Raw genomic sequence first — 71,626 nt, 5'->3', positions numbered from 1 at the left:
CCAGCGACATGAACAACATTGTTATTTCACGTCTGGTTAAAATCCAGAAGTGAGAAAGAGAAGCTCTAGGAATCACTGGAAACTCTATGGTGAAACTCTATGGTTACACTCTACAATAAAAGCAGCAACACAGCTTGTCAGCAGAAGGCTTCCCACCATAGTGAGAGCCCTGACAAGTCTAGCAAAGATTCTTTCAGATGTGCATGTTTTGCATAGCATTATGGGAGGTATATTATGGTACCCCTCACTTCATTGAGCCACCTCACTCCACCATTCATGAGGAGAATCAATTTCACCTATTGCACAATTGTAGAAACTACTTGCAAGGCAAAAGGAAAGGAAACTCTACCCTTCCCACCACTGCACAGCTGTAAAGCTCTCTGGAATCTCTTTGAGTTGGACAGTGTTGAGTCCCAGTTCATGGGAGATCAAGCTGTTGAAAAATGGTGACTTCTCTGATGTAGCCCCACCCCCCAATAGCTTGAGTACTCAGGGTTTTTTTTTTTAAAAAAAGAAAAATGTCCCATTTCCTTAAATTGGAGTTTAATTGATCCCAATGTAGTTTTCCAGTGAGACCACTGGAAGCAAAAAAATAAATAAAAAGCATCTGGAATTAATGAGCTGTTTAACTTTATGCACTAGCTCAGCCACATTTGACTGTTTTCACAGCTGAGCACACCCCGGCATGCCATATCCCAAAGTGCTTTTGAAACTCCAGAGTATTCCAAAAGTATTATATATGGCATGGTGTGTGGTGTGCGCACGCACATGTGCATGTATGTCTGAGCAAGAGAGAGGGACCCCATAAGCATCCTGGTCTTCTTCATTTTATTGTTTTTAAAACACTGAGGGAGAAATCGTTGAAACCGCAATTTTAAAAAATCCTTCTCGTAGCCAGTTTAGGAAAAACAAAATTTAGATGTTTAATAGGCCTTTAGGATCAGTTATAAGCTCCAATACACAGAAGGATTAAAATTATTTTTTGAGGTTCCAACCTAGTAGGGAAACTGTTAGGGTAATTAAAACATAGCCATAAACTAAACAAGGGGCAAGTTGATGTCATTCAGGATGTAGTGGTTAGAGCATTAAATAGGACCAGTAAGATCAGTGTTCAAATCCCCAACCATGAAGGTCACTAGGTGGTCTTGGATCAACCACCATCACCATCACCACCATCACTTTCTGAGACTTTTAAGGAAGCAACAACTAGATGGAAAACTTCTGGTGTCCTTTTACCGCTGTGCTATAGAGAGTGTCCTAACCTACTGCATCTGTGTATGGTTCTCCAGTTGCACAGTGGCGAATAGGAAGGCGCTCCAAAGGGTGATCAATACTGCACAAAGGATTATCGGCTGCCCTCTCCCCTCCTTGGAAGAAATCTATAATGCCCGAAGCCTAAATAAAGCCCAAAATATTCTAAGGGATCCGTCTCATCCAGCACACTCTCTTTTTAAACTGCTACCATCTGGCAGACGATACAGGGCCCTCAGAACTAGGACAAAGAGGCTTAGAGACAGCTTCTACTCTAGAGCTGTGGCTATGCTAAACTCCACTGCTTCATATTGATGTATTTGGGGCTGTGTAGGGATGGGTGGAGGATGATGATGTATGAGTCTGAAATTGTGTGCATCGAGGAATGCTGCTGTAAATTTCGTTGTGCGTGCACAATGACAATAAAATGCTTATGCTTATGCTTATGCTCACCCTCAGCTGCCTCAAAGAATTGTCGCGAGGATAAAGTTGACGGGCGAAAAGTCACAGGGACATGAACACCAAGAACGCCTTGGAGGAAAGGCGCCCTGAGCCCTGTAGGGAATTGGCGGGATAAAAATGTGAGAACGAATGAATGAAGTAGATAAAAAATAATAATGAAATCATAAGATTCCAAGATCTGCTGATAAAACTGGATTCAACTCACCTTTCTGAATGGCTGTACTGGCTGTCTGAATCCTATCAGATAAACATTTCACAAACAAGGGAGTGTTTTCAATTTTAGCCTTGTGGTCTCCTATGCATTGGCCATACATTTCCTTTGTGTTTGATTCTCAGGTTGCACACACGTTCCCCCCTCTTTGGTAGTCACCCCACCTTCAGATCAGAGAATCTGCACAGTTTCTGAAAGTTCTGAATGTGTGACTTTTCCTCCCTCTTTACAGGGAAAGCTAAAGAGATCAACATGTGTTTAGCTTTCTTCAAGTTTTCTCACTCCTCCCCGCCTTCCCTGACTCACACCATAGCAATCCCTCTCACTTTTTTCCAGGAACTACCACTGATTTTCACACTACAAAGATCTGTTTTCCTGGAGGAAATGGCTGCTTTGGAGGGTGGACTCCATGGGCCTTTCCCCACTTACCTTCTGCTGTGCGCTACTCTGGCCAAGTAGCGCAGGGTCCCGCAGCACTCCCCACTACAAGGGTGGTGTCAACACAGCCACCCCGACGCTGCCACTCTCGCGCCCCCTCAGCGTGTGTCATTCCTGGCACTCCTCAAAACAGCACCTTTTGATGACCCCGCGCTCGTGGGGAAGCCCGGAAGCGCACCAGAAATGACGCGTGCAGTGAGTAGCATGCAGCGAAGGTGGTGGAAGGAAAAGTGGGGAAATGGTCCATGACATCCCCATTACAGAGACAAGGTTTCCTGCTTCAGTGGGAGACCTCCAGTGGTGGGATTCAGCCGGTTCACACCACTTCGGCAGAACCGGTTGTTAAAATGGTGTTTGTAAGCAACCAGTTGTTAAATTATTTGAATCCCACCACTGGAGACCTCCCAGCCTCCCTCTTCTCTGCCTGCTGCCACTCATTAGAGTAGTGGTGGGGAATACCTGGAAAAGCAAAATAGCACCAATGGGCTAACACCTTTTCTAGCTAGGATTGCCAAAAACCACGTGAGGGTGAACTATCTCTTTACCGCAGTCACTAGTGATTCAGTACTGAGTACTGGTGTCAGGACTGCAACTCCCAACATGCACAAGTTCCCGCCTTTTCCCAAAAAGTGTGGGAAAACAAACTGAGAAGTTACATTCCACCGGAGCTTCAGAACCAATGGGAGACCAGGAACTGGGAAGAGGGGGAAAACTGATTGGTTGCTGTCTGTTTTTGTAAGTAGTTTAAATACTGGAACTGAGGACACAGATCCTCAGTTCCAGCACCCTGTACATAGGGCGGCATAAGTCAATAAAGTTCTTCTTTTTTAAGCTGCTTTGTTTGAGTGTGTTCAGCCGTACAACTGGTAGTGAATAGATGCAAGGTGCTTCTGCTGCACCTCCCTCTTCTTTTGATATGGTGGAAGCATGAAAATAGCTGGCAGGAGAAAGGATTTTCTCATAAATAATATCACACCTGTCTAGGAATAGCCAAAATCTCTTCGGATCGAACCATAGAGTTTCCAGAGATTTCTAGTGTGGCATGAAGTCACCTACAGGTTTTCCTAGAAGTGATAACACACAGCTGATAGCCACTTCTTCATTTCATTGCCTCTTCGTCCAGTCTCCTGGTTGCCAGGACCCGCCTGGGAAACGTACTTCCAGCAAATACTCAGAAGTGGCATCATGACATCAAAGTGATGCCAATGTGATAATCTAGGATTCAGCCAAAAGTCTATGGTTTTACCATTAAGTCCTGGCAAATTTGAGAATAACTTGAAACTTCTAGGCATTTGCTAGAAATGATTTCGTGTTGTTGGCATGACATCATTCCCCCTCCCCCACCCTCCTTCTCCAGCTAGTTGCCAGGTGGAGCCCGGAAATCTCCTGGTATTACAATAATCTGTGATCTGCAAACTGCAGGGATCACTTAATGGCATTTTGGAGGGTGGACTCTGTGGAACCCTGCTGAGCTCCCCCCCCCCACACACACACACACAACTCTGCCTTCCCTGGGCATCACTCTCAAACCACCATGAACGTCCCAAGCCAGAGTTGACCAGCTAGATCCTTACAAAAACTCTGCCCCACCCCCCAAAAAATCTGCATTACCACTTCCACTTCATGAGTTTATACAATAATTTGCACTGGTTGTTGCAACCTTGATTTGATCCTCTGGGCATTATTTCAGTATAAATATTTAACAGTTGCACTTACCTACCTGTTTATGCATGCAACCATCCTTGCAAATTTTTGTTGACAGAGCAGAGACGGTAATTTCAATGTTTTATTTACCTTAATAAGGAGAGCTCAGTTCCCTCCTAATTAGAGGCCTGCTGTTCACACTCTTACTGCATAAGCAGAGATCTGAAATAGGAAAGGGGGCGGGGAGGTAGAACGGGTCTTCTGATCTATTGCCCGGGATCCGAATTGTTTGCAAAGAGTTAATTTGGCATTCATGCAGCACAGCAGGCTTCAGTCGCCAGCTTGTTCCCATTATTTCATCAAAGCCACACACACAAAAAAGGGGGGGGAGGGGATTGAGAATGAGAAAGGAACCACTTTAATTTTCCATGACTTGTTTTATGAAATATGATCCTTGTTATAATAAAGAAATGATTTGGTTTCATAACAGGTATATGAGAAATCAATTTCTCATTTGCAAATCAGGCAAGATTTAGCTGAGAGGAAAGCAGGAGAACAGGGAAGAGTGAGAGGGAGGGAGAGGAACGTAATGGGTAAAGATTAGAATAAAGATAGTTAGGCGAGCAGCACAGCGACTGTGTTGCATTCAGACAATCCCCACTTCAGCCTTCTGAATCTCAGACATCACAAGGATCGTGGCTCTCTGTCTGCCAAAGGCAAACTGTCCAATGCGCTCGGATTCAGATCCAAGAAGAGGTCTTGAAGGTCAGAGTGACAGAGAAAGGTATCACTGTGTTTCGGCTGGCACTGTTAACTCCCGCTTGGAGCCAGCATGGAGTAGTGGGTCAGAGCAGGTGGATTCTAATCTGGAGAACCAGGTTTGATTCCCCACTCCTCCACCTGAGTGACAGAGGCCTATCTGGTGAACCAGATGTGTTTCCACCCTCCTACATTCCTGCTGGGTGACCTTGGGCTAGTCACAGTTCAAATCCAGACTCTCTCAGCCCCACCCACCTCACAAGGTGTCTATTGTGGGGAGAGGAAGGGAAAGGAGCTTGTAGGCCACCTTGAGTCTCCTTACAGGAGAGAAAGGTGGGATATAAATTCAAACTGCTGCTGCTGCTGCTCTTCCTCCTCCTCTTCTTCTTTTTCACTACTATTTTTTTAATTTTTTATTTTATTAAATTTTTATACTGCCCCTCCCCTTTCGGGCTTGAATCAAAGTTGTGATTCCTTGTATGTGGTTTGCATTTTCAAGGAGAAATAAAGGTGGACGTTGTTTGGTCACTCATATAGGGTGCCTCGCTCTTGTGGCCCTAGGTGGCACTTGGAGGTCATTTGTGGAGCAAGAAGGCCTGTTGTGGGGGGGCTTATGCTGTGAGTGGACCTGAGGGTAGAGAAGCGAGGGGGTGGGGTGGGGGGAGAGAAGATAGGGACAAGCTGTCTTCAAGAATGATCAGAAAGATAATTCCAGGAAATCAACAAGAAGATCAGCCTGCACCTATTTGTCTCAGCCCCTGATATACTCTCACTTGCCCACAGTAGAAGGTTGACTGTAGCACTGATAGGTTTCGGATAGTTTGAGTTATTGTATTTGGAGATTTTAATTGTCTTACCAAGTGTACTATACCCCACCTTTAGTCCTTTCAAGGAGAAAGGCAGGCTAAAAATGCCTGAAAGAAAGAACTATGAAATAAATAAAATACATGCTTTTATGAATTTTTTTTAAATTTTAAAAACTACCTGACTACAAAGATGGTGGGCCTGCCACCATACCTACAGAAGAAAACAAAGGAAAAAAGATAAGAAAAATACACAGTGTCAACCTTTATCCCTCGAAACATAGTTAATAATACATCTAGTGACAATTTTTTAAAAAAGAGAGAATAGAAAAGAGAAAAAGAACCAGAGGAAAAAAGCTAAGTATACACAAAATCTCCTTGACTCCCCATCTCGTCTTCACCTTGTGTATTTCTAATATAAAACAAACACCTTTACTTTTATACCAGCTTTTTCTTATTTAACTATACTTGAACCACTCCTACATATCTTTTCTTTCCTTCTGACAGTTATGTGCCTCCACAGCATATCAAACCATTTTCACATTGTTTAAACATTCATAATTATTATTTCTTAACCTACCATATTTCTTAACCTACCGTATTTATCTAACTCTCTTTGAATTAAACTTTTGGTAATTAATTCTCTCTAATCAGAAAGAAGGACAGTGAGAAAAAGAAAATAGGAAACTTTTCAAGTTGTCTGGAGATCTTTCTTCTTATTGAAGCACTTTTTTTTGCATCCTGGACATCAGTGATGTTTTCATAAGTTCCATTGAAGGTAAAAACCGGCCCTTCCATTGGGAACCAACAGAAGGATATAGACTTTTTCTTCAGAGCATCTGTAAGGAACTTCATAGTCCTTTCGCTTCAGTAAAATTTCCTTTGGGACTTCCTTCATGATAATTAGATCCTGACCCAAAAGCTGCATCTTTTGCTTGTAATGCCTGCCGAGAATTTCCTTCTTAAATGACCTTCATGCCAAGACGGGCTTTTGAAAAGATGGTGGGGAGACTGCTTTTGACTGAATCCCCACACAATCTAAAATTGCTAGCTCCAGGGTGAGGAATTTCTGGATATTTAGAGATAGGTCTGGAGAAGGTACAATTGGTGGGATACAATGCCATAGATTTAAAGCAGTATTGCATAGTGGTTAAAAGCGGTGGACTTTGGAGAATGGAATTCGATTCCATACTCCTTCACATGAGTAGCAGACTTTTATCTGGTTACTTTTATCTTATCTTCGCTCCTACACATGAAGCCATAACTCAGAACTCAGTCTCAGCCCCACCTACCTCACAAGATACCTTTTGCAGGATGGGGAAGGCACTTGTAAGCCACTTTGAAACACCTTACAGGAGAGAAAATCAGGGTATAAAAACCAACTCTTTTTCTGGGGAAGTGATCTCTGGTATCTGGAAATCAGTAATAATTCCAGGACATCTCTGGTCCTCAACCTGGAGTTTGGCAACCCCAGCAGCCACAATCCAGATCAAGGTTGTGTAGATACATCCAGTTAGATAAGGCAAATTGAGGGGGGAGGGAATCCATAATTCTTTGTTGTACCTGAGCTTTCAGACAGCAGGCCTAATGGCCCTCCAGATGTTCATGGACTACAATTCCCATCAGCCCCTGCCAGCATGGCCAAGTGGTAGGGCTCATGGGAATTGTAGTCTGTGAACATTTGAAGGGCCATAGTTTGAAGACCCCTGTCTAGGATGATTGGATTAGAAACAATGTCAATGAATACTGTACTTTGTGTAGTGCCCAAATCTTCTATGGCAACTAACTTGAGCACAGTTCTGATTTTACTTTCAGGGAAAGGAACTTGAAAACAGCTCCATCAGAGAAAGCAGGACCTGTTTATCCGCCATGGGAGAATGTGCATCTTTCATGTGGACCCTTCTTTTCAAAAACACTTCATGAACTACCAACAGAAACGAGCATTCAAAGGTCCACGGGCGGTTGAGTGTCAAATGTGGCTCTGTGTCACGTCCAGTCAAAGCATAAGGTAGCTCTAGGAATCACTGAAAAACGTCCTGCAATTCCTAGAGCTACCTTATGTCAGTTCTGGGATTTACCGGAAGTTATGTAGAGCCACATGTGAATCTGTCTTTAATAACAACAACAAAATTCCTCTGCCATGGAGCCCAGTAGCAGTGGGCAACAGGAAGTGGGGGCAGAACATCCCTCACACCAGAACTCTTAGCCAATGTTTGAGTCTTGTGCAGATCACTAATCTGTGTGTTGACTCACACACTGGCCCAACATCTCACCTCTGTGTGACCACTGAGCTATCCACACAGTGCAAATGCACATAGGAAGTACCCACCTTTACCCTTGGAAAGCAACATCCCTGATCACAAGGAGGAAGTGTACTAATTCCACTATGCATTTATACAGTGCAGATAAAGTGCAATCAAGTGGAGGCAGGGGGCAGGGCCAGTGTGCTCAAGGGCGGCAACCACACAGCCGCCCTGACACTGCAGCTCTTACACCACCTCAGCGTGCGTCAACCTGGCGCTGAAGAAACGGCACCTTTTGATGACCCCGCATGGAGCGTGGGGTCGTGGGGAACCCCGAGAGCGCGCCAGGAATGACGCACGCTGAGGGGGCGCGAGAGCGGCATGCAGCAGAAGGTGAGTGGGGAAAGCCCCTATGTCTGCACTGCCTGGTAATCAATGGTACACTGCCCCTAGGCATGGTAGTTCCATTTGTCTGCTAGCCTTTGACATCTAATAGTTGCACATTTCTCTCTAATAGTTCCAAAAAAGCAATGCCAGCAGTGGCCAGAACCATTCTCTCAGCGCAAGCATCTGTTTCCTCCTGGCCAGTCTCCACAGCTGTGCTAAAGAGCTTTGGATCTGCTTCAATTTGTCTGCCATGAGCAGGAATTAGAACGGCGGCCAGCTGGACAGGCAGGGCGCAGTTTCTTCCTGTCGGATACAGTTACTTTATAAGCTTATCGTCACCTTGCACATTACTTAATGTTCTGCGGAAGCCTTTAACGGGATTTGTATGGTGGCTGATTGGATCCAAACGCAGTCGTCCCTGGGCCACATGTGTGTTTTCTGCAGAAGATGTGTTTTCTGAAACCTGGGCTGAAATGCTCGGCTGGTGGAAGGGCAGGGTATCAGCAAAGACCTTGAGCTCTCCGTCAGATTTTCTTTGGCGGTCTTGACCTTGCTCTGAGGTAGGAAATAAACACAAGAAGCTGCCTTCAAAAACCTGTCCCATTCAGTATTATCACTGGCTGGGAGTGGTGGTCTGGGGACTCAGGCAGAGGTCTTCCAAGGTCGAATCCCCACTACCGTCTTAGCCAGGTTTCAGAACACAAACGACCTCAAACCTGGTTAGTTTGTGTTCTGAAACCTGGCTAAGACGGTAGTGGGGATTCGACCCAAGTCCCTAATCTAGTGTGGTATAATGATTGCAGTTTAAGATTGAGATCTGGAAGGCCAAAGTTCATTTCCCAGGTCTGCCATGGAAATTTCCCATAAACCAATCACACTCTCTCAATCTAACCTAACCAGCTTCTGGTACAAGCTCACATAACCACCACCACCACCCCCCACACACACACACAGTTGAGCCCTGGAGAGCAAAATGCATACTTGAATTACATGCAGTGAGCTAGGGTTGCCAACCTCAAGGTGATAGCTGGAGATCTCCTGGGAATATAACTGATTTCCGGGCCTTGACAGAAATCAGTTCCAGGAAATCTTGGAAATCTACCCAGTTTGAAGGGCTTTATTTTTAGTCTCCTCCCCCTTTCTGGAATATATGCACGTTTCAGAGTCAGAACAGACTGGGCTACATTTCTGAAATTTGAAACCTGCCACAACTGCCATATTCAGGTATTTGTCTGAGACTCTCTCCGTATCTCCAAATATAAATCATCTTTGTCATTGCCGCTGATTGCTTTGGGTATATTTACATAGCAAACGTCTATTGAATGATTCATGGAGGGAACGTCTCTCCTTGTTCAGGCCTTGCGTGGCCCAGCACCCCACCGTCTCCCTCCTTCCTTCTTTTCTGTTTGGCTCTTTCCTTCTGCATCACAGACATATCCATCTCTGGCAACCACTGGGGAGGCAGAGGAGGTGAGGAAGGCCAAGCAATTATACACTGGTTTGCATTCCCCAAGAGGCTGTCCCGGGGCTGATTTTCATAGGGTCAGTTCTCCAATGAAGGGGAAGAGAAAGAGCTGTTGCTTTACACCTTATTATTTTTGCTTTATTAAAAATGCTCAAGGCGTTTTTGGACCACAGCAATCCTACCTCCCCACCTGCTCAGCTTTTGCTGTTCCCACACAGAGTACCGAGATGGAGGAACTGCGACAGACCCATACTGGAGCTGTTTCACCCAGCTACATCTTGGTGGAACTATGTATTTTGAACTCTGATCCTAGAAGAAAGTAGATTCCTTTGAAATGAGGTGTTGGAGGAGAGTTTTACACATACTGTGGACTGCCCAAAAGACTAATCAGCAGGTTTTAGATCAAATCAAGCCTGAACCAACCATCCCTAGTAGTTAAAATGACTAAACTGAAGCCATTGTATGACTGGGGTGTTGTGGGTTTTCCGGGCTGTATAGCCAGAGGTGGGATCCAGCAGGTTCTCACCAGTTCCCGAGAGTGGATTACTAATTATTTGTGTGTGCCGAGAGGGGGTGACTAATTGGGTCTGCTTTTCCGTTAGAAATTCCATTAGGTCCAAAAATCATGAAGTCCTCTTGTTTCCTATGTGGCTGGTTAGCGAAGGTAGAAAATGGGATAATTCTCCCTGCTGGGCTGTTTTAAAAACATGTTTTAGAAATATGGTAAAGTTCCTTGTTTAAGGAAAGTATCCTTCTTTTAATTTCTAGAAACAAAATTAAGTATTTGAAAGTATTAAGTATTTGACAGGCAGTCAATTAGAGGAGAAGTAGTTGTTTCTGTTGGCAGTAGACGATAGGACTTGCTATAATGAGTTTAAATTAAGGACAGAAAGATACCAGCTGGAAATTAGGAAATTAGGAAATTTTTTTTACAGTAAGAGTTTTTTACAGTAACAGATAAATTATTAATGCCCCGCCCCCGGAATGCCCGGTCACGCCGCCATAGTGCCCCGCCAAGCCCCATTGGTGCTACGCCACTGTTTGAATCCCACCACCCTGGGAACCTGTTACTAAAATTTTTGGATCCCACCACTGTGTATAGCTGTGTTCCAGTATGAACAGAGATCTCCCTTAGTCTTAGGTTTTTTTTTAAAAAAAAAGGGGGGGGGGAGATATATGTATTAGAAAAAGATGTTAGTAGAGTTGTATATTCCTCTGCCACAGAACTCAACATGCCAGATCTACTTTGTTGTAGAATGCTCCACCTGGGTTCCAGTCCACTCATTCATTTGAAAGTTTGAAAGTAAAAATACATTTTGGCATTCAGTTTAATGATGAATTATAAATGCTCTCGTATTAAAGCACCATGTTCAATAATGCACAAAATATTGGTTTTGACAAAGATAGCGTGTATAAATGAATGATAATTCTCATATTTGTTTGGGACTGTACTCTAATGCAGAAGCATATAGTTTTCTTGACTGCTGGACCTCAGTTGACCTAACACCTTTTAGTGAGACAGAGAAGGATTCCGCATGGGCCAAAAGCAGTGCCCCTGGAATGGTAAAAACACTGTTCCGGGGGCGCTGTTTGCATGGCAGCCACCTCTGCATCGAGGCACCGTCGTGCTCCCCCCCGCCTTGTTCCAGAAGCATTTTCTCCTGACGTTTTGCCTGCATCTGTGGTCTGAGACTATACCTCCCCCCCCCCTTTTAAAAAAGCCTAAGACTAAGGGAGATCTCTGTTCAATCTTGCATTATTCCCACCAGCCTCATTCAATGAGGGTTTTTTTGTTGTTGTTCCAGCCTAACCTAGCAGCTCACAGAATTGTTGTAAGGAAAAAAAAAAAACAGAAGAGGAGAGAACCATAAATCCTGAGCTGCCTATTGGAAAGCCAGGATCAAAATGCCAGTTAGATCAAGGCCACAAAATCTTGTTGCTGTGTTATCTTTCAGTCATTATCTGTTATGAAGAACTAGCAGCAAAGGTTTTTGGTGTGTGTCAAATGTAGTGAGACACACCCATACACAAACAGAAATACAAGCGTTTTAATGCTCTATCTATATGATTATCACAGATACTAAAGTCTCTTTTAGTACCATCCTAGGTAGAGTTACACACTTCTAAGCCTACTGACTTCAATAAACTTAGAAGAGTATAAGGCTGTTCAGGATTGTACCAGGACCACGTATTTATTTCCAGAAAAGCTAACTAAACATACATGAAGATGCCTTGTATCAAGGTCAGTATTTGGGTGCTGTGTGGTTTCCGGGCTGTATGGTCGTGTTCTAGCAGCGTTCTCTCCTGACGTTTCGCCTGCATCTGTGGCTGGCATCTTCAGAGGATCTGATAGTAGGAAAGCCACGGATGCAGGTGAAATGTCAGGAGAGAATGCTGCTAGAACACGGCCATACAGCCCGGAAACCACACAGCACCCAAGTGATTCCAGCCGTGAAAGCCTTCGACAATACAAGGTCAGTATTATTTGCTCAGATTCCCGAGAGCTCTCCAGGGTCCTGGAAAGAGCTTTTTCACATCACCTCCTACCCTGTCCTTTTAACTGGAGATACCGGGGATTGAACTTGGGACTTTCTGCATCCCAAGCAAAGGCGCTACCACTGAGCCACAGCCCTTGCCCAAGCACTTGACTTTGCCTCTGTCTTAATAGGCATGCTTCCCTATGTTCTTAGCCTCCACCCTTTGACTCAATTCCAGATCATCCAGAAACTTTAGAAGCACTTGCAAGTGACAACCAGAAGAGGTGAAGAAGTCTTCACTTGTTGTGCGCATCTCCTCCCTTTGGAAGAGCTGAACCTGGAAACAGAAGAGGTTAACATTCAGGGAGGGGGGCGGTGCCACCTCTTCCGAAAGCCAGCTGTTGACTGGCACTACTGTTTATTTGCTCTTGGAAAGAAGAGGAGATTATAAGACTTTATTCGGGTGGCTAAAGGGAGTCTCTTCACTGAACAAATATTTGCAGCCTTTTATTTTAACAGTGATAAAGTGTTTCAAGTTAGGAGGAGGGAGAACACCTGATATACCTGTTCAGTGAGTGTGTTGGGTATTATGCACATAAGAAGAGCTCTACTGGATCAAATGAAGGGTCCCTCTAGTCCGGCATCCAGTTTTATTCAGTGGCTCTGGAGCGGGGGGGGGGGGGGAATGAAGAGGGTATAGAGCAGGGGTGTCAAACATGCAGCCCGGGATCTGAATGCAGCCCCTTGAGGGGGTTTATCAGGCCTGTGAGCCAGCTGAAGCAGTCCCCTACAAACTCCCAGTCTATCCTGGCAACCCCACTGGGCTCAACAGACCAGATCGGTGAGCAGCAGTGGCGTAGGAGGTTAAGAGCTCGTGTATCTAATCTGGAGGAACCATGTTTGATTCCCAGCTCTGCCACCTGAGCTATCTGGGGAATTCAGATTATCCTATGCACTCCCACACACGCCAGCTGGGTGACCTTGGGCTAGTCACAGCTTCTTGAAGCTCTTTCAGCCCCACCTACCTCACAGGGTGTTTGTTGTGAGGGGGGAAGGGCAAGGAAATTGTAAGCCCCTTTGAGTCTCCTACAGGAGAGAAAGGGGGGATATAAATCCAAAAAAAGAGAGAGAGGGTTGCCTCAGCTGGTTTACAGGCCTTATAAACCCTCTCAAGGCAGCCACCCAACTCTGTTGTGGGCTCACCAGTCCAGGCACCCCCTCCCCCCTACTGGGGTCAGCCAAGGCAGCCACGCCCCTCTTTGCAATGCAGAATATCCTTGGCCATTTGTACACTTGTGCCCCTTTCACATTGAGCATGCATTCCCTTTGTGTTGGATCCTCAGATACGCCCGCGTTCCCCACCCCCCACTCCCTGAACTCACAATGTCTCAGAGAATCTCCACAGTTTTTGAAAACTCTGAAAGGGAATCAACGTGCAGCTGACTTACGGCAACTCACTAGTGTTTTCAAGGCAAGAAACTAACAGAGGTGGTTTGCCATTGTCTGCCCCTGCACAGTAACCTTGGTGTCTCCAACTAGGGCTGATCCTGCTTACCTTCTGAGATCTGACAGGATCCAGCTAGCTTAGACCACCCAGGTTAGGGCTGTCAGGGGGGGATTGTATCTAGTTGATTGAGATGCATTCCTACCTCACTGTAACTGCTTCACACTACAAATCAATGCTGCTAAAAGATATATGTAACCAGCCTGCTATATGTTACCACTGCCATCTAAGACATTCTTTCCTTGATCTTTATTTTATGGCTTCACATGCTTTGTAGATAACTAGGCTTTCTCCTGACACCCTGATTCCATGGGAAGCAGAATTGTATCCATTATCTCGTGAGGGCAGGAAGCCAGGTGGCTCTCTTTTACTATCTGCCACCGACCTTGGGGCGCCTTTGCACTGGGGACTGTTTTTCACCATCTCTTGGGAATTCAGGAGAGGGAACCCACAGGAAATAAAGGGAACGGCAAAAGCCAGGTTTATCAGAACTGGCTTTGCCAGGCTTTGGTGCTCTGATGCTTATCAATAACCGCTACTGATCAACAACACAGAATCAGTTTGTTGGCTTAAGGTTCGAGACCTAACAAGGGCCTATGCAGAATTAGCCACTAATTAAGGTTTATCTGATAAAAACTCTCCAAATCCTTATGTAACTATAATCTAAACCACTGGGCTTTTCCAAGAACACTGTTCCTAAAACAAAGACAAATATGTCAACAATTACATCCAAAACTTCCTGCTGGGAGACTCCGGTGACATTTTAGTTCACAAACTGAAATTATAGGTCTTCTAAAAACTTTGCAAGTTCAAACACCTGCATTTCTTGTGAACTGAATTTCCACATGACACCGTGCCCAATCTGGGCTTCACATATCCCCCGTCCCCCAATGAGCCACTTAAAAGAATAACTCAATTCACCAGAGAAACCACGGGGGGGGGGGGGTCATGTAGGTTGGACACGAACCTGAACAAACCCCACATGTTGAGGCTCAGAGACAAGGACATGGAATGTTGGCAGGAGCTTCTCAAGAGAAAACCAAGAAGGGCCCACCCCAATTTCAAGGGAGAGGCAACAAGGGAAAACAACTATTCGTGGGATCCTAAGCAGAGTTATGCCTTTCCAAGCCCGCTAACGTCAACCGAATTAGGTATAACTAGGATTGCACTGTAGTTGTCCTTAGGGGGGTTATTCAAAGGCACTAAACCTCTGAATCCCAGTGCCAGGAGGCAACATCAGGAGAAGGCTGAGGCCTTTATGCCCTATTGCTGTACCTCCAGAAAAACTGGTTGGCCTCTGTGTGAGTTGGGATGCTGGACTAGATGGACCACTGCTCTGATCCAGTAGAGTTCTTCTTATGTCAACGTAACAGCTTTTTCCACCTCTCAGTTCCCCTCCCGTATGGCTTCCATGGTCAGCAGCTATGCACATGCATTGAACAGGCATAGAGGGAATTGGTGATTATTTACAAATAAGCATTCATAGCTTTGTAGAGAGTTAAGTTTTGTTAAATACTTCTGAATAAAAATCCATAGGATCAGGCCTCCTGATCGCAAACCATACCAGTATGGGACATGAGGAATCTGGTGTATATAGCCTTGTTTTACTATTGTAGAGCTTAGTGTTAACCCACAAAGTCTGTAAAAGAATCAAAATACAAACATAGTGGAAAATTTCATTAGGCACACAAAACAGCTACAACTGCGGAAAGATGGAGCAGCTAGGGCTGCCGAGGGGATGGGGTGAGGGGACATTGTTTAGGGATCCCAGATCAGCTGGAAGACCTCTGAAGCCAGCCTCAAGCTGCATCCAGCAGGCTACCTTCCCAATCATTTTCCTTTTGATGCAGTTCCGGTTGCAGCCACTAGGGGCATAGAGAAGTCTAAGCACAATAAAAGGAACTCTGATAAGCCGCTACAATTACTTTTCTGCAAGATTAAAGCCAAGTGGTAACTAGTGTGTTGCAGCAAGATAAATCAACCTTCCCTGCTCTTTTTCTTAATTTCACTCCCTTTTCCACTTGTTTTTCTCATTCATTTTTCTCTCCCTTTTCCTGACTTTTCCATTCTCCCCTTTATTTTCAGGTCTTGGACTCAACTTCTTCTCATGTCTATCCTGCGAGTAACACAATGTACTTAATAGTAGAACAGGAACAACACTTTGTTAATGTTATGAACAGAAGGTGGGGGAGTAATATTTCCCCATGACCTATCAAAGCAGATCTAACAAAGAGAGAAATATTTCCCCATGATCTAACCCCACCCCCAACACCCTTTACATCCATGGACCATTAATATGCTTTAGTGGTTATACATGTGGAACAGGTTAGAACTCCCAGCTCAGGTGCTGGGTTATTATCATTATTCTCTGATGAATGATGGCTACCATAAATGGACAGATGAACGAACAGGTTGATTCTTTTATTGTTATGAAGTTATGGTAGCAGCAAGCAAGGTGATTTGTTTTATTCTATTTGAGGGGGGATCAGGGTCATATAGGGGCCAATGGTGGCTGTTGGCAGCCCCGGGTGCAGCAATTTTTCCAAATGTCCTAAGAAGTTCAAAAACATCTTTACAGTCAGTGCTCTGTGACTAACTTTTCTTGTCTTCGTTCCCCAGTGACAATGACAATCCAGCTGACCTGTGAAACACTGCAAAAACATCAACAGACGCAGACCTTGAATTGCTAGAGCGCACAGGTGAAAAATGCACAAGCCCTGTGACTTACATAGAACGCTGAGATATGAGTCAAGTGACTAAGGCCATTTTTATCCTGCATCTCAAGGGCAAGTCACACAGCATGTGCTGTTGCCTAGAGTGGAAAACAGGCTTCTGTTTTAAAAATACAAAATAAAAAGCCACGTCTGATCAATATAAAATTGGATTGAGAAATGACAGAATAAAAAGAAGGGGAGCGAAGGAGAGTTGGTTTTTATATCCTGCTTTTCTCAAAGCGGTTTACAATCACCTTCCCTTCCCCACAACAGACACCTTGTGTGTGGCTGAGAGAGTTTGGAAGTACTGTGGCTAGCCCAAGGTCACTCAGCAAGCTTCGTGTGGAGAGGCGGGGGAAACAAACCCAGCTCCCCAGATCAGAGTCTGCCATTCTTTTGCACTACACCATCCTGACTCTTTTTTCCACCTACCAGTGTGGAAAGAGTTAAGTTCCCTGTTCCTCCCTTGGAATGTCAACTTATGACTTGCACAGTGAACGATCCTCATAGATCTACAACTACCCACTGCCTCCAACACTGTCTGGGACAATTCACCCATTCAGCTGCCAGGATATGCCAGCAATCCCCCGGAGAACAGTCAAATGCGTGTGCAAACTGTGCCTGAATTGCGTTCATGATTTTGGTGCAATGCTCTTTCTTCCAGCAACAGACTCAATCATCAAAGAAGAAGGAATAAAAGTAGGAATTGTGCCTTGATTTCTCCCCGCTCTGAATTTGCTCGAGAGGCAAAAGAAGGAATCAGTCTGGTTTCTAGATCCTCTTGCTCTGAATGAGACCACTCCCAGTATTGTTAGTAATATTATATGAGAACTGAAGCTACCTCAGGTTTCTTGCATTGTGAGGACAGAACTTATCGATGGAGGCAAACTTTTCAAGCGATGAGGCCGACTCAGTTAATGACTAACTGCTTCAATTGCTTCTGTAATGTGTCCATTTCTGGCCAAAACTCCGGGCCTACTAAAGCAATGTTTTGTATGTTGCCACCTATGTTGACCAATAAAGAGAGTGTTTATTTAATTTTTTTAAGGCTTCAGGTAGTTAGAGCCAAGTTAGAGCTGCTTTATCCTCTGCTCCAGAGCGATAACCTCTCTTTCCATCTCATAAGGCAGGTCAGCATTCACTTGTTCTTCAAAATACTTCTTGATTTCTCCCACTTCCTTTTCCCAGAATTCCTTGGAGACGTCGAACAGGGCACGGACGTCAACACCTTCCAAGCCTTTCAAATTCAACCCTGTGTCATCCGGGACGTAGCCGACGGCCGTCAGCCGAGCACAGCCCTCTCCCTGGATCCGCTTGAACATCCATTCCAGCACTCGGGAATTCTCACCAAAACCAGGCCACAGGAATCGGCCTTGCTTGTCCTTCTGAAACCAGTTGACGTGGAAGATCTTGGGCAGTTTCGCGGCAGGTCGGTGTGCCATGCTGAGCCAGTGGGAGAGATATCGGCCAAAGTTGTAGCCGAAGAAAGGTCTCATGGCGAAAGGGTCGTGCATGAGGATTTTGCCTGCAGGAAGGACACAGATAGGGCATCAGGGAAAAGGTTCGGCGTACTCACCATTTCTCTGCTCTGAGCCTAGCTTTGGACAGGAAAGGGTGGGATATAAATAAAATACAATAAAAAAGCTGGTATACATGCTTAGACTTGAAATGCTTTTGACACCACATCTTGTGGTATATTACTAAACAAATGGGGCTGCCTTGTGCTGAATCCGACCATTTCCCCACACATCACCAAAAACGTTTTCAAAACGTTTTCAAAACGATCTTCTCCCCCCCCCCCTTTTGTCTACACTCACTCCCTCAAAATGATTCCTGGCCGCCATTTTATCATCATTCTGGGGGCAGGGGATATTCTCTGTGGAAACAATGCTTGAAAGCCTCATGCTGCAATTCTCATAGGTTGTGAACACAAGGCTTCAAAGATTCGAACCCCTTGAACCATTCTGCGCCCCAAGGCTCCTGAAAAGGCCTAGCCAGAGGTGGGATCCAGCAGGTTCTCACCAGTTCCCGAGAGTGGGTTACTAATTATTTGTGTGTGCCGAGAGGGGGTTACTAATTGGGTCTGCTTTTCCGTTAGAAATTCCATTAGGTCCAAAAATCATAAAGTCCTGTTGTTTCCTGTGTGGCTGGTTAGCGAAGGTAGAAAATGGGAGATAATTCTCCCTGTTGGGCTGTTTTAAAAACATGTTTTAGAAATATTGTAAAGTTCCTTGTTTAAGGAAAGTATCCTTTTGATTTCTAGAAACAAAATTAAGTATTTGAAAGTATGAAGTATTTGACAGGCAGTCAATTAGAGGAGAAGTAGTTGTTTCTGTTGGCAGTAGACAATAGGACTTGCTATAATTAGTTTAAATTATGGACAGAAAGATACCAGCTGGAAATTAGGAACTTTTTTTTTACAGTAAGAGTTTTTTACAGTAACAGAGAAATTATTAATGCCCCGCCCCCGGAATGCCCGGCCACACCCCTGTCGTGCCCCGCCCAGCCCCATTGGTGCTACGCCACTGTCTGAATCCCACCACCATGGGAACCTGTTTCTAAAATTTTTGGATCCCACCACTGGGCCTAGAGATGGTGCTATTCGGCTCGCTGGGAAACCTCTGTGCTCAGGGAGCCAAGATTAAGAAATCAGTTAGTTCTTGGATCATCGAGTGATCAGGTTTAAAATGAATAGTCGCCTGGTCCAACGCAGCATAACACCTTTTCAAGGAAGAAAGGCTGAAGGCTATGTGGTTACCAAGAACTGAAGGTGGTACGATAGAGACACAGCGGCCTTTTTCACTATGCAAATTTCTTCACAGTTATTGTGATACAATAAATATATTTGCTTTATTGAAAAAAATGAAGCAGAGCCCAGAAATAAGAAATTTGAAATTGCCTGTGAAAAAAGAAGAAATGCGCTATTCAAAATACAGTGGCTTTAGAATTGTTTTATTTCAACTTACCTTTATGTTCCGCTGCGGCTGTTGCTTCTGATCTAATTGTGGCACCTATGAATACTCCGTGCTGCCAGTTAAGGGCCTCATAGACCAGAGGAACACCTGGAGAGAACAAAACAGCCACAACATGTAAAAGCCTGACAGTGCCACAAATAATGCGTCAGTGCATTTCACCCAATGTACATGCCAACAGCCAGCATTTGAAAGTCTCTGGGGCTTATAGCACATCCTTCCTTCGTGTATCTTTGTTTAAATTGTAAAGATGTCAGTCAGGAAGCTACTATATACATACACACCTATGCATATAAAGGTTGTAGTCAAGGCCAGAATGCTAGCCCATAGCATTGGCTGCTGCTGGAGGAAATAGAAGAGAGCTTGGATTTATACCCTGCTTTTCTCTCTTGTAAGAAGACTCCAAGAAGAAGAAGAAGAAGAGAAGAGTTTGGATTTATACCCCCCCCCCTTTCTCTCCTGTAGGAGACTCAAAGGGGCTTACAATCTCCTTGCCCTTGCTCCCTCACAACAAACACCCTGTGAGGTGGGCGGGGCTGAGAGAGCTCCAAAAAGCTGTGACTGGCCCGAGGTCACCCAGCTGGCGTGTGCTGGAGTGCACAGGCTAATCTGAATTCCCCAGATAAGAGGCTTACAAACTCCTTTCTCTTCCTTTCCCCACAGCAGACACCTTGTGAGGTAGGTAGGGCTGAGAGAGTTCTGAGAGAACTGTGACCGGCCCAAGGTCACCCAGCAGGCTTTGTGTGTGGGAGGAGCGGGGAAACAAATCTGGTTCTCCAGATTAGAGTCCAGCACTCTTCACCATTACACCACACTGGCAGACGGCTGTCATTTTCAGTAGAAGGCATGCATATATCACAAATATCTTACAGCTACAGGCAACAGGAAAAGGATGTGGCGGGGGGCAGGGAGAATGGGGAAATAAAACAAGAGGCCTGTGTAAAACAGGAACTACCAAAGCACAGTCAATGCATCCGGCATCCCACCTGTTCATCAAGCTTTTAAACATTCTACAACAGTGGTTCTCAACCTTCCTAATGCCACGACCCTTTAATACAGTTCCTCATGTTGTGGTGACCCCCCAACTATAAAATTATTTGTGTCTCGGTTCCTAAGACCATTGGAAATATGTGTTTTCTGATGGTCTTAGGCGACCCCTGTGAAAGGGTCGTTTGACCCCCAAAGGGGTCGTGACCCACAGCTTGAGAACTGCTGTTCTATGACTTGTAATGTTATAGAAATAAGGTTAACGTGGCTCCATTATCTGCTGTGCCATCTTTAGCTGTAATACAGGCTATCCTGATCTCGTCAGACCTCAGAAGCTAAGAAGGGTCAGCCTTTGCCTGTGTTTGCATAAGAGACCAATGAATACGAGGGGTGTGACATGGGCTCATTCCACACATGCAGAACAATGCACTTTCAGACTGCTTTCAGTGCTCTTTGAAGCTGTGCGGAATGGCAAAACCCACTTGCAAACAGTTGTGAAAGTGGTTTGAAAACGCATTATTTTGTGTGTGCGGAAGGGGCCATGGAGACAGGCAATGCCGAACCATTTCTGAATGTTTTTTTTGCTTTGAAAAATCCACCAGGAGTGGCCATAAGTCAGATGTGATGGGATAGCAAAAATAAAATAAAATAGATGCTTGGTAGATGGAGCCAGGGACAGAGTGAGGGGGGGAAGCGCCCGGTGCACTGGTGCGTCCTCCGCCCCTGCCATGCCCCCGGAATGCCCCCCCACAGAGGCACACGCCAGGTGTGTCGTGCCCCCCCTCCGCCCCTTGGAGCTAAGCCTCTGGATGGATCATTTGGGAAAGTCTTACCTTCAGGTCTCCGGCCTCCAAAGATTATACCCTCGATAGGAACACCTTCTGGAGCCTCCCAGGCAGAATCCATGATGGGACACTGGCTGGCAGGTGTGCAGAATCGAGAATTGGGGTGAGCACATGGTTCTCCTGCAACAAATATATTGTCAACAAATTTACGGTTGTCATTAGCTTAAACTGCAAAGATCACGCAAGGAAGATTAGCTTAAACTACAAAGATCACGCAAGGAATGAGGGCAAGTGTTCAGGGTTTTACCGCTCTTGGTGGTCCACTCTTTGTTCCTCCACGAGAGCACCTTCACTCCTGGTTCCAGGTGTTCATCAATACCTTCCCAGTAGATGCCTCCATCGCTAGTTTCCCCTACATTGGTGAATATGGTGTTCTTCAGGATGGTCTTCATAGCATTAGGGTTTGTTTTCTCTGATGTTCCAGGAGCAACACCAAAAAAGCCATTTTCTGGATTGATCGCTCTTAAGTTGCCTGGAGGATTTTCCAAATGACATGAATTTTAGATGTTAAGATTTTGTCAGCTGGAGGTGGAGGGAGGTAGATGTGGGTCACAAGGGATTCTCCTTCCTACACAGTTAATACACATATACACAGCCACCGGGTTATCATATACCTGACATCTTGTCCCACTCCATACACTCCACACAGACTATTTTTGAACTCCCTAAATTTTTGCATATTAAAGGCTTCCATTCAGTAATGCTGAATTCACATTTTAGAATCATAGAATAGAATCATAGAGGTGGAAGAGACCACAAGGGCCATCTCATCCAACCCTCTGCCATGCAGGAACACACAATCAAAGCATCCCTGACAGATGGCCATCCAGCCTCTGTTTAAAAACCTCCAAAGAAGATGACTCCACCACACCCCGAGGCTGTTTATTCCACTGTCGAACAGCCCTTAATCTCAGGAAGTTCTTCCTAATGTTTGGGTGGAATCTCTTTTCCTGTATCTTGAATCCATTACTCCTTGTCCTAGTCTCATGGAGCAGCAGAAAACAAGCTTGCTTCCTCTTCAACATGACATCCTTTCAAATATTTAAACATGTCTATCATGTCACCCCTTAACCTTCTCCGAACTAAACATGCCCAGTTCCCTAAGTCTCTCCTCATAGGGCATTGATTCCAGACCTTTTATCATTTTGGTTGCCTTCCGCTGGACACGCTCCAATGTGTCATTATCCTTGAATTGTGGCACCCAGCATTGGACACATTAGTCCAGATGAGGGCTGACCCATGCAGAATACTGTTATGTCCCTCGATCTAGACACTATACATCTGTTGATGCAGCCCAGAATTGCATTGGCTTGCTTTTTAAAATTACATTTACTTTTCTGTTGGAAATCTTTCCCCACATTTTTTACTGCATGGTATCAGGAAAAGATAAATTTTCTATTTGCATATCCTAAAAGTTTGGCTGCACTGCTCTGCACATAGACTCAGAGGTAATCTTCCAGGTATCTAGTCTCCACCCCAAAACACACCGAAAGAGGCTTTTTAAAATTAAAAACACACACCTTTACAAAGTATTTGCAATTTTATGCAAAACAGTGGGGAAAGTGAAAAAACTGAGAACTATATTTCAAATAGAGCACAGGTGCCAAACTCGTGGCCCTCCAGATGTTATGGACTACAGTTCCCATCATCCCCATGCCAGCATGATGCTGGCAGGGGATGATAGGAACTGTAGTCCATAACATCTGGAGGGCCACGAGTTTGACACCTATGAAATAGAGGATATCTCCTGTTCAGATCTTCCTGGAAATATACAGGAAGGTTAAAATGAACTATATACTTACCTTTGACAGTTACTCATGGGGAACTCAGAATGAATTTATGGGTGGGAATCTGAGGGCCAAACAAGATGAGACATTGCCCCCCTGAGTTTGTCTCCATTTTGCAGCTCTCGGAAAACCACGAGGACCCTATTTTCCTTCTGCACAGAAGGAAAAAGGGCTGCCTCCTGACCCCATGTGACATTTTTCTGATCCAAAATGGTGCTGGGGAGCGTATTTGCCTCTGACACTGTTTTAAGTTGGAAAACCACTGCAGAGGAAAGGAAGGCCCCATGCTAGAGTGGCCCCAATCAGTCAGAGCCAGAGTCAGAAGAGGAGGAGGAGGAAGAGGAGTAGTGGTTTCGATTTATACCCTGCTTTTCTCAGCCATAAGGAGTCTCGAAGTGGCTTACAAACTCCTTCCCTTCCTCTCCCCACAGCAGACACTTTGTGAGGTAGGTGGGGCTGAGAGAATTTGGAGAGACCTGTGACTAGCTCAAGGTCACCCAGCTGATTTTAAACGTAGGAGTGGGGAAACCAGTTCACCGGATTAAAGTCTGCTGCAAATTTTGGAGGAGTAGGGAATCAAATCCAGTCCTCCAGAATAGAGTCCATCGCCCTTCAGCACTAAATATACTAAACATACTACATGTTTTGGTCTGGATGTCAGCCAAAGCCATGGCCACGTTGCTTACTTTTCAAAGGTGAAGGACACCCAACGGAATGGAGGCATTTTACAACATCTCCAGATTAGAGTTCATTGCTCTTAACCGCTACACCATGCTGGATCTCTTAAACAGCTTTTCCCATCGCCACAAAACGGAGGCACATCTTTGGGGTGAGCCTGGAGGCAGCATCTTATTTAGTTTGTCCCCAAGGCAGGGATCCAAAATTTTTAGTAACAGGTTCCCATGGTGGTGGGATTCAAACTGTGGCGTAGCGCCAATGGGGCTGAAGTGAGGGGGCATTCCTGGTGCGGGCTGTGGCAAGGAAGCAATGCACGAGCGCGGAGGCTGCCGCATAGCGCCAGTGCACCTCCTGCTAGACTGCTTCAAGTTCTGCGCGCTACTGCTGAGAGGAGGGTGTAACTAAGGCAAAAATCACGTGGCAAAATCACCAATTAGTAACCCCCTCTCGGCTCACACAAATAATTAGTAACCTACTCTCGGGAACCTGTGAGAACCTGCTGGATCCCACCTCTGCCCCAAGGCCTTCACTGATTTTTTGCCTGTCTCCCAGAGATTAACTGGTAGTCAACGAGAATAGACTCTCTGTGCCCTTACTAAAAGACTTATATTACAACACTTATATTACAACACTTATATTACAACACTTATATTACAACAATAAATGCTCACCTCTCTTGATCAAATGGATTGGGACCTCACAACCTTACCAACATTGGAATGTATGGCTTATAAATGACAACTGCACATGGAGATATTTTAGATATGTTTGATATTTGAAAACTTTTTGTAGATGCTTTATGTGTAGACTTGCCACTACTGCTGTTGTATTGTGTATTTCTTTTCTGTTCGAGCATTGTAATTAAAAAGTTTTTTTAATAAATAGGCCCATATCCCAAGTATACAATTGCCAGCAGACCTAAAGAAAAATGTTCTGTCCCCGGAATAATGCAAAAAAATAATAATGGCAGTTTAATGTTTTTATAGTATGGAGATAAATAACATTCCCTGCTAAATAACCTTTCATTTAACCCCTAATAAAGGCACAAGGCATTTTCTCTCTAGGCAGTTGGCCACTCTGTGTCAGAACCAGATAACATCTGTAGCGTGGCGTTGCTCAAGTCACCTGGCTCCGTGGCACCTGGCACCTGGCTGAAGAGTTACCTTCTTTGTCGAATTTCATCCAAGCGATATCATCCCCAACACATTCGACCTTCCACCCTGGCAAAGTCGGATTCATCATGGCCAAGTTGGTTTTCCCACAAGCACTTGGGAAAGCGGCGGCGAAGTACTTCTTTTCACCTTCTGGGTTTGTGATACCCAAGATCTATTGAAAAAAGAAAATTGTTTATTCATTTGTTTTACTTCATGGCACACGCAGAGGACTCTTTCTCCCCACTGGGAACCCAAAACAGTCCAAGACTCCAAGGCCTCCAGCAGCTTCTGTGGCAGTCAATCACGTATGGGACAACCCATCCTAAGCCCAAAGGGCATGCATTTCATTTCATTTATTTATTTGCGTTGTGCTTTTATCTCCAAAGGAGACTCAAGAAGGTTTAGGACATGATTCTCCCCTCCTCCATACTCTCAAAACAACCCTATGAAGTAGGCTAGAATGTGAAAGAATGTGACTGGTCTAAGGTCACCCAATGAGTTTCCATGGTGGAATGGTGATTCGAACATGGGCCTCCCACTAGAGACCCAAGGTAGCCTAACATATTCTTCCCGCTTCCATTTTGTCCTGGAAGCAATAACCGTTTGAGACAGGTTAGGCTTTATGTGAGTGAGTGAGTGAGTGAGTGAGTGAGTGAGTGAGTGAGTGAGTGAGTGAGTGAGTGAGTGAGTGAGTGAGTGAGTGAGTGAGTGAGTGAGTGAGTGAGTGAGTGAGTGAGTGAGTGAGTGAGTGAGTGAGTGTGAGTGTGAGAGTGAGTGAGAGTGAGAGAGAGAGAGAGAGAGAGAGAGAGAGAGAGAGAGAGAGACTGGCCCAAAGTCAATCTTACCTACCTCGCTGGACAAAACAGAGACAAGGAGAATCATGCATGCCACCCTGGGATAAAGGTGCATAGATAGGTTACCTGATGTGATTATTCTTGTGTTACTGATGGAAGGACTGGGTGAGAATTGTTTGCATCAGGTCTCCATATGAGGTCACCACCAAGCTATGGGTATTGACCTGGAGACTTCTAGCTCTTTCTTATTTATCTTTATTATGATATTAAATCACAGCAGCCAGATGGTTAGCCAGTGTTGGTCTTTATATGCATCAGGTTCTTACCAAGAACCTAGGATGTCATAATGTATTGCAGCTCCAAGTAATGTGGCCTTTTATAATGGATAGATGGAGATGTTATCAATATGTCGATGGTTCAAATGTCATCCATAGATTTTTGGTATGCCACCCAGTATGATGATAATAACTGGGACCACAGCTGTTGGTTCATGCCATATCATCATCATCATCATCAGTAGTAGTAGTAGTATATCACACTACTACTACTACTACTACTACTACTACTACTACTAATTTCATTTGTAGCCCTCCTTTCTCAAGGCAGATTACAAAATATGCAAAGCAATTCCATCAGAGTGCAAGAAGAAGCAGGTGAGATCTCCAGTTATCAACACAGTAGGATTAGGGCCGCAGATCTGGGAAGCAGTGCAAATGAAAAACTGTCAAAGGCAATAAAATCTATTTTAAGACTTGAGGTGCCATTATGAAGAAAGGGGATTACAAAGTCAGTAAAAGAAGGGAGGCGATACATACAATAAACATTACAAAAATTACAATTCTATTTCTTATATTATACAAGCATAAAGCAGAATCCATTTAAAAGATCTTAGTGTTTACCTTTATGAAATAAAGACTATCCCTGGTATTTACAGCAGGAATGTAAATAAAGTTTATGACCAGGATCCTAAAGAACCATGCCCCAAAATGCTTAGATCTATACAGGCTTTTGAGGATGGATGACTTGGATAGCCCAGGACAGACCGATCTCGTCAGATCTCAGAAGTTAAGCAAAATTGATCCTAGTCAGCACTTGGATGGGAGACCTCAAAGGAAGTCTCAAGTTGTTACACAGAAGGGAGACCATGGCAAACTGCCTTTGTCTGCCTCTTGCCTTGAAAGCACCATGATGGGATCACCATAAATTGGCTGTGATTTGACATCAAAGAAATAAATAAATCATCTGATGGCAAGCCACTTTATAAACGGAGAGTTCTGTTGAAAACTATTTGCCATATGGATGTTCAAAAGGATGGAGCACTCAAAAACAGTTCTAATTTTATGTTTATTAGATCCTGACAGCCTTCGGGGTGATATATTAAATGTAAACTATAGATGAGATGAGATAGATAGATAGATAGATAGATAGATAGATAGATAGATAGATAGATAGATAGATAGATAGATAGATAGATAGATAGATAGATAGATAGATAGATAGATAGATAGATAGATAGATAGATAGATAGATAGATAGATAGATAGATAGATAGATAGATAGATAGATAGATAGATAGATAGATAGATAGATAGATAGATAGATAGATAGATAGATAGATAGATAGATAAAATCCCAAGCTATCTTGGAGGTTTTGCTGAAACATCTTTTGAGATTTACTTTAGATACGCTTTGTACGTGCCTTTGTAACCCCTATGTTGTTACTTCTACACAACAGTGGATTATTGGGGCATTTCCCCAAACCTGCAGATATTTCCTTAGTGAACACACAATTAAAGTAAATGTTTCTTTTTGTTGCAGTTACTCCAACATCAAGCTAGCCAGCAAAATTCCATTTTTGCAAGTGTCAAAGAAAGAAAGAAAGGAGCACCCCCCCCCCCCATTCTTGCCCCAGGTGCTCAGGCCCACAGGTGGGGTAAAGCTTTCTAAGCATGGAGCCCCTTGAGAATTCTTGCAACTGATAAACCTCAAGAATGCAAATATGAACAAGCAAAGGAGAGTAATTGGTCAAAACTGCCATGGATCCACCCAGTACAGGTCACACTCAAGATTTGTTTGGAAATCCATCTTAGGAAGGAGAGAAGTATTTGGACAAGTAAATATCAATTGGAACAGAGGCCCTTTCCCCACTTACCCTTGTCGGAGGGTTGCTGCGTGCAATTCCCAGCGCACGCAATTCCTGGCGCGTGCCCCGGCTTCCCCACGACCCCGCGCTCTGCGTGGGGTCATCAAATGGCGCCATTTGAAAAGGCACTAGGAATTACACGCGCTGAGGGGGTGCGAGAGAGGCAGCGTCAGGGCGGCTGCGTTCTCGCCACCCCTGAAGTGGGGAGTGCAGCTAGACCCCGCGCTACTTTAGGAGAGTAGTGCGGGGCTTAAGGTAAGTGGGGAAAGGGCCAGAGATGTACTGGGTGGAGAAATGGTTAAGCACTCCAGCCTCTTTGCTCACTACCCAAGCTCCTTTGGGAAAGCACTCCTAAAGCAGGCCTGCTGAGAATCCTACTGTGTCTTACTCAATAGGGCTTACTATCAAGAAAAATTCGTGAGGATTGCACTGTTGGTGTGGAACAAAGGACGAGAGGTGGTTTTTCACATGTGCTTGAGTAGAACATTTTGCTCAGCCCTAATTTGGAGTGCAATAAATTATTTTCATACCCCTGCAATGTAAACCACTGAGTAAAGCAACTTTTCTGTAGAAATTCACCTTCATCTTATTGGGTTTTAAAAAAAATACTTTAAAAAAGTACCAGCATGTGTTCAGCAAGCCATCCCTCCTCCTTGGCAATCCTGCTGGCAATCCTGAGAGCAAAGCACTTTTTTCCCAGTAGGGAATTGCCTCCATAACCACTTCCAAAGGAAATGATTTCTCTGTGATCAGGAATGTGAGCAATCAGAGTCATATCAGGGTTACAAGGCCAGTTATTCACCAGAGATTCTGTAAAATACAAAGCAGACTATGTCAGTGTCTTATAATCAGTTAGATTAGAGTTCGAACTTTTTAAAAACACAGAATGTTCCAAACTGGAACAAAGTTCATTTGTTCATTAGGAAAGGAATTGATAATAAAACTGCAAAGATTGTCATGCCCTTATATAAAGCAGTGGTGCGACCGCACTTGGAGTACTGTGTCCAGTTCTGGTCGCCGCATCTCAAAAAGGATATTGAGGAGATAGAAAAAGTGCAGAGAAGGGCAACAAGGATGATTGAGGGATTGGAGCACCTTCCCTATGAGGAGAGGCTGCAGCGTTTGGGACTCCTTAGTTTGGAGAGGAGACGGCTGAGGGGGGATATGATTGAAGTCTATAAAATTATGCATGGGGTAGAAAATGTTGACAGAGAGAAATTTTTCTCTCTTTCTCACAATACTAGAACCAGGGGGCATTCATTGAAAATGCTGGGGGGAAGAATTAGAACTAATAAAAGGAAACACTTCTTCACGCAACGTGTGATTGGTGTTTGGAATATGCTGCCACAGGAGGTGGTGATGGCCACTAACCTGGATAGCTTTAAAAGGGGCTTGGACAGATTTATGGAGGCGAAGTCGATTTATGGCTACCAATCTTGATCCTCTTTGATCTGAGATTGCAAATGCCTTAACAGACCAGGTGATCGGGAGCAACAGCCGCAGGAGGCCATTGCTTTCACCTCCTGCAGGTGAGCTCCCAAAGGCACCTGGTGGGCCACTGCGAGTAGCAGAGAGCTGGACTAGATGGACTCTGGTCTGATCCAGCTGGCTTGTTCTTATGTTCTTAAAGTTTTTTGATTCAGTACATAAAAGTTGAATTGCAATTCTTGTTTTCTATCACTAGATGTCACTGTAGCACTGTTGACACAGCTAAAACAAGTCTAGCAGTATGTAGTCTGGGGCTTCAAACATTCTCTGGGACAAAAAGGGAGAGGACAAAATTCATTTTCTCAACTTCTTCATTTGCTCAAGCAAGAAATAGGGGCAAAAGATCAATACCATAGGAGTCAGAGGATTTTACATTACAAAGGCTGTTCCAAAGATTTGCAGAAGCTATCATGTAAAAGCAATTTTCCAATTCATTGTTTAAATGGTAAAACCACTGACAGATAACATTTCTTATTCAAAGCTATGCTGGCAAGCCCATTAAAAAAAATCCAGAATCTTATGTTATGACAATAAAATGCATAGAATGCTGGACAGTATAAGAAGAGACGAGTTTGGATTTATATTCCGCCTTTCTCTCTTGTAATGAGTCTCAAAATGGCTTACAAACTCTTTTCCTTTCCTCTCCCCACAACAGACACCTTGTGAGATAGGTGGGGCTGAGAGAGTCCTGAGAGAACTGTGACTAGCCCAAGATCACCCGGCAGACTTCATTGCATACCGTGTTTCCCCGAATATAAGACAGTGTCTTATATTAATTTTTGCTTCCAAAGATGTGCTATGTCTTATTTTCAGGGGATGTCTTATTTTTCCTGTGTTCTGTTCGTCGGGCATGCTTCCAAACAAAAACTTTGCTATGTCTTACTTTCGGGGGATGCCTTATATTTCGCACTTCAGCAAAACCTCTACCATGTCTTATTTTTCGGGGATGTCTTATATTAGGGGAAACAGGGTAGAAGTGGGGAAACAAGTTCAGTTCATCAGATAAGAGCAGGGAATCCAACCCAGTTTTCCAGAATAGAGTCCACCGCCCTTAACCACTACTCCAATAAATATACTACATGTTTTGGTCTGGAAGTCAGCCAAAGACAGGTTGCTTACTTTTCAACGGCAAAGGACATCCAACAGAATGGAGGCATTTTACAAATTCCCCATTTCCAAGAGCTTCCAAGACAGACGTTCCCATCCGGGTCATAATTCTCATGCTGGCTACAACATATGGGGAATCTGTCAGCTCGATCCCAAACTTGGACAGTGGAGAATTAAGTGGACCCATGCTGAAAGGGATGATGTACATAGTGCGCCCTGCAAAAGAGAAACAGAATAAGGATTTTTGGAGAGAAAAATAAGCACTCTGAATATATTTTGGATCTCTACATCTCTATTCCCTCCCCCCCCACCCCTCCACACACAAATCTGCCTTGAAATTTTGGAATCTTTTAGGGAAAAAACCTGAATACTAATCTTATTCAAATTGATTGGCAGCTGTCAGAAGGCAGTATTTAAAGTACAGATTACACATGCAATAGAATTAAGTAGTGAAAATGTTCCTGGATTCTTCCATTTGAGAACCCATATGGTGTGTCAGACTAGGTCCCCGGAGACCCTAGTCCAGGGGTGGCAAACCTATGGTGCTCCAGATGTTCCTGGACTACAATTCCCAGATGTTCCTGGACTACAATGACGCGGCTGGCCTCTACTCGGACCAGGGCCTTTACGGCTCTGACACCGGCCTGGTGGAACACTCTACCACCAGCTATCCGGGCCCTGCGGGACCTTGGAGAATTCCGCAGGGTCTGTAAAACCGAATTGTTCCACCGGGCCTTCGGAGAGTCCAGCCGCTGATGATGCCCATGCCCGTGCCCGTGCCCCTGTCCCCCTCTGCTTATAAGGGTCTTTAACACCACTGAGACCCATTGTTCTTCTCTGAGGGGGGTTGTTTTTGGGTTTATATGTGGGGTTGTGGGCTACTGTTTTAGAATGTAACTGTTTTAAATTGTTATTTTATGATGTTTTATACTGTTCACCACCCTGAGCCCTGTTGGGATAGGGCAGTATATTAAATCTAAATAATAATAATAATAATAATAATAATAATAATAATAATAATAATAATAATAATAATAATAATAATAATAATAATAATAATAATAATAATAATAAGCCCCCACCAGCACGGCCAATTGGCCACACTGGCAGGGGCTGATGGGAATTGTAGTCCATGAACATCTGGAGTGCCATAGGTTCGCCACCTCTGGCCTAGTCTGAATCTCCACTCTACCATGGAAGCTCGCTTGATGACCTTGGAACAGTCACACTTTTAGCCGAACCTACCTCACAGGGTTATTGTGAAAGAAAGGAGGAGGGGAGAACAACATTCTAAGCTGCTTTGGGTCCCCGTTGGGGATAAAAATAGGATAAATAATGAACATAAGTCATGCATTTCATGCATGTCAAAGGCTTTCACGGGTGGAATCAACTGGCTGTTGTGGGTTCTCCAAGCAGAAGTTCTGCCCCTGAGCTATGAACCCTCTGGTCTTAAGTCTTGGAAAAGAGACAAAGCAGTTACTAGGTGGTTCAAAGGTGGAGGATCTCGTCCCAATGAACACAGAAGAACCAGCAAAACGGAAAAGGGAACAGCCTTTGCTTTCACACATGCAAAATAATGCACTTTTAATCCACTTTCAATGCACTTTACAGTGGGAATATACTGTGTGAAATGGCAAAATCCATATGCAAAGAGTTGTTAAAGTGCACTGAAAGTAGACTGAAAGTGCATTATTCAGTATCTGTGAAAGAGGTCTGCTCCTCCTGGTTGTCTCTACCTTTCATGCAGCCGGGGAATCGGACACTGAAGGCTTTCTCAAACTCTTCTTCCGACATCCAACGCCCCAGCTGGCTCACTCCACTTTGGGGGATAGGGATGGTGTCCCTCTGCTCCTGGGTGACAATGACCGTTTTGCTTTCAATCCTAGCCACGTCCCTGGGGTCCGTGGAAGCCAACCAGCTACAGAGACAAAAAGAGGGATGCAGGTCCTTCCGTCAGGAACATATTACAGAAATTTGTTGCAATTCCTTCTTACCTAAAGAACACCAGCATGAATTTAGCATCCAATCAAACCATTTAAAGGCTTTTCTACATTCTGTTCTAAAGGCTTTTCATGTTCCTCACATCTAGCTTCCTGTTCTTGGAAAGGTGCGAGTTCCACATCTGGATGTCTGCTCCCTCTAGTGGCCGATTTGATATCACAGAGCTTTAAATAGAGCATGAAAAACTTCCATTTAAATCGGCAGGGAGACACACTTCATTGAAAGCTGTGTGATGGCTAATCAACTACTGGAGGAACCAAAGACACGCAGAACTGGGGGAAAAACCCAGAAAAAAAACAGGAAGTTAGTCATGGGGAATACAAGAATATGGAGAAGCCCCAGTCTCCTCCTGGCCAGCCACTCACTACATTAAACTAAATTAAACACAATTACATTCAAAACAAATTTTTCAGGCTTCTTATCTGGCAAAAGTGGTGGCATCAGTGACAGACAAAAGAAATGTAGGCCAGCCCCCCCCCCCATTGCATAAGACACCCAAACAGACTGGGGTGGGGACTAGTCCAGGGAAGGCGCTCGTCTCTGCCCCCATTCCTCCCAGGCTCCCCACTCCTTTGCAAAGCTGGGATCCAGCTTTGAAAACAGGGTGTGCCTATGGAAATGAGAAGAACTCCTCCCATCTTCACAGGTGACCTGTTAGCTCCCCTCCCCTTTGAACAGCTGGGGTCCAGCTTTGTAAACAGGAGGAATACCTATGGAGATGGAGAGAACTCTCCCCATTTCTACAGGCACCCCGCTGCCCTCCCCTCTTTTGCAAGGCCAGGATCCAGCTGCCACCCCTCTGCAAAGCAGGGATGTTTGGAGGGGCACAGTTTCAGGGTTTGCCCCAGGCACCATTTCCAGAGGTGGGATCCAGCAGGTTCTCACAGGTTCCCGAGAGTAGGTTACTAATTATTTGTGTGTGCCGAGAGGGGGTTACTAATTGGTGATTTTGCCACGTGATTTTTGCCTTAGTTACGCCCTCCTCTCAGCAGTAGCGTGCAGAACTTGAAGTAGTCTTGAAGGAGGTGCACCGGTGTGCATGGCAGCCTGCGCCTGTGTGCATTCGTTTCCCGCCCAAGGACCGGCGCAGCGGCTGCGTCCTTGGCACAGCCCTGCCCAGGAATGCCCCACCCCCGGAATGCCCAGCCACACCCCCGTCATGCCCCGCCCCACCCCATTGACAGTACACCACAGTTTGAATCCCACCACCATGGGAACCTGTTACTAAAATTTTTGGATCCCACCACTGACCATTTCCTGTAGATAAGCTCCTGTGGGCAAGTTACAGGACATTCTTTTTGCCAGCTGAAAGGGATCTGAGTCCTGTTGCAGGCATTTTGCCCGGGCTTGGCTTGAGGTGCAGCATTTGGACACAGGCTGAAGGGAAACAGCCAGTGGGCTCTTGGCCCTTTAATCCTATTTATTTACTTACTTACTGTATAGTCTGCCCTTCTTGATGAGACTCCAGGTAGATCACATCACTTCAGACAATGCCATAAGGACCACATCAAACACATATAACCAGCTGCAAAGACTATAGAATAATGCAACCCACGCATACAGTCTAACAGTACAATACACACAAATTATGTCACAGAGCCGAACTACAAAACTGGCAAACACTGCAATAAAGCATGTAAAATATATGAGGAGCAAAGCAATGGAAAAAAACACTAAACCTCACAGAGGTTAGGTATGCTTATTTCCTGTTATAAAAAAATACACTCTTGAACAATTGCGTTTTACACGATCTGAGAAATAAGGAGTGTCTGGGCAGCCCAGTAGGTCATTTTGCTAGGTATAGGGTTGAAGGCTCTGCGTTGGGAAATAGCAGGGGATTTTGGAGGTGGAGTCTGAAGAGGGTGGGGTTTGGGGAATGGAAGGATCTCAGCTGGGTATAATGCCATACAGCCCATCCTTCAAAGCATCTATTTTCTTCCGGGGAGCTAATCTTGATCAACTGGAGATCAGTTGCAATAGTGGAAGGTCCCCAGGTGCCCACTGAAGGCTGGCCACCCTAGCCTAGGTAGGAGGCATGGTAGAGAATGCTTGGGTATGGGCATCTACCAATCTTACCCATTTGCAAAGTGGCCTCTTCAGAAACAACTTTATTCCCTGATTTTGTTGGGTGCCCTTCCAAGGTTAGATGGGCTGCAAGCCATGACAGGATCTTCTCAGTGACGGCACCAGAACTGTTGAGAGCCAGCGTGGTGTAGCGGTTAAGAGCAGGTGGATTCTAATCTGGAGAACCGGGTTTGATTCCCCACTCCTCCACCTGAGAGGCAGAGGCTTCTCTGGTGAACCAGATGTGTTTCCACACTCCTGGATTCCTGTTGGGTGACCTGGGTCGAGTCAAAGTTCTCTTGGAACTCTCTCAGCCCCATCTACCTCACCAGGTGTCTGTTGTGGGGAGAGGAAGGGAAAGGAGCTTGTAAGCCACCTTGAGTCTCCTTACAGGAGAGAAAGGTGGGGTATAAAACTAAACTCTTCTTCTTCCCCTGCGGGGATATTCCTCTGTCCTTTCCTGTTACTTTCTTCTGACAGTGGGGTGGAGACTTTTTTGTTTTGTTTCATTTCATTTGGTTTTCCTTCAGATATCCCTCCTTCCAGGCTTCTGTTTCTAATTACTGATTGATGTGCTTTTAATGTGTGTTTTAGCTTTGGTCTTAATTTTTTTTTCAATGAATTGTTTTAATGATACGTTTCGTAATGATGTGTTAGATGCCCTGACTGGGCAGAATGTCAGCATGCAAATTTTGTAAATACAGAAAGTAAATTAATATTATAAAAAATGCCCTGTTCGACAGTTCCGTTTCACTCATTCAGCAGAATAAGGAAAGAGTCAGAGATAATCACATGACCCGGGGGATCCAGGATCAGTCTAGGACAGTGGTGGCCATGCTGGAAGGGGCTGATGGGAATTGTAGTCCATAACATCTGGAGTGCCAAAGGTTCGCCACCACGGGTCTAGGAGTTGTATTTGTGTTGGATTTTTTCTCTTGTTTGGTTGTCTAAGAGTGCTTGCACGCATGCTGAATAATGCACTTTTAATCCACTTTATAATGCACTTTCAATACACTTTACTGCTGGATCTTACTGTGGGAAGCAGCATAATCCCCTTGCAAATAATCATTGCAGTGCATTGAAAGTGGAATGAAAATGCATAATTCAGCATGTGTGAAAGTTCCCATTAATTCATAGGGTCACCATGAGTCGGAAGCAACTTGACAGCACTTATCACAAGTATGCAGTTTTAGTTTTTTCCCCCCACAGCAGAGAGATGCAGGGGCAGATAAATCCCCTTCTGTCTTCTTTGCAACTACATAAGGTTCAAACCTCTGCCTGCCCTGAAACTGACAATCATATAAACACGTCTGGGTCTTACAACAGACCAACAAGGGTGGTTCAGTAGATTTCGGGATTACTATTGCATGAGCAAGGGGGGAAAGCATCTGGTGCACTGGTGCATTCTCCACCCCCCCCCCCCGTCCTGCCCCGGAACACCCTTCTCCCACTCCGGAACACCCCTGGAACACCCTCACCACACCCCCACTGGGGGGCGCTCTTGGTGAGTTGCGCACCCCCTGTCCCCTTGGAGCTACGCCTCTGCACTAGTATCGCTTACCAGTTCTCGTATTTGCTAAGCTTCCGGATCATGCCTTGCTCTACCATCAGCTCCAAGATCCTCTTGTTCTCCTCCTCTGAGCCGTCGCAGATGTGGATGGCCTCAGGCTGGCACAGCTTGGCATTACTTTCAACGAAGTCCCTCACGCCAGGCGCCAGGTTCTTCAGGTCCCCCTGGACGACTTTCGGGGTGACGTCCACTTGGTTCTGCTGCTGGGGCGGCATGGCTTATTCTCTGCAGGATGTCTGGCAAGTGCAAATGGATGGCAGACTGGTCTTAAAAGGTGTTGCAAATGAGGTCCCGGTGAAAGAATGGCTGCGCTGAGCCTGTGCACAGAACCTGGGATATCAGGAGGGAAACGAAACGAAAATATGCAACAAGCTGTACCAGGAACAAGAATGAATCAAAACACATGTTGCATATTAGTGCTGCAAAATGTATATAATAATGTCTGTGGCTCAGTGGCAGAGAATGTGTTTGGTATCCTAGGTCCAGTCCCCAGGTCTCTCCAGTTAAAAGAACAAAGTAGGAGGTGTTGCGAAAGACTTCAGTTTGAGTCCTGGGGATCTCTAGCAGGGGATAAATTGTGCTTACCTAGCTGACGTTAGTTTTCTTTCCAGTGCTCTCTAAAGTTATTTCTAAACCAGGTCAGATTGACCCTAGTTCAGTGATGGCGAACCTTTTCGAGACCGAGTGCCCAAATTGCAACCCCAAACCCACTTATTTGTCGCAAAGTGCCAACACGGCAATTTAACCTGAATACTGAGGTTTTAGTATAGAAAAAATGGTTGGCTCCAAGGCGCGCGTTACTCAGGAGTAAGCTTGGTGGTAGTCGGTGGCTTTGCTTTGAAGCAACTGTGCAACACTTTGAATGGGTGAATCACGACCCTAGGAGGGTCTACTCAGAAGCAAGCCCCATTGCCAGCAACTGAGCTTACTCCCAGGTAAAGGATCATGCTTTAGTTCTTCCCATGAAAATCAGTAGGGTTTAATAGTGCTTAACAGGGTTACCTACACTGCTTCCCCAAAACTAGGTCTTAGGTTTAATGCTAATAATCTCCCTGAAATAATTACACTATTATCACATGACGAACTCTGTGCACACGTGCTCACAGAGAGGGCTCTGAGTGCCACCTCTGGCACCCGTGCCATAGGTTCGCCAACACTGCCCTAGTTCATGAAGGGGATATGATGACAACAAGCAGACAAGTTTCTAAAATGTAGTGCTGACAAGGAAAACTAATCTGTGCCAAATATAAGGAAACTAATCTTTACCAAGTATTAGCATCAGCATAATTTTGTATCAGTTCTGCCTATTTATAGTTGTTGATATCTGCCTATAACAAGCCCTTGGCATGTTGGTTGATTCTGGGAGAGAAATTCTCTTACTCCTGCGGTGGGATACATTTTCCCTCTATTATGCCCAATAACATTTTATTAACAGCTCTCTATGTGTACCTTTATGGTTCAAGCACTTTATGGTTCAAATTCCCAGCTGGCCAGCCCAGTCTCCCGGCGCGTTGCAATTCCCCATCAATGACACCACGCCATTTCTGATTCATGTGTTTGTTTGCTTAGAACGTTTTAATGCCTCTCCTCCAGGAATCTGCCCAATGCGGCTTACAAAAATAAAATTAAATAAAAACTAAACATTAAAAGGCATTCATTACAATGCAACAAGTTCTAATTTGTTGCTGCCACGCTTTCGTTTTTCAAAGGGACTGCAGAGACTGGTTTTAGTTTGCTTGGAAATTTAGAAATCCTCAAAACTGGAAGAAGAAGAAGAAGAAGAAGAAGAAGAAGAAGAAGAAGAAGAAGAAGAAGAAGAAGAAGAAGAAGAAGAAGAAGAAGAAGAGGAGGAGGAGGAGGAGGAGGAGGAGGAGGAGGAGGAGGAGGAGGAGGAGTTTGGATTTATATCCCCCTTTCTCTCCTGCAGGAGACTCAAAGGGGCTTACAATCTCCTTGCCCTTCCCCCCTCACAACAAACACCCTGTGATGTGGGTAGGGCTGAGAGAGCTCCGAGAAGCTGTGACTAGCCCAAGGTCACCCAGATGGCGTGTGTGGGAGTGTACAGGCTAATCTGAGTTCCCCAGATAAACCTCGACAGCTCAGGCGGCAGAGCTGGGAATCAAACCCGGTTCCTCCAGATTAGATACACGAGCTCTTAACCTCCTACGCCACTGCTGTATATAAACACATGAATCTGCTTATACTGAGCCAGATCACTGGCCCAACAAAGGCTCCTTCTGTGAATGCAGAATATTGCACTTTCGGTGCACTTTGCAGCTGGATTTTACTGTGCAAAATAGCAAAATCCACTGGCAAACAATTGTGAAAGTGGATTGAAAGTGCATTATTCTGCATTTGTGGAAGGAGCCAAAGTCAGTACGGTCTACTCAGATTGACAGCAGCTCTCCAGGGACTCAGTCAGAGGTCTTTCACACCACCTTTTACTTAATCTTTTTAACTTCAGATGCCAGGGACTGAACCCAAGACGTGCTTCATGTGAAATAGATGCTCCCATGGCTGAGCGACAGCCCCCTTGGTAAATATGCGAAGTGAATAAAACGTGCTGCCTTAAAATACCATCCACAATAAAAAGGTGCGTGCCATCAGGCAGAGAAAGAACAGCTCCCTCACACAATCGCAATCAAGATATCAAAAAGCACACAAGTTGCATACTTACTTTGTTAGGACAATCTCGGCTTTTGAAAAGCAATTGCTTTTCCTTCCAGTTAGCCAGGTGTGCCTCTTTCTGAGATCCTTTGAAGACCTCTGGCGTCCCAGAGAGCATCTTCCGTGCTTAAATACTCACTCTCTGTTATGGTCCATCCCACCCAAGTGGCATGTGACCTACGTCACCCAGGAAGATGTGTCCTTTGGGCCCTTGCCAAAGGGAATGTCCTCAGGAACAGCTAAGCGCCAGAAGTTTGAAGAGGTTATCATTTAACCATCTCCATTAATGAGTGCTCGAAACGGAGGTTTTCTCGGCCCTCCTTGTTCCAGTGTTTTCAAAGCCCTTACGAAATGTAATGACTGGGCCAACCTTTGGTCTGTTTTTATCCTGAGACAAAAAAAGGAGCTCTGTCGTCACTGCTCAATACGAGCAAAAGCCACGCTGGATGTAGCAACGGCCAGAACTCTGAGGACAGGTCTGTGCAGAAAAGGGGGGGGGGAGAGACCTGGTTTCGTAGCCACAGCAACTACTTGTTGGCTGTGAGCTGGGGGCTCTGCCAAGGCGTGTTTGGAAAAGTCCCTTGGCACTGGGAGAAAGGGCAGAACAGAACATCAGTTCTGAGTGGAGCAAAACAGCAGCATTTGCATTCACTGAGCACGCTCCGGTTCCCATATTCTGTATGAATGGAGAAGTTTAATGTAGCAGATAATAAGGTTTGGAAGTTGGTTGTTCAGCTGTTGCGCCTTCAGCATTCGCCCTTCCCTTTGCCAAAAAGCTGTCTCTCCCTATATGTCTTTAGCTTGCCACCTTCTGGTTGATCCCTCGTTAAAGGGGGTGGGGGCAACCTGGCATCAACAAGGACCTGTGTTTTTTCTGTGGTTACTCCCACTTTATGGCATGGGCTTCCCAATGGGATGGGGGCAGGGCAGGGAGGGAAGGGGAGGGGAGGGGGGAAGAGTCATCCTTAGGGGTGATGCACAGCTGACTTATTCATGGAAGCTTATAATATAGTGAAGGCTGCAGACCCGAGGTGGGATCCAGCAGGTTCTCACAGGTTCCCGAGAGTAGGTTACTAATTATTTGTGTGTGCCGAGAGGGGGTTACTAATTGGTGATTTTACCACGTGATTTTTGCCTTAGTTACGCCCTCCTCTCAGCAGTAGCGCGCAGAACTTGAAGCAGTCTAGCAGGAGGTGCACCGGCGTGCGTGGCAGCCTGCGCCTGCGTGCATTTGTTTCCCGCCCAAGCACCGGCGCAGCGGCTGCGTCCTTGCCACAGCCCCGCCCAGGAATGCCCCGCCCCCAGAATGCCCGGCCACGCCCCCGTCGTGCCCTGCCATGTCCCATTGGCGCTACGCCACAGTTTGAATCCCACCACCATGGGAACCTGTTACTAAAATTTTTTGATCCCACCACTGCTGCAGACATTTTGTCAGGGTTGGGGAAATTTGGGTGGTTTCTTGTCATTTGCAATTTTGATTGTGCATCAAAAGCTGCCTTGAGTGGTCAGGGATTTAGCCTTTACAGGAAAAAATGAAAACAACTAGTGAAGGTAGGCATCTTATTTGCCTGTTTATGTCAGGGACCCTCTAGGCAATCACATCCCTGCCACTGCTCATCTGCTCGGTGGGCAGAAACTAGGGCCAAAGTGGAGGGCGCAATTGTCAGCTATCCATCTGGTGATTGCTAGAGTTACCCTACCCCCTCCTGAGTACCTCTAGGAATCACAAGGAACTCTGTGATCAGAACTTCCAGTAAGTAGCCAAGACTTGATTTTTCTAATTTTTTTTCTCTTGGGAAGCATTGCCTGTCAACCCTATGAGATAGGGAAATGTCTTTTCATGCAAGATCCAGACCCCAAATTTTTCACACTGTTTCAAGCCTGTTCATTTATCTTAAGCGTATTAAACATCATGATATGACGTTACCCCAGGGGCATATTCAGGCACCACCCATTAGATCATATGGGAGGTGCAAAATCACCCCCATGCCCCTCCCACAGAGAAGCATCCCCACCTGGCACTCCGCCCCACCCCCCGCTGGCCAGGACTGCTGCCTTCCTCCTCCGCCGGCTGAAGGAGCAGCCCCCCCAGGCTGCCGACCTCCTCCACTGGCTGTAAGTGGGGCGTGGGGGGGCATGAGGGAGTGCACTTGAGCAGGTGTTGCCCCAGATGCCATTTTCTCCCAGTATGTCTCTGCATTACCCCATGGGTCAGTAATGATCCAGTGCTTGCATGCTTTTTACCTTCTTGTGAGAACCTATCAATTAAGACCGTCATCAAAAACTTTATTGTCCATTTATGCTTCCTGATGGCTGCAAGGGACAGACCCTTCTTTTTTCTAGCATCTTAATTCCTTAATCTCCACCCCCACATCTATCTTTTAGTGCCCAGGAAAAAATACATTTGCTTGCTTTGTAAGGCTACCATTCACCCACTTCTGGCAGGAGGATCCCCTGGCAGTCCCCTGTTCCCCACTGGCATTCCATGCAACAGCAAGGTGGAAATGAAGGCGAGAAATAGATGCTGTGAGGTCACTTCCAGTTGCTTAGCAGGAAGTGATATTGGTCGTTTTCCCACTTACCGTCTGCTGCGCACTACTCTACCAAAGCAGCACGGGGTCCCCCGGCACTCCCCACTACAGGGGCGGCGACAACACAGCTGCCCTGACTCTGCCGCTCTCCCGCCCCCTCAGCACGCGTCATTCCTGGCGCTCCTCAAAACGGCGCCTTTTGATGACGTCGTGGGGGAGCCTGGGAGCGCGCCAGAAATGATGCGCGCTGAAAGTAGCGCGCAGCAAAGGGTGGTCATGGTAAGTGGAGAAACGACCACAGTGGTGTCAGAAGATCACTGTTCAGATAAGTTCCATCCCCACCAGTCGGTGGCTTAGGTTTTAAAAAAGGGTTCTGCTGATATATTTTTTTCTTCCTTACTGTATTTTTCGTCTTGACTCTGAGGTTGGCAGTGGTCAGTCAGCTTCCACATACCCTGACATGGCCCAGTCTAGCCTGATCTTGTCAGATCTGGGAAGCTAAACAAGGATGGCCCTGGTTAGTACTTGGATGGGAGACCACCAAGGAAGTCACATAGAAGAGACAGAGAATGGCGAGCCACCTTTGAACATCTTTTACCTTCAAAACTCTATGTCATCCCCAAAAACACACCTTGCAATGTTTTAAATCTGATTTTAATGTTCTAAACGTTCAAATATTGGTAATATTGTGCTGGCTAGTGATGATGTATTTTAATGCTGCTGCTTGGTTTAAATAGCTTGATTGCTTTATTTCAGATCGTTTGACAGCAAGATTCGAGTCCAGCAGCAACTTCATGAAAGTTTCAGGCAGGTAGCCACGTTGATCTGCAGTGGCAGAGGAAGACCAGCAAAGATTCTGAGAGTCAGAGATCCTTTTGTCAGATATCTGCTAAAGAGAGGTGTGATTCCCTTCAGCAGGTATCTGGTCAGCAAAAGTAAGAGAAACATCAGCATCCACTGAGGAATGGAAAGGGGACAACCGGGTGATATCGTCAGCAGGAGCTCCTGGAACAATGCAGTTGGGGAAGGAAGGGCCCATTATGCATGCAATGCTTACCTCAGGGCTTTTCGCTGCGGAGTGGGGCTGTTGTGTAGTCTCGTATTTCTCTGTTTACATGCAAGAGGCATTCACTGTCTACTCTGCTGCTTGCTTGCTGAAGTCTCAAGGGGCCTCTGCTTTTCCTGGTTCTCTTAACTCCACCCACCAACTCCCTCTTAAAGGCACAGATCCCATCACACTGGATGTTACAAGATAAAGGGCTTTGTTAAAGCTCCTTAAATTGCAGTTATATTGATATACCTGTGATTGCAGTTAAATTGATATTGGAGCCCCTTTCCACAAATAACCCTCCTATAGAAAGAGACAAAGCAATTCCCTGGACCACACTGTGCTCAAGAAAGGGACCCACAGCTGATATCTCTCCCTCCATCCCCCCCCCACACACACACTTCCTGCTGCTGCTGCTGCTGCTCCAGGAGGAGATAGAGGTTTGTTATTAAATGGTCAGTCCACCATTAGTCATTCATCTTACAGACACTCCCTCACCCCCAGCCTGTTGTTAACTGCAATGACTCTAGAAGTGAGACCATGAGGGAAATGATTACTCTGCCATTTGGAGGCTTTCAAATACAATAAACGACAGCGATTTTGAAGTGATTCTCTGTTTATATCAATATAATAAATAACAAAAATAAAGTAATAACGAATCTGAAAAGGGGGAAGGAGAAAAATGCAAGAGTGGGAGGGGCTGTTGGTGGGTGGGGGGAAGATCTCTGGGACAAAGCTGAGCTCACTGGCAAATCTCCCCCACTCTGACAGCAAAGAAAATTAAAGTGGTGTTGGTTGATGTGGTGGAGAATGGAAATTGAAAGCGGGGCTCGCCATACAAGAAAGCTTGCTACGACGGATATTCACCCTTGCCGCACAGCAGACACCTTGTGCTTAACAGGCCAAGCAAGAGCTCTGCGTAGGTAACAATACTCACATAAACAAAAATCGATAACAAACAACTTGAAAGTTTCAGGTGGGTAGCCATGTTGATCTGCTGCATAAGAACAAGATTTGAGTCCTTCAACATCTTAAAAACCAGCAAGGTTTCCAAGGTATAAGTTTTTGAGAGTCAGATATCCCTTTGTCAGATACCTGTTGGAGGTTGCCCTGAGCGGCTTCACTTTGCCTCACCCTAGGCCCCCCCCAACTGCAGTGGTTCTTCTGGGGGCTTCTGCTGACATCATCACCCAGTTGTCCCCCTTCTTGGTCTCTGGTTGATGCTAATTTTCGTTACTACAGTATTTTGCTGGTTGTCCCCTCCTGTTTGCCTAGGTTCTGTTCTTATTGATTATATTGCTTTTATGGGTTTTCTTTATAGGATCCAACCGTGAGTTACCTTGACATGGTCTTGCCTTTTATACATATACACAAAGGCTTGCTAACAAAACCTGAAACAAATAGAGATGTGCTCTCCTGCCTGTTTGAAGAAGCCCGAATCCTTCCAAGCACAGACGAGCCTCACGTGTCTGCGTGTGTTTTCAGTTATTATCGAAGATCAGTGGCTGCATATCTCAGGAGTCTGTTTTTGTCTTCCTTCCCAAGCCTTTTATTATATTCTCAAAAGTTAAGGATGAAAAGCTCTGAAGCAATTAGGCATATCCTTGATGACCCCAAGGCCAAACACGCTCGATAAAAAAAAACCCAACACAAGTCTCTCAGCGGCAGGAGAAATTATAGGTTGCTGGAAGAGATTATTTTGTATTTTTCAAAAGGCGGTCAAAACAAAGGGACGGTGGAATGTAGACAGCTGGTTTGCCCACACTTTGGACCTTCTACACACAGTAAACATGACAACGAGATGCAAAAGAAAACCTGTGCTTGGACTGTTACAACATTTTTGAGGGCCCTCCCTTGTGAACAGGAATAGCTTGCTCAACGATTCGCTGGTAGCCTAGTAGTTTCAATCACAAGGTGAGATCAGAGTCTTCTGAGAATCTTTCTGGGGACCCAGAAGATTCCCCTCCCTCCATTCCCCCATACCACATTTGTTCTTCCTCATATTCCCCCCCCCAAAAAAAAAATGCTTGACTAGAGGAAGGAAGCTGTTTCTATTCTGCAAGGACCTATTGCCTATCTTCTGGGAGTTCCTGAGGCACTGGGATTTTGTACCCCTTCATTTTCGGATGACTTCGGTGTCAGTGAATAGGGAACAGAGGAGAAGAGGAGGAGGCTGGATTGATACTCAGCATTTCTATCCTGTAAGGAGACTCAAAGGGTATTACAGACTCCTTTCCTTTCCTCTCCCCACACCTTGTGAGGCAGGTGGGACTGAGAGAGTTCAAAAAGAATCGTGACTGGCCCAAGGTCACCCAGCAGGCTTCATGAGGAGCGGGGAAACAAATCCATTTCAGCAGATAAGAGTCCACAGTTCATGTGGGGGAGTGGGGAATCAAACCTGGTCCTCCAAATTACAGTCAACTGCTCTTAACAACCACACCACTTACTAGAGGGTGTGTGGAACAGAGTTATCAACTCTGATATGGGAAATTCCAGGGGATTTGGGGGTGAAGAGCCTGCTGAGAGCAGGGTTTACGGAGCGTGGGGACTCAGCAAGGTATAATGCAGTACATTCTCTAAGGCAGCCATTTTCTCCAAACTAACTGAGCTCTGTCATCTGGAGTTAAGCTGTAATGCTGAGACATATCCATGCCCCATGGAGAGATTGGCAACCTTAGATAGGAGATGTAAAAGGAGTAGTCAGACTGCTTCTTCAGCACTGTGTAAGTATGTACATGGATAGTAGAAATCAGTGAGGTTGCAAGTACCCTTTGCTAGGCACTGTTGTCCACATGGTAGGTTCCGTACACGCATGGTGCTGATACACTAGCTCAAGTACCTTCACGTCCATGACTGTTTCCAAATGTACAGTTGCCAACCTTCTGATAGAGTCTGGAGTTCCCTAGGAATTACACCTCCTGTCCACACTAGATCAGTTCTGGCTACTTTGGAAGGTGAGCAATACAGCTTTGCATTGCTGCTGAGATTCTGCTCCGCTCAAATCTTAGCCCTCCAGACCTCTGCCCCCAAATCTCCAGTAATTTTGCAAAAACCCAGAGTTGGTGACTCTGTCTGGATCCCTCTACCCTCTGCCACAATATGTGCAAGTTGAAGCTAGTGGTCTTCAAGCAAACTATAGTGGCCCACAGCCTTGCAGCTAAGGTCGTTTTTGGGGGGAACAACAATGGCACATACCTCCCCCCCCCAAAAAAAAATCCCTTCTTACAAAACTATTTAATGCCAACTGGAATTGTTCAATTTGAGGACATAAAAAGACCCCTGCTGGATCAGACCGGCTGGTCGAGCTCATCCAGAATGCTGTCTCACACAGTGGCCATCCAGGGGGTCAGAAAAAGGCCATTTAGGCTGAGGTCTTCCCTGATGTTGCCTCCTAGCACTGGGATTCAGAGGTTTGCTGCCTCTGAGTTTAGAGGTTCCCTTTAGTCACCAGGGCCGTAGCCACTGAATAGACCTATCTGCCATGAATCCAACCCTGACCTTCATAGCCTCAGGCTAGCCTGCTCTCATCAGATCTCAAAGCTAAGCAGGGTTGACCCTGGTTAGTATTTGGGTGGGCCTCCTCCAAGGGACACCAGGAAGCACGATGGAGAGGAAGGTAATAGCAAACCACCTCTAAATGTCCCAAGTCTCGAAAAGTCACCATAAGACAGTTGTGACATGATGGTTAAAAAGTTAAAGTAGTCTCTCTAAAAGCTTACTAGCTGTTGTGGGTTGTCTGGGCTATGTGGCCATGGTCTGGTAGTTTTTACTCCAATGTTTCACCCGTATCTATGGCTGGCATCCTCAGAGGTGTATCGTGGTGAGATGATTTCTCTCCTTGGTATAGTTTTGCTGTGACATATCTCTGAAAATGCCAGCCATACTTGCTGGCAAAACATTAGGAGCAAAACCTACCAGACCATGGCCACATAGCCTGGAAAGCTCACAACAGCCAGTTGATTCCTGCCACGAAAGCCTTTGACAATACATCTAAAAGCTAAATTTGAGCCCAGGCAGATTACCATATTTATTTTTTGACAACTGGAGGAGACAATGACAAACTGGAGGAGACAATAAACATCGTCTGCCTAGTAAATGTTGTGATAAGACCCCATTGGTCAGTTGATCCAGTTCTTGCACCCCGGATTACTTTTACCTTACCATGAATCTAATGCATTTTTACGGCTGTCCATACTTTTGAGGTAAACAATATTTATTTGTGGGGGGATTTCTGAGATTTTCACAGTGGGTACAGTGGAACCTCAGTTTTCATTGCCTTCGGTTTTCATCGGTTTCGGTTTCCATCGATTTTTTCAGTGAAAAATTTGTCTCGGTTTTCATTGATTTGCCTCGGTTTTCATCGATTTGCCTCGGTTTTCATCGATTTGCAGTAAGGTGCAGGGGTTTGTGGAGAAAAATCACCCGGCCAAAGCTGTTTCAGGCCATGTCTGCAACTTGTTTAATGACAATGTCGTGCCCCATTTCAGACAAATCTTAAAGAGGTGTCAGAAACAGACCTCTTGGGACAGCTTTCTGGTGTGACACTGGTCCACTGGCTCTGAAGCTGGTCCTAGTGTTTTGTTTGTTACTGTTTTCAGCATTAAACACTATGTTTATTCACACACAAAAATGTTTTTTGGAGTGTCTAGAATGGATTAATTGGATTTACATTGATTCCTATGGAAAAGTTTGCCTCGGTTTTCATCGGTTTTGATTTTCATTGATTTTTTCCGGATGGATTACCAACAAAAACCGAGGTTCCACTGTATAATGAAATGGGGGGGGGGGGGATTGGATGCATCTGTGAAGCACATCTAGTATGGAGAATGGCATTTTGCCTCAGCTGAAGACAGGATGCTGGGTCAGAAGAGCCCTGGTTAACCAGACTACAGGCTCTGCAACTTGCTTCCATCAATGGCAAGCCAGATGTTCCCAGGAACCTTGCAAGCAGGACAGTAGCGATGGGTTTCTCCCCAGCACCTGATATCCAGGGCATATTTTCTCTGAACATGAAAGCTCCATTTAGCATCAGCATCTACAGTCTGTTGGTACACATGAAGCAGCCTTATACCGAATGTGGTCCATCAGGTTCAGAACTGTCTACTCAGATTTGCAATGGCTCTCCAGGGTCTCAAGAGGAGGTCTTTCACACCACCTCTCCCCTGACTCTTTTAAGTGGAGATCCCAGGGATTGACCTGGAACCACCTGCACGCCAAACAGATGCCCTACCACTGAGCCATCTGGCCTCCATGCGTTTATTTTCCGATACAACCCTTGCAAACCATTCAACATCCCAACATTTGTGGCAGCAAATTCCATAAAGTACCTAGGCATAGTATGAAAAAGTGCTTCGTTTGGTCTTTCCATCGGTCAGGGGTGCTTTGATTGTGTGTTCCTGCAAGGCAGAGAGTTCAACCGGATGGCCCTTGTGGTCTCTTCCAACTCTATGATTCTATGATAATTTACATTTGGGTTTCTCATTCTCCAGATCCTTTCAGAGCTTTCCTGTTTGCATTTCTCTCCTCCTAAAAAAAAGATGATTGCGGAAGGCAATGGCCGATCACCCCGTAAACAAAGACTGCCAAGTCAACGTCATGATGTGACGTCATCCCATGGGTCAGCAATGACCCAGTGTTTGCACAGGGGGATACCTTTAAATAAGGATGACAGTTGTGCAATGAGAAAAGTGGGGAAACCTGTATCACAGATGTGCCAAGAAAGCTTCTTTCCTTTTTAAAGGCAGACTGGTTTATTAGTAGAAAAGGCCTTGCTTTAACTTAGACACACTCGTATGAAAGTGAAGGGATGCATTGGATTGGGGGTGTGTGTGTTCTGATTGCTCCCCATGAGGCTAGACTTCCTTGACTGTATTAACAATTCTTCTAATCAGCACACAAATGCACACTATGGGGTAACATCTTTGTTTCTGCTCTCTAGCGAAGGCATATTGCAATCAACAGGAGATCTGGAGGAGGTTAATATGTAATTTCCAGCTGACATTAGTGGAGCCCTCAAAAGAAATCTGGAAGCAGCCGGATATTTCTTGATTTGTATCGGGGAAACAGTAAAGGGTTGCCAACTTTAGGCAGGTAATTCTTGGAGGTTTGGGAGGGTGCAGTATGGGGAGCGGAGGAAAAGGAACTCATCAGTCCACCCTCCAAAGCAGCCATTTCCTCCACGGGATCTAATCAGTGGTGGGATCCAAAAATTTTAGTAACAGGTTCCCATGGTGGTGGGATTCAAACAGTGGCGTAGCTCCAATGGGGCTGGGTGGGGCATGACGGGGGCGTGGCCAGGCATTCCAGGGCGGGGCATTAATAATTTATCTGTTACTGTAAAAAACTCTTACTATAAAAAAAAAGTTCCTAATTTCCAGCTGGCATCTTTTTGTCCATAATTTAAACTCATTATAGCAAGTTCGATCGTCTACTGCCAACAGAAACAACTACTTCTCCTCTAATTGACTGCCTGTCAAATACTTAATACTTTCAAATACTTAATTTTGTTTCTAGAAATCAAAAGAAGGATACTTTCCTTAAACAAGGAACTTTACAATATTTCTTGTAGTAATGCACTGCTGACCCAGCAGCACCGTGGTAGAACGTTGGGACGTAGCGGACCCTCACGACCTTCTGGTCGCCACCGCACCCGCTCCTCTTCATGAGTCCGCGGGTCATGGGGAACTGTCTGGCTCAGTCACGAGGCGCCCAGGGACAATGGTCTTGCCCCAGGTGAGGATTAGGCTCAGGCGGCTGCACGCTCCTCTCCGCGCCGTGGCCAGGTGAATCATGCATCACATGATGATCTGGAGTCTCCCTGCTCCACGCTCATCTCCTACCCACCTCCTTTACACGCCACAATGAAACCCTAATAAAGGTGCCAGAGACCAGCACGGGAGGCAGAGTTGTCAGGATCCACGGAAATCCCGGCGCTTCTGTTGCTGGCGCTCTCCACCAGATAGAGCACCCTCCTCTGCGTCGCCTATTCCTTAAGCGGCGACCCTCGCGGGGATGACTACAAGCTGGTGCGAAACCGGGAATCCTCGAACCTCCACCCTGCTCGTGCATACCTGGGGAAGGGCGCGTCACGAAGTCCGCTGGATCGGCGATCCAGGGACCACCGTTCCGGTGCTCGCCTGTCCTCTGGATCGGCGCATCCAGAGACAGCGTCCTAGGACACTCTCGTCCGGCCGGAACACCGGGTGAAGTATGGGGAGCTTGCAAAGCAGGGCTTATGACAAGCACGTTAGCCGAACTGGCGTTAAGCGAAATGCGGCAGGGTCCCCGTAAAGAGAAGGGAGCTGCCAGTGGTTCGAGAGATTGAAGCTCAGTGTCCATGGTACCCAGGGGGGGACATTGAATCTTAGAGACTGGGAAAACATCGGCGAACGCTCTTAGCGACAGAGCCTCGGCGCGATGTCACTGCTACTGACGTGGAGACAATGTTATGTCGCCATCAGCCTGCACTGAACCTATGGCTCCCTTGCTGCCGGGCAGCCCTCCTTTCGATCTTTCACCTTCAATTTCAACCCCGAATTTTCTCTATCCACCTAAATTGGGCAGCTTCTGTCCTCCTTCTGCCCCTTGCTCCTCCAGCCCATTTCAAATTCTCCAGCGGCCCAGCCGCCTCTGTTCGCCTTCATTTTCTGAAGCCACTGCACGCATCCGTCAGAAGCGCGTATTAAGCGGGTTTCAAACTCTTTCATAGGCGTATTAGCCCACGATCTGCAAAGGGAAAGAAAACCTGACGGAAGGCGATGCCGATATTCTGCGCATTGTGGCGCGTCCATTTCACAGATACCGAGGGGAGGATGGCGTTGTTTGGCGGGTTGTCGAGTACCGCCCTTAAGCTACTATAACATCCTCACTGAGCTCCGCAAAGCGATGCGGGGCGTGGGAGTCACACCAGCCCCTATGTGAGAGGCATGCTAGAGGCGGTCGCGAGGAATCACTTAATGGTTCGGACTGACTGGAAGACCACCTTCCGCATGCCCTGGAGCCCTGCACAATTTGTGATCTGGGAGAGCGAAGTTCCGCCAGCAATGCTTTAGCAGGGCAGCCGCCTCATGGCGGCACCTACACCGCCGCGACAGCTTTCACGGCCGATGCCTTCAGTAACCCCAACAATCAGATTGTCTGCCCGTGGCCACCCTTACGATGCGCCTTCTGAATCGCCTACCACAGAAGCGTTTTGAAAGTCCCAATACGGACAGCCAACCCAAAGTTTTTCTAGCACCGGCAGAAGCCTCAAAGAGCCCTATGCTGAGTTTGTGAACAGGCTCCAGGAGGGCCCTCAAGAGGCAGGTTGACAGCGAGGGAGGCCAGAGAACTCCTCAAAGCGCCTTGCCAAGGAGAAACGCCTCCGCTGAGTGCCGCAGCGATCACAGGCCTAGGAAGGAGACGAGCTGGCCGACATGCTCAAAAGCTTGCCAGGATATCCGGTCTTTAAGCCCATCAAGAGCCAGCCTTCCCAGCCGCCGCCCTCTCCGGCTGCCGTGAGACAGCCCCAGGCGAGATGTCTCAATTCGCGACGAAACCAGGACCATTTCGAGGAATTGTAGGCTGCCAGTGAGGGGGCCTACAACCCTGGCGGAGGAGGGTCTCTCCCCCCAGAAGGCGAAGACCCCAGGAAAGTCTAAGACGAGCTCCCAATGCCCGGCTGGGAGGCAGCGCCGGGCATCTCCCCAGCCCGGAACCAAGATCCGCTTTTATCAAACCCCTTCCCCGAGGGCTCCCCGCATGAGATCTTTGCTGCCCCAGCTCAGTATAGTGATCCCTTCCCCACCACCGGAGACCATGGGGCTGGTCTTGCCAGCTTGCTCCCCCTATGTCTATACTTCCTGCTCTGCTAACCCTTCTACTTCCAAAGTCACCATGCCTCCGCCAGTGCTCCCAGAATGGCTTGCGCATTTCAAAATCTCTGCAGAGTCCACAGTCACTGAATTGCAACAGAAAGAAATGCTGGCGGAAGGACTGCCGTTTTGAACCCTCCTCAGAATGCCCCATAGCCACTCTACAGGACGATGAGGCATGGAAAGGGGAAGATGCTCACACAATGGCCTTAAGCCAAAGTCCTTCGTGAAGAAGAAGCCCCTTGGCCCCTCTCCAGCTGTAAGGTTCAAACCAGATCTCATAGCCTCTAAGCCCTGTGCAAAGCCCTAAGCTCAAAGCTCCCAGTGGCAGCAAAATCGTCAATTACCTCAGAGAGAGCAAGATCTCAAATCAGAGTTGTAATCCTCCTTGTTACTTTATATGTGCTCTGTATGCCTATGTATGTCCTGTATGTCTTGCGCCCTTTCAAAGAGACCCTAAGGTTCTCCCCTCATAAGAGGGATTTTTCCATTGCTTCTAAGCTATGCTCTTGTGCTTCAATTAAAGTTTTTCTCCTTCTGATTATGTGTGCCAATGCGGCCGAGCCAGCCCATTACAGCATCAACCTTAAACAGGGGCGCAGCTCGTGCATGCTCCCTAGGAGGCCGATGGGACCTGCTTCGGGTCACCTCCATCTTAGTTTAAACCCTCAAAACTCTTCTTCAAACCTTTCCTTGAGAACCTTTTTTCCAGCGCCGTCCATCTGAGCCTACACTGCCACATTGGCGTGGGCAAAGTTACATATGAAGTCAAAATCATTTTTCATGCTCCCACATTCTCTGCTGGCTCCTACTGGCTAGTCACAGTGCCAAGGGGGGGTCTCTCAGCCACACCTATCTTACACAGCCTCAGCTGTGAAGGTAGGAAGCGAGCTCAAACGGCCAAAGTCTCCTTACAGGAGGGAAAGGTAGAGCTGACTTCCAAACCCTTCCCCCGCCTTCTTTTCTGCACACCCTCCTTCTCTCTCTCATGGGCGTGGCCTTTGCCCCACCTCTAGATCTGGGATCTGACAAAAGGTTTTTCTTGCAAACCCCTCCCATTGCTGGAGTATTGATCAAACCTCCAAGCCCAGGGACATTCTCTTTTGCATCTTTCTCTAAATCTTTCCTATGAATGCTATATTGCGATGTGACTATAATTGTGAATTGTTTTAAGTTGCCGACCTGGTTGTGACCTCTCCCTTCTCCTAAGCCTTCGGGCAATTCCTGCCTTGTATCTCTTAAGCAGAATGTTGCAAGTGATGCGTTTGCCGAATGGGCCAACTGCGCCCTAGCAGAAAGCTTGGCCAAAACAAGCTGAAAGGGGAGTAGTCCCCCCCCCCTATCGACCCAATCAAGGTCTCATCCAGCAGACCATATCCAAAGTATCGTTCTCTATCAATCATTCAAAAATTGCCCCCCCCCCCCCCTCAGGGCTCAGGTCCTCTATTGTCATCTACTAACCCAGCCAGCTTGAAACCCTGGGGAAAGCGTTGCTTGTTTCTCTTCCATACAGGAGTCCAGCTCGCCATGCCAGGCCAGCCCCCATCCCGGAAATGGGCGGGCCTCCCTGGAGAGATCCCAGCAGTCAGCCCTGTCGAGGGAGGGCGATTGCCCCCCAGCCTGGGTCGAGATGGGAGGGATCTCTCTGGAGCCAGCACACCCATTCTTCCACAAGGATCCCGCAGCCCCGGCCCCCTGGGAGAGCGGCAGCCTGGGCCAGCTGTGGCTCAGAGGTTGATGCCGGCGTGTTGCTGCTCCTCATCTGGCCCGCCATTCTCTCTCTCCCTCTCTGCAGCCCCTGGCTGGAAACTTGGAATTGCAGCCAGGAACATTCCTGATAGATTAACCCTTGGAACTCTCCGCTGTTTTCAGCCGCAGAATAATTGCCGAACCGCGCCTTCTCTCACAACCTTGCTCGTGAGAGTCACTGAACCTGCAATGCTAAAGACTATCAGTAGCTCTCCCTAAGCTCTTGAGAAACCCATGGACTCTAAGCCATCGCTCTGTAGCTTTGGTAGTCAAACAGCAAGAGCCATGCATTGGACAATTATGCAACCACGGGTTGCCTTCCTTCTTTACATCTAGCCTATGTACTGTTTAGCTATGATTATTGTTTTCATTTATATGATGTCGCCTATCTACAAACATGCATGTCTTGTATATATTGTTGCCAACGCAATGTCTGATGCCTTGCCCCTTTATGCCCATTGGAGCCGACCTCCAAGGGAATTGTTGAGTACTATGACCCGATGACGGGGGCATGACGGGGGCGTGGCCAGGCATTCCAGGGCGGGGCATTAATAATTTATCTGTTACTGTAAAAAACTCTTACTATAAAAAAAAGTTCCTAATTTCCAGCTGGCATCTTTTTGTCCATAATTTAAACTCATTATAGCAAGTTCGATCGTCTACTGCCAACAGAAACAACTACTTCTCCTCTAATTGACTGCCTGTCAAATACTTAATACTTTCAAATACTTAATTTTGTTTCTAGAAATCAAAAGAAGGATACTTTCCTTAAACAAGGAACTTTACAATATTTCTTGTAGTAATGCACTGCTGACCCAGCAGCACATTGAGTAGAGACGTTGGGGCGCCCAGCAGGACCCTCACGGCCTTCTGGTCGCGACCGCATGCCCCCTCCTCCTCCCTATGAGTCACGGGTCATGAACTGTCTGGCTCAGTCACCGGGCGCAGGGACAATGGTCTTGCCCCCAGGTGAGGATTAGGCTCAGACGCTTACGCTCCTCTCCGCACGTAGCCAGGTGAGATCATGCATCACATGATGATCTCCAGGTCTCCCGGTCTCCCGCTCATCTCCCTACCCACCTCCTTTACACGCCCACAATGAAACCCTAATAAAAGGTGCCAGAGACCAGCACAGGGCAGAGTGGTCAGGATCCGCGAATCCAGCTTCCTGTTGCTGACGCTTCCACCAGATGAAACCTCCTCCATCTGCGCCTATTCCTAGCTGAAGCGACCCTGCGGGGATGACTACAATTTCTAAAACATGTTTTTAAAACAGCCCAACAGGGAGAATTATCCCGTTTTCTACCTTTGCTAACCAGCCACATAGGAAACAACAGGACTTTATGATTTTTGGACCTAATGGAATTTCTAACGGAAAAGCAGACCCAATTAGTAACCCCCTCTCGGCACACACAAATAATTAGTAACCCACTCTCGGGAACTGGTGAGAACCTGCTGGATCCCACCTCTGGATCTAATGTTTAGATCTCATGTAATTCCGGGAGAACTCCAGATCCCACCTAGATCCGGAACAGATCTAGCAGAGAACTCTCTCCCAGCTAGCATCCAACTTCTATCAATGGAACTATAACAGGCAGGACAGGAAATTGTCCGGCACCCCTCATTTGTGGATAGAGACAGGTCAAAGCTGTATTTGATGCCATTTGTATTTTTCAAACACCTGCAGGTCTTTTTAGAAGCTGATTTTGGCTGGGAAAAAGGAATAAAATAACCTATAATCAGTAAGTGTAGGGAAGTTTGAGTGAGTGACCCATAGGAAAAGCACAGCACAAATCTCTAAATAAATAATCTGGATAGCTCAGTGAAATTGCTTAGAACAGGGGTTAGGACGATCTTCAGCGCCAGTACAGTCCTATAAATCTTGCTCCACTCACAGCTTAATTACTACAATTTGTCAGAACTTCTGCAATACCCCAGCTGTGTATTGCTGACGTCCTGCTCCCTTGATAAGCAATAAAAAAAAATCAAGTTTGTCCTTTGCCCTACCAGTTATCTGACTTCGATTGTGCAAAAGGCTTTCCTCCACTGGGGATGCCATCCTATCAATCAGATAACACAGTAATGGTTGCCCCTTTCCAAGGACTGTGTAAGCAACCAAATGAATGCACTGCCTTAAGACACTTTCAGGAACCGATATGGCCTCCAGGTCGGCATCACAGACTCATTCATTCATAGCTGATAAGTAGTAAGCTGATTACAAGGGAGCTCTGATCCTTACGGCTAAGAAGTACAATTCTTTATTTGCAGATTGCACTGGATGACTTCACAGTGGTTGGTAACATAGCTAGGATGGCCAACTTCTGGGTGGGCACTAGAGATCTCCTGGGTTTATAAATGAGCTCCAGACAACGGAGATCAATTCCCCTGGAGAAAATGGCTACTTTGGAGGGTGGACTCTATGGCATTATGTTGAGGTCCCTTTCCTTTGCCAAGTCCCGCCCTCCGCAGGCTCCACCCCCAAATCTCCAGGTATTTCCCAAGAGGGAGTGGGCAAACCTTGAGATAGCGTTTGATTATGAGACAAAGAATGTCACCTGGTGTTTGCCCAGGTAGTGTCCCCTGCTTGGGTTAAACCTGAGGGCTTCCTGAAATGTATTCAGTGGACAATGGTTGAGAGGATAAAGGCCAGTGGATTATTTATTTATTATTTATTTATTTATTAGTTAGATTTTCATACCGCCCCATCTCCGAGGGGCTCCGGGCGGTCACAGCATGAAGTCTCAATACAATTATAAATATCATTTCTAAAACCTTTAAAAACAGCAGTAAAAATAATAATAAGCAGAGGCATCCGCTAAAACCCCATTTTTAAAAATCCTTCCCAGGAGGGAGAGATGGCAAATCTCATTAGATGGAAGGACTCAGATGTAGAGAGGCAAAGCGGGGCGGGGGGGCACCTTCAGCGGCTGGTCCCTCCAAAGGCCCAGCGGAACAGCTCCATCTTACAGGCCCTGCGGAACTCGCTAAGATCCTGCAGGGCCCGGACAGCTGGAGGAAGAGTGTTCCACCTGGGGAGCGTCAAAAGGCCTAGCCTCGTGCGGGAGGCCAGTCAGCATCGTGAGGGCCAGGGGCCACCAGGTAGATTGGCCTCAACCCGAGCAGGAGAGCCCGTGATAGGGACATATGGGGTGTCTGCGGTCTTGAAGATCACCGAGGGTCCCTGGAAGCCACGCGTAAGGCCTTAAAGGTCAACACCAGCACCTTGAAGATGATTCGGAACTCCACCGGAAGCCAATTATGTTTTCCTATCCCATTTCAACAATACCGCCTGTGTTGTGTGTATGTGTGCCCTGCCCAGGCCTCAACGACAATTGTGGTGCACACTGGGCACCCAGTGCACAAGAAACTATGAAGATCGATTATCGAGAAATATATCACTGGTCCATCTAGTTCTGTTCCAGCTGCTCTTGAGAGGCAAGTCTAGTGTAATGCGGTCTCCTTCCGCACTGCCTGAGATATAGTAGAAGGCATGTATCTTAACAGAGTGTGCATAACTAACCCAAGGTCACCCACCGAATTTTCATGGCATGAGGGAAGGTTTGAACCCAGGTCCTCCAAGGACTCTTGAGCTCTGCACTACACTGGCTGAATGCAGCCCTTAGCAGGAAACGGTAAGGATATTGTCTCATTTGAATCTTAAAGCAGCTAATGTTACAATCCACAACAGTGTCTCTAATGAAGAGAAGAAGAAGAAGAAGAGTTTGGATTTCTATCCCCCCTTTCTCTCCTGCAGGAGACTCAAAGGGGCTGACAATCTCCTTGCCCTTCCCCCCTCACAACAAACACCCTGTGAGGTAGGTGGGGCTGAGAGAGCTCCGAGAAGCTGTGACTAGCCCAAGGTCAGCCAGCTGAATTCCCCAGATAAGCCTCCACAGCTCAGGCGGCAGAGCGGGGAATCAAACCCGGAAAAAGTGAAATGTTTATGTAATTCTAATTAGCATTACAAATACCCCTTGGTGGGTTCTCTATTCCACATTAATGTGAACAGTGCCAATCTAGTTGAGGCTTTCCTTTGTGAAAATCGGCTTAGAAGAAATGAGTGCACTTAGCCATGGAGGGCAAAGTCAGTCCCTAAGTTTGGCTGGGAAATAAAGAATTTATCTAGATTCTTCCAGCACCCAGATTTTGCCCTGGCTGGTGGAATAGAGATGACATTTTTCAAGTGAGTAACAATGGAGAATTTAAAAATAAAAAAAAGCTTATCTTACAGTACAAGCCAATAGAGCTAACAGCATTTAGGATATAACAATGAGATTAGTAATGGTTGGAAGTTTATGCAGTGGACGCTGAAAGAAGGATATAATACTCCTGAGTTCTTTTTTGCATCTGTGCTGTGTCCACAGGTTATGCAATGAGCTATTAACAATAACAACAGCAACAAGACCAACAACACACGTAACCGTCAAAATACAGATAAAATAATAGTGCATGCAAAGAAAAACATGCCAGAGAATTATGCCTGGGAAAACAGAATGAAAAAAAAAAAAATGTGTGTGTGTGTGTGTGTGTGTGTGTGTGTGTGTGTGTGTGTGTGTGTGTGTGTTACCCAGAATCTTCCCCATTATGGTTGCCAACGTCCAGGTAGCCCCTGGATATCTCCTGCTATTATAATTGATCTTCCGGCAGCCATGATCAGTTACCCTGAAGAAAATGGCTGCTTTGGAGGGTGGTATTATACTCTGTGGAGATCCCTGCCCACACCAGCATAGTAAAGAGGTTAAGAGCAGTGGACTCTAATCTGGAGAACCAGGTTTGATTCCCCACCTCCACATGAGCAGTGGACTCTTATCTGGTGAACTGGTTTTGTTTCCCTGCTCCTCCACATGAAGCCTTCTGGGTGACCTCGGGTTAGTCACAGTTCTCTCAGAACTCTCTGAGCCCCACCTACCTCACAAGTCCTCTGTTGTGGGGAGAGGAAGGGAAGGAGTTTGTAAGCTGCTTTGAGACTCCTTACGGTTGAGAAAAGCAGGATATAAATCCAAAGTCTTCTATTTCTTCAAACCCTGCCTTCCCTAGGCTCCACCTCCAAAATCTCCAGGTATTTTCCAATCCAGAGCTGGCAACATAAGAAGATAAGAACATAAGAAAGAGCCTGCTGAATCAGACCAGAGTCTATCTAGTCCAGCATTCTGCTACTCGCAGTGGCCCACCAGGTGCCTTAAGAGTGAACATAATTGGATGTATCTGGTATCTTCATAGAGCAGACAGGGTCCCAAGGCCAATGAATCAAACCACACGCTGCAAAATTCCAAAATCAACAATGTTTAAAATACTCTAGAGTCTAGATACCTGGCTCCCTTCTCATTTACAGTATTACCCTTAGTTTTGCTGCAGTTACTACAGTAACATTCATATCTCTCCTAAAGCTGAAGGTACAAGCACCTTATTGATCCATGGAATGATGTCACATCCTGACATTACTAAGCAGACTGTGTTTACAAGATGAATTGCCATTCGTTACCTTCCCCAGTCATCTACACCTCACCCCCAGCAAGCTGGGTATTCATTTCACAGACCTTAGAAAGACCTTGAGCCAGCTGCCTGAGCGAAATGCTAATCAAACAGAAAGGCTTCATAACTCTAGTTCTGAAGACTCTTGAGATGCGGCTCAAACAATTAACAAAACTATGGCCCTCTGTGCACAAACCTGTTGAAACGTTTTGAAGCAGGAAGAAATGTTTCATTCGTGTAGTTCTGCATTGTTTTTATCCACAGACATTTTATTATCAGCATCAAAACATGGATGAATCCCCATTAAAAATAATTATCTAGCTTGAAACGTTTTCAAAACGGCTTCACAGGCTGTGCGATCTCCTTGTAACATTTTCCATGCCTCTCTGATGTCCCAGAACTTCCCCCATTGGCAGAATTTTTCTGAGCTCACTCCATTCCCCCTTGGCTGTTCATTTTCAACATCCCGGTCAGTCGGTCAGTCGGTCGGTCGGTTTTGGGGGAAGTACCAAGCACCAATTATACGAGCAACAGGAATCGCAGAAAGAAACACTGAAGTTTTGAAGCATCGATTCAACAAATAACACTAATAAAGGGGGGAAACACAAATGGCCGCTCTTAAGAACATAAGAACAAGCCAGCTGGATCAGACCAGAGCCCATCTAGTCCAGCTCTCTGCTACTCGCAGTGCCCCACCAGGTGCCTTTTGGGAGCTCACATTGCAGGATGTGAAAGCAAAGTGGGCCTTCTAAACATTGCTACGATCACCTGCGTCTGCTAAGGCATTTGCAATCTCAGATCAAAGAGGATCAAGATTGGTAGCCATAAATCAACTTCTCCTCCACAAAAAAGCGGACCAGACTTTGGCCTGGTCCAGCGGCATTCCCCGCCCGCCGAAGCGGGCTACCGCATCCCCCCCCCACCTTTCTCCCTCTCCTGCTGCGGCTGGCTGGAGCTGCTCATGCGCCCAGGCTGAAGCGGCGCAGCCCATTGGCTGGCTGGCTAACGGGCTGGCGTGAGTGAGGTCAGCGTAAAGGCTGGCGATCCCGAACCCTCGTATAGCAACCTTTATAGGCTGGAAGGCGCTGTACTTGTCGACCTCTTTTGACCCGCTTGCGCCCGTAGATCGAGCCCACCCTCCCTCCCCTGTTTTTTTTCTATGTTGGATTTGCTAATTTGTTAATTAAGTTCCGCCTTGGCGGCTTTATGCGATGTGGGACTGATCCTTGGTCAGGTTAGCTGCCTGCTAACCATTTTGGGAACCTCCCTAGGAGGTTTGGGGTGGAGCAAGCCAGGGTTCTTACCAGTAGGCGTGGGCTGAGCTGGCTTAGCAGCCTGGCGAATGATGAAATGTTCCAGGCAGCCGGTCTACCACCCATCTGATATTTCCCCTCATTGCTGCCAAATTTCATTTTCCTCAAACCGCAGCGGGTTTGAGGAATCCTGGAAGTCCTGGGGACAGCCTTCTGGGCTGCCCACCACAAGGATCAGTCCACATGCTGCGCCTTACGCTCACTATTCTGTCAAGCCAATAAAATTTATGGCAATGGCCATTTTTTATACCACAAATAAAGTGTTTGTCTTTTGTAACCCTTGCCTTGTTTGGTTCATACTGCAAGCTATCTCTCCCTCTGGTGGCAAATCTGTCCAAGCCCCTTTTAAAGCTATCCAGGTTAGTGGCCATCACCACCTCCTGTGGCACCATATTCCAAACACCAATCACACGTTGCGTGAAGAAGTGTTTCCTTTTATTAATCCTAATTCTTCCCCCCAGCATTTTCAATTAATGCCCCCTGGTTCTAGTATTGTGAGAAAGAGAGAAAAATTTATCTCTGTCAACATTTTCTACCCCATGCATAATTTTATAGACTCCAATCATATCCCCCCCTCAGACGTCTCCTCTCCAAACTAAAGAGTCCCAAACGCTGCAGCCTCTCCTCATAGGGAAGGTGCTCCAGTCCCTCAATCATCCTTGTTGCCCTTCTCTGCACTTTTTCTATCTCCTCAATATCCTTTTTGAGATGTGGCGACCAGAACTGAACACAGTACTCCAAGTGCGGTCGCACCACGGCTTTATATAAGGGCATGGCAATCTTTGCAGTTTTATTCTCAATTCCTTTCCTAATGATCCCCAGCATAGAGTTTGCCTTTTTCACAGCTGCCATGCATTGAGTTGACATTCCCATGGAACTATCAACTAAGACGCTAATAATGGCCAGTCCGCCCCTACCAACCCATGAATCACAGGAGGACAGCAGTGGGGCCAGATGACAACCGTGCGCAAGGGAATACTGCAAACCATAACCACCTTCTTGTCTCACTAGGGAAGTGTATGTTGCATATGATTACAGTTAGAACAGTCAATACTTCCTCAGCCCTCAAGAGTTTAGTATGACTTATCTCTCTCTCTCTCTCTCTCTCTCACTCACTCACACACACACACACACACACACACACACACACAACCTTCCCAGTGACTATTATTGTCAGTCCCAGATCTCTTGATGGGATTTGGGGTGCCTGTTAACATTAAATAGAGAAAATATGAAATTCAGGGATGCCAAGGCAGGAGTGTGAAAATGTTTAAAAATTGGGCCCTTTTCAGTGGAGTTCCATCATTAATTTCCTCTCTTTTGGTTCCCTCCCTGTCTACTTTGGCTAAAGAAAAGACTGAATTCCAGGGATTTAAATCTGACAACCATCATTCTTAGTATCAGCAAAGAAGGGAAGGGAGTGGGGGGACCAACCTGAGAGTTTTCAAATTTAAAAGCATTTTCACTGCAAATTTATTCTCGGTTTTAAAGTTTTGGGATATTAATGGGATTATAATGCATTACATTTAACAGCTGAATACGAATCCTGATTTTTTCATTCCCGGGGCTCATCTTCTCTGTCTTTCTTTTTGACACTTGAATGTGATGCTCATCAGGTGTCTTCTTGGAAGCTGTCAAATTATTTAAATGACTGTGAATCTGACATTTCCCCCCCCCCCCCACCTCTCCGACGAGAGCATTCAATGGAGTATCTTAAAAGGAATGTTTTCAAGACTCCAGCTTTGATGGACACCATTCAGGGTTTTCAGAAATAAAGGTTTTGAGCACTTCAATTTAGAAGCTGATTTGACGCTGCTCTGTACTGCGTTGGGGGGGGGGGATGCAGATGTACTTAGTGGGGAGGGGGGAAAGAAGAGGAGGGAGAAACTGTCAAAGAAAAAAGAACTTTTAGACTTCATTACCACAGGAACGAGCACAACAAAGCGTCTCATGACATTTGAAAGTCACTGATGGTGGGTAATGATTTATTTCTAACAGACTGTACTTCATTGTTCGCTGTGGTTCTAAATGTTCCGAGCGATTGTTATGTGTCTGTGAGTGAGAAACAGAGAGACAGAGAGGGTTCTCTGACATCATTTGTTTTGTTTTAATAGCAAAGGCATCTTTTTTTAAAAAAAAGCTGTGTGCTTTTTCCGGACGTGGAAGCCGGCTTCATCAGAGTTTATTCCACATTCTTCTGCGGCTATTTACATCTGCCGCAATGTTCCATTAACCTACCAGTCCAATAAATATGGCGCTAAATAAACTCATAAAATAGAGACAATTAATGTCCTTAAAAGACATAAAGACCGAGAGCAAAGCCATCCATACCGAAGGGCAAAATAATGGAAATCTTCTGTTTGTGTCATTTCTCTAATCAAAACTGAACTTCTCTCACTGGCTACTTTTAGGTCAGATAAGGGGGGGAAAGACAGTTATAGTATGAGTTTTTTCCTTTACAGGGTTAAAATCAGTCAGTTTTCTTTGAAGAAATGGTGCACTGGAGGGAGGGAAAATTGGATTTAACCCCAAGCAAAGATGAAGACATCCAGAGTATTTATCTTTTCTCCTACAGGGTTAAACACAACAGAGTGGAATCCGTTTTGTACAGTGGTGGGATCCAAAAATTTTAGTAACAGGTTCCCATGGTGGTGGGATTCAAACTGTGGCGTAGCACCAATGGGGCTGGGCGGGGCATTCTGGGGGCGTGGCCAGGCATTCCAGGGGCGGGGCATTCCTGGGTGGGGCTGTGGCAAGGACGCAGCCACTGCGCCGGTCCTTGGGCGGGAAACGAATGCACGCAGGCGCAGGCTGCCGCGCATGCCGGTGCACCTCCTGCTAGACTGCTTCAAGTTCTGCACGCTACTGCTGAGAGGAGGGGGCGTAACTAAGGCAAAAATCACGTGACAAATTCACCAATTAGTAACCCCCTCTCAGCACATACAAATAATTAGCAACCTACTCTCAGGAACCTGTGAGAACCTGCTGGATCCCACCTCTGGTTTTGTATGACAAAACAGTCTAGAAAGGGAGAAAAGTTTATACCTTACTTCAGTGCTGGTTGGAAGGTTTTTTGGGGGAAGGGCAGACAAATAGCGCAGCTGGCAGTGCTGCTGACGTGCCCCACCTGTATGACTTTTCCCATCAGAGTTAGAAAGTGTGGGACACAGGTAGTATAACACTAGAAAATAAATGGGTAATCAGACAGGTGGCAGGCAGGTGTGCAGATGGGAGGGGGGCGGTTAGTAACAATGCTTCCCACCAGAAGCCTGGGGCCCTGGCAATTGCCCCATCTCAGGGCATACTGATGCTGCGTCCCTTTCCAAGTACCACAGGTTTGATCTCTAGAACCCACACACACACACCCATGGTCCTGACCCTTGTCTTCTTCCATAAATTACTGCCCTGGAATTAAGAATACAGATAAAGACCCTCCTGACCTTCCCATCAATCAAAGAAGCTTGGTTGGTGGGTACATGAGACAGGGACTTTTTGGTGGCAACTCCACAATTATGGAACAACCCTGACCATATTATGGCCCTCAAGTAGGGTTGTCAACTCTGAGTTGGGAAATTCCTGGAGATTTGGGGGCTGCTCTTGGGGAAGGTGGAATTTGAGGAGGGGAGAGCTCAGCAGAGATGCGATTCCACAGAGTCTGCCCTCCGAAGTTGCCATCCCCCCCCCCCCCGTGTTCTTGAGATCAGTTGAATTCTGGGGAAAAGTCCAGACTCCACCCACCCCCAGACTCCTCCCTTGACTCATCTGTTTCTGCTCTACTCTAAAGTAGGATGTGACTAGCTGTTTTAGTTCTCTAAGCTCCCATTCTCCTAGCTTTCTGCAATCTATGCAAAACAACTATTTAAGAGGACTTTTCTACATAGGTAATAGGAAGAGGGTCAGCTTGATATAGTGCAGTGGTGGCGAATCTATGGCACGGGTGCCAGAGGTGGCACTCAGAGTCCTTTCTGTGGGCATGCGCAAACAGAGTGCTCCCCCCCACACACACACACACATCTAGGCTGGCCTGGGCCACCGAGCTCGATTATTAGCATTAAACCTAAGACCTAGTTTTGGGGAAGCAGTGTAGGTAACCCTGTTAAGTGCTGTTAAGCCCCACTGATTTTTATGTGAAGAACTAAAGCGCAATTCTTTACCTGGGAATAAGCTCAGTTGCTGGCAATGGGGCTTGCTTCTGAATAAACCCTCCTAGGGTCATGATTCACCCGTTGGAAGAGTTGCATGGTTGCTTCAAAGCAAAGCCACCGACTACCACCGAGCTAATTCCTGAGTAACACACACTTCGGAGCCAACCGGTTTTTCTAAACTAAAACCTCAGTATTCAGGTTAAATTGCTGTGTTGGCACTTTGCAATAAATAAGTAGGTTTTGGGCTGCAATTTGGGCACTTGGTCTCGAAAAGGTTCACCATCACTGATATAGTGGTTGCTGGAGTTGGTGATTGTAGTGTTTTTGAAGTCAAGTCACAGCTGAGTTTTGGAAACCCAGAAGGGTTTTCAAGCCAAGAGATATTCAGAGGTGGTTTGCCATCACCTGCCTCTGTGTCTTCATGCCCCTGGAATTCCTTTGAGGTCTCCCAGCATGGTGTAGCAGTTAGAAGTGGCTGGCTCTAATCTGAAGAACCGAGTTTGATTCCCCACTCTTCCACGTGAGTGACGGACTCTAATTTGGTAAAGCAGGTTTGTTTCCCCACTCCTACACATGAAGACTGCAGGGTGACCTTGAGTTAGTCACAGTTCTCTTTTTCTCTTTGAACTCTCTCAAGCCCGCCTGCCTCACAGAGTTTCTGTTGGGGTTGAGAAGGAAAGGTGATTGAAAGCCACTTTAAAAGTAGAGAAAAGCGGGGTATAGAAACCAACTCTTCTTCTTCCAGCCAAATACATGCCAGGGTGACATTGATAGGATGTGACAGGGCCACGGTCACTCAGTAAGTTTCCATGGCAGAGTGGGGCTCGGAACTTGGGTTTTCCCAGATCCTAGTCTGACACTTTAACCACTACACAACACTGCCCCTCAAGGTGTTTGATGAGGACCTGAGAAACCCAGGATCACATCACCACTCACACCATGGAAGCTTGTTGGATGACGTTGGGCCAGTCACACGCTCTCAGCCCCGCCCTTGTTAGTATTTGGATGGATATCTCCAAGGAATATCAGAGTTGTGTTGCAGAGGCAGGCAATGGCAAACTACCTCCGATTGCCTCTTGCCTTAAGAACCCTGTGGGATCACCATAAGTCACCTATGGGCGATTCCGCACACGAGTAAAATAGGTTCGACCCAATTCCCTGAAAAGGGTACTACCCTAGGGTGAAGCCATTGTTGTTTCCCACTGCAACCAGCTTGATCCCAGCTCGGAGGGCAGAATCATCCTGTGCCTCTTCGCTGCTCCGTTCTGATTGGCTACTGTTCTACGGCCATGTTCCGTCTATCCCCACACACGTTATTTAAAAAAACTGCCACAGGAATGGAGGGACGAAGGTGGCGTTTTTTGATTGGCCAGCTGTACGCATGCCCGAAACACTCAGCTGTGATTGGCTGAATGGGGGACTCCTGGCACCAGAGATTCCGCACTTTACTGGAATCGAGCTGAGTTCGAGAGTGGTTCCCTGAAAAAGTAGTAGTTCCCAACTGGAGTTGGAAATTTGACCGTTACACGGGGCGAAGCTGGTACAAAACCACGTCGATCCCAGTGGTTGTGCGGAGCACTTAGGTCGAACGCAGCTCGAACTTAGGTTGATAACCCAAGTGCGGAATCGACCTATGACTCAATGGCAAAAATGAAAAAGTGCTGCACAGCCCAAAATGGATTTACGAACTTGCTACGCTGCTGTGTTTAACTTACTGTAAGTAAGATTTCATTATGTCATATCTGTACCGCTTAATGTGTCCTGTGAATACTTATGCTTTGTTCATTTCTTTCTGGTGGTTCCAGACTTCTAAAATCGTAATGCACTGGTTATCAAATGTCCCCTTTTTGTGATTGTATCAGCTCATTAAGTCTAATCAGCCAAACAAACCTGTAATGTTAGGCTACCACAAAGTATATTCTATCAGAAAATAAATACTGCACCCCGTGTACAAAACACACAAGTAGTAAATATATTCAAAAATAGAAACGTGTTCCTTTAAGACAATTCACAAAGTACCACGTACAGAGTACCACGTACAATATAAAAAACCAAACACTAATATGAAAAGAACTGCTACACATATCAGCCGTGATCAAGTGTTTGTAGATTTTATAGAACTAGAAACATCAGCAAGTGCATTTTGTGTAATTTGCCTTGAGTCCGTGTGAGAAAGGCAGACTATAGTAACATTAATTAATTAATTAAATTATTGTGGTTCTTCTTGGCAAAGTCTATCGATCTTCCACCGCTGCCTTGGTCCCGTCTTGAAGGTCAATTCTGAAATTCAGAAGCAGGCAACCAAACAGGCATTTGACCATTGATTAATGCTGGGTGGAATTACCCTTGGAAACAGGTCAAACCTTATCCTTGAGCAACAGGAAATGTTTCTGTCAGGGGCCAAATTCTTGACATAGCACTTTTTTTCACCAGTCTCTGCCTCTGTGTCATTTTTTTTTTAAAAAAGAGCAAACAAACACCAGCATCATTTCAATTGTTTGCCAGCTCTGCTATCACGGAAAAATTTACATTTTCCCCAAGAGAGAGCTCACCTCCACCTAGGGCCCTGTTGAAGGGCTCATTATCTTCTTAGCCATCTCTTTGATCCTTTAATTTACTTTATTTTACGCTTATACTCTGCCCCTCCCTCAACCACCCAACCACAGCGTTCAGGCACAGGGACTGGGTCAAGAGATTCGCCTCGGGATGTTTATCTAGCAGGAGGGAGAGCTGGGTGTCATCAGCATATTGGTGGCACCCAACTCCAAGATTCCTGACAAACCCTGCCAGCGGGTGCACATAGAATTGAAATAATGTCCTCTGATCCGAACACTGTATTCTGCCATGCAAGGGACAAAGGACTCAATTGCAAGCATTGTATCTTGGGCCGAAGTTAGCAGATAATTGGAGCTTTCACCCCTTAGAGTTGCCAAGTCTGGTTTGGGAAATTCCTGGAGGTTTACTGCAGGAGCCTGTAAATGGCATGATTTGGAGGTGTGTGTGTGTGTGTGTGTGAGAGAGAGAGAGAGAGAGAGAGAGAGAGAGAGAGAGAGAGCTGTTGAAATGCCTGGAGATATGCAGGCCTTACCAGGACGGGGGAGGGACCAATTATGGTGCAAAGATCTGCTACGGTGAACTGTTGCCACGCAAAACAGCTGTGAGAAGAGAGCATGGTGGATATGCAGCCCTGGGTAGTACAACATTTGACCCTGGTGTCCTTTTGGCCATGCAGGGCAACCCACGAATAGGAAATTTGCTCTGGTGCAGCTTATATTAGAAGAACGCAGTATAATTTGCTGGCAAAAAAAATAGACACCATTTGGTGGCACAATTGTGCTTCTTCTAGAGCCAGGTCATAGATAGAGTTGCCAGAGATCAGTGCCCCTGGAGTAACTAGCTGCTTTGAAGGATCTACTCTATGGCTTTATATCCTGCTGAAGTCCCTCCCCTCCCCAAACCCTGCCCTCCCCACCCTCCGCCCACAAATCTCTAGGAATTTCCCAACTCACAGTTGGAGTGGATGCAGTACATGGTTATTGTCTCACCCCTTCAATTCTCACAATGACTCAGTAAGGTAGATTAGACTGAGAAAAAACAACTCATTCAAGTAGATCCCCTATGTGATACCCATGAGCACCCGGTATCTACTTGCGGGTTTTCTGATACCCACTTCTTTCTTCCTCAAAGTAAAAGAAGTTGCTTCGGAAGATCCCAGGAGACATCAGCTCTGGGTCTTCTCTGAGCCCCCACTGAGAAACAGCTAGCTCCATCAGAGGAATCCTTCACTTGGAATTTCCCAACATGTTTTCTGATTGATCCCAGATCTCATGGTAGCCATTCTTGCGTGGCATACGCTGACGCCGGTTCTCAAAATTCCAAATGCACCAGGCCCGTAATATTGTCAAGCCTTTGAAGACTAAGGGCCAACCTAGACGTTGGAGCGTCCATGGATTCAAGCTGTAGATGCCAATACCATTTGAGAGAACAATCTGGCCATTTGAAAACGATGCAAGGGCAAGATGAGGCCTGTGGAATGGTTGGACCAGGCCATCTTGTTCCCACACATGCTCTTTCTGTGGGTGGGCTGCTTTGTGGATGCTGTAATGTCCCAGTCTGGGCTTTAGGCTATCTAGTGAGTTGATCAGTAAACACCTGAACCACTATCTCAGTGATGGCAGACCTTTTTGAGACCGAGTGCCCAAATTGCAACCCAAAACCCACTTATTTATCGCAAAGTGCCAACCCGGCAATTTAATCTGAAAACTGAGGTTTTAGTTTAGAAAAAGCCGTTCGGCTCCCTCTTCCTCCACCCCACCCACTTGAGCAGGGGCCAGCCTGCTCTAGCCTCCAGCAAGTCCTGGTGCACTGTTCTGTGCCTCTCTAGCATCTCTGCCTCCTCTGCGCCTCCCCCCTTGGGCAGCAACCACCTGGAGCACAGGCACCAGGCCCACCAGCCGAGTTCTCCCTGCTCACCGCGGTGCACGCATGTTGTGGACAGTGGCCTAGGCCAGCGTAGGTGTGTGTGGGGTGTGTGTGTGATTTTCTGCCCCCAACATGACGAACTCTGTGTGCGCATGCCCACAGAGAGGGCTCCGAGTGCCACAGGTTCGCCATCACTGCACTATCTCATCCTCGCCATTTTGTCCCAATCACCAAGGTCAAACCTGTTCCTATCTTCCTGCAGACACCAAGAGGACAAACGTAGAAAGTGCTGTCAAGTCGCAGCTGACATATGGTGGCCCCAGAGGGTTTTCAAGACTAAAGAAGCTCAGAGGTGGTTCACCATTGCCTGCCTCTGTGTAGCAACCTTGGACTTGGTGGTCTATCATCTAAGTACTAAGACGGGCCAAACCTGCTTACTTTCCAAGCTCTGTTGGAATGAGCATGGATTCCAGGTAAGAGCATGGATTTTATATACACCTGCACAATCAAAAACTTATTCCTACCTGATAGGAACAATCATCTCCAATAAGCATGTACAATATACTCACAGTGCGTGCCAGTAAAAAAAGTGCTTAGACCTTTTGTACAGTGGAAAAAAACAAGTATAGGTAAGAGAAGCTGACCAAAATAGAAACAATGGTTTGAAAGGTGAAGGCAGACACTTTGTTGGGCATCCTGTGCCTTTGGGCATTTGCACCTGATTGTTTGGACAAGACTGACATTAGGAAAGGTGGGTTGCTCAGCAAGACTGTAAATTGTTCAAGCACCTGTCCGTGAATTGGTCAGTCAGCTCAAATTCTTTCCAAACAAAAGAGCCCCACAGTGAAACATTGGCCTTTCCCATGGCATGAACACTGATGTGTAACATGTTTCGGTTTGCAAATTTCTCTCTCCTCAATCTGGGCCTGCTCAGGTAGCCCCAAAAGGTTCTGGTGGGTCTCACCCATCCTTGGCTAAAGTTTGTTATAACTAAAGCAGAGTTTGCCTTGAGCACATTTTCCTTGGCTAACGGAAACATCTTACGGGTGCTGCTCCACCAGTTCTTCTCAGCTTGTGAAATCTATAGGATCCAGGCCAACTAACTGTTTATCACAAGAGGGTTGTTGGGTTTTTTAGAAGTGTTTATGAATAAGCTTGCTTAACTCATCCTTAACCAGTATACAGTTTTAACTTACCCCCCCACCCCCACGAATGTATTCTGACATCTGGATTGCTGTCACATCTGAAAACCCAGATGATATAAAAATAAAGCAAAAGTAGACGTTGCCCAGAGTTTATCTAAGTATAACCTCATGGGAATCTGTGGATAGCCAGAAAAGTCCACTGGAAGCTCTAAAGCTGAATATAAACCAGCACTTTTGTAATGTTGTTCCAAATAAAGCTAAAAGTTCAGGATACTGTAATTTTGGGGGCATGTTTCATCAGGAATTTCTCTTACACACACACTGTGTTGAAATGAATGGAGCACAAAGTAGCCAAGGTTTTATTTTACGCTTTCTGCCCTGTTGCATAAGCAGCCAAGACATCACATGTTCCAACTTCCAAATTCTTTGTAACAAAAAAATAAAAGTAGAAAGAGAAAGGGAACGGAACGGGGACAAACAGAAAAAGAGGCTCAGAAAATAAAAAAGAAGAGAATAGAAGCTTTGGAAAATAAGAAAGATAAAGGAGAGATGGAGCAAGAAAATGGAGGTACCTTGAGACAAATGAAAGAGGAAAAGGGGCACTTCCCCCTCCAACTTATTTGGGGATGAGATACTGAATCCCCCAAAATATTAGTAGGAGGAGGCTGATCCCCCCCTCCCCTAACACATATATTTTTAATGGACTTGCCTACTTTGGTCAAATGGTTGTTTCCTTGTAGATTCTGTTGAAGGTTCTGTTTATACTTGTTATGTTATTAATTTAAAAAAGAGTTCATTGGGTTGTCTGGCACAGAAGACTTGGTGGAGCCAAATCCGCAAGATGACCAAGGCCTTATCGCAGAAGGAAGGATTACTACTTGTGGATCGTGATTTTCCCCTTCCTTTCCCAGTGCAGCCCAAAATGCCCCCTGAAAAATGCTGTGTCCGCTTCCCTAGCAGCAGCTGCGGGGGCATTTTGGGCTGCAGTGGGAGGGGAGAAAGCTGTGCTCCATAAGCCGTGGGGTTGCCAACTCAGGGTTGGAAAAGTCCAGGTGGAACCTGGAAAGGGCAGGATTTGGGGGGGGGGGAGACCTCAGTAGGTGGGGTTGCCATTCTCTGTTGGTGCCTGCAGATCTCCCACACGATCTCCAGCGGAATAAGGTCAGTTCTCCTGGAGAAAATGCCTGCATTGGAGGGAGGATTCTATGGTTGAGGTCCCGCCCCTCCCTAAACTCCACCCTACTCAGGCTTCACCCCCCAAATTTCCAGGTATTTCCCAACCTAGAGTTGACAACGCTATTAGCAGGGTGTAATGCCATAAAGTTCACCCTTCAAAGCAGCCATTTCCTCCAAAGAAACCATGTTCTGTATTCTGGAGATGAGTTGCAATTTGGGGAGATCTTCAGGCTCCACCTGGTGGTGGGCAAGTCGAATGAGCAGAAATCTCTTTGGTCACTGAAACCTTCCTGTCTCTGGATAAACAACTCTGCTCAGCAAAGTTTGAAGCATTCGGGTTGGATTCTCAGTTGTATTCTCGGATCTTCGTATCAATGCAAAGATGATTTTCCTGCTCAACAATCCCAAGGCTGAAATAACAGAAATTGTAGTCAATTTTTTGCTGTGTGTTTTGAATTAGGTTCCCTTGACTTTTGACCATATTACTTTTACTGTTCTCTACTGGATTTACTCTTCACTGTCCCTATGCTGTCTATTCCTAATAAAGGTCTCTGAATCTGACTGCAAAAAAAAAGAATTACAAGTGTATGGAAAAGGAGAAGTTAAAAAAAATATAAAGTTAAATCACCTCTATCCATTTGTACTTTGACATCGAGAGGCACAGTGGATATACTTCTAGGTTTAATCCTCTGGACCTGAGGACCCGTACAACAGTGTTAACTAACCTGGTTGCAAAATCTCTGCTGGCAAAAAGAAGAGAACATATTGTTACTGATTTCTGGAAAGTGGCATATTTTGGCTATAGGGTTATTTCCTTTCGACGTGGAAGAGAGTTTTGACCGTTTTCTGTTTTGCGCCACCACTCACTGATGCATTAAGAACACCTGTTTTAATGTTCCTGGTTTCTGGGAATCCTATTAGCATCCTCCGACATGTTGCATTGTTACGTAAGGGCACACTTATTTGTGAAACTATTTCCACACATGAAAGTTCACTACTAGAGTGCCCCAGCTTTTACTGTACATTTCTCCAGCTTCTTTGCTACTGGCTCCATCCTGCATTCCTTGCTTTACAATATTTACTGTGATCTGATTTAAGGATATTGATTCCTTTCACATTCTATTTTATTCCACACTTCTTTCTTTCTTTCTTTCTTTC

At 46.0% G+C, this 71,626-nt stretch overlaps 1 protein-coding gene and 1 long non-coding RNA gene across 3 annotated transcripts; both read right to left on the bottom strand.

Annotated features, from left to right (window-relative positions):
* Window positions 1–16,050: 16,050 nt before the first annotated feature.
* Window positions 16,051–38,976, bottom strand: PCK1 (phosphoenolpyruvate carboxykinase 1). Of its 2 annotated transcripts, none has more exons than XM_048497328.1 (10): window positions 38,626–38,976; window positions 35,940–36,278; window positions 32,050–32,231; window positions 30,326–30,529; window positions 28,341–28,528; window positions 24,791–24,953; window positions 21,410–21,634; window positions 21,151–21,282; window positions 19,325–19,420; window positions 16,051–17,883 (listed from the first exon to the last, which is right to left on the bottom strand). In XM_048497328.1, the coding sequence occupies exons 2-10, from the start codon at window positions 36,161–36,163 to the stop codon at window positions 17,429–17,431; spliced, it is 1,869 nt and encodes a 622-aa protein (XP_048353285.1). In that variant the 5' UTR covers window positions 36,164–36,278; window positions 38,626–38,976; the 3' UTR covers window positions 16,051–17,428. The 2 variants fall into 2 exon arrangements, with proteins under 2 accessions (XP_048353285.1, XP_048353286.1); XM_048497329.1 differs by having other exon boundaries at window positions 35,940–36,184.
* A 1,020-nt stretch (window positions 38,977–39,996) lies between these two features.
* LOC125432432 lies at window positions 39,997–68,017 on the bottom strand. The gene is made up of 3 exons (XR_007244470.1): window positions 67,887–68,017; window positions 66,489–66,498; window positions 39,997–40,032 (listed from the first exon to the last, which is right to left on the bottom strand). It is a non-coding gene; the product is annotated as an uncharacterized LOC125432432 (long non-coding RNA).
* Between the last annotated feature and the right edge of the window lie 3,609 nt (window positions 68,018–71,626).

The sequence above is a fragment of the Sphaerodactylus townsendi genome, linkage group LG05, assembly GCF_021028975.2.
Source record: "Sphaerodactylus townsendi isolate TG3544 linkage group LG05, MPM_Stown_v2.3, whole genome shotgun sequence".
NCBI classification, from domain to species: domain Eukaryota; kingdom Metazoa; phylum Chordata; class Lepidosauria; order Squamata; family Sphaerodactylidae; genus Sphaerodactylus; species Sphaerodactylus townsendi.
The sequence above is the reverse complement of the archived record's forward strand: the minus strand, read 5'-3'. Positions and strand labels throughout refer to the sequence as shown.

Coding starts and splice junctions, on each gene's coding strand:
- PCK1 (XM_048497328.1), bottom strand. CDS start 36,163: ATGCCGCCCCAGCAGCAGAACCAAGTGGACGTCACCCCGAAAGTCGTC. Junction 32,232..35,939: donor CTTAGCAAATACGAGAACTG/GTAAGCGATACT, acceptor TTGTCTCTGTAG/CTGGTTGGCTTCCACGGACC. Junction 28,529..30,325: donor ATGTCCTTTGCCGTTGAAAA/GTAAGCAACCTG, acceptor TGTATTTTACAG/AATCTCTGGTGAATAACTGG.